Source organism: Saimiri boliviensis, chromosome 6 (assembly GCF_048565385.1).
Source record: "Saimiri boliviensis isolate mSaiBol1 chromosome 6, mSaiBol1.pri, whole genome shotgun sequence".
NCBI lineage: Eukaryota > Metazoa > Chordata > Mammalia > Primates > Cebidae > Saimiri > Saimiri boliviensis.
The window spans coordinates 49,530,633-49,602,277 of record NC_133454.1 but is presented as its reverse complement, the minus strand read 5'-3'; the positions used below and the strand labels follow the sequence as shown (position 1 = coordinate 49,602,277).

Sequence of the window (71,645 nt, the reverse complement as noted above, 5' to 3'; positions counted from 1 at the left end):
GGTGTGTGCCTGTAATCCCAGCTACTCAGGAGGCTGAGGCAGGAAAATTGCCTGAACCCAGGAGGCGGAGGTTGCGGTGAGCCGAGATCGCGCCATTGCACTCCAACCTGGGTAACAAGAGCGAAATTCCATCTCAAAAAAAAAAAAAAAAAAAGAACTAAGTAGTAGCATGTAATAATATATACTGATATATTTATGTAAAATAAGAACTCATAAAGCAATTTTCATGTGCTTTCCATAGATGTGCATGTGTGTGCGTATAGATGCACACATGTATGTGTGCATGTAAATGTATAAAGAAGGATCTGAAAAATATATTGTGCTAGATGAAGTTTCTACCGGTAAAAGTGGTTAACTCTTGTTGAAATTTGGGATAGAGGGTAGAAGTCAAAGGAGACGTTAGCCTTATCTGTAGTTCTGGTTTTGGTCGAGACAGTCATGCATTACCATCATAACTTAACTTTAAGGTAATGAATACATCAGAACAGAAGTGGGGGATGCCTTCTTGCAGCAGGATGGTGTGCACTTCACTAGCCCTCTACCAAGCCCTTAGCTAGCATTCCTCCGCTCAGTAACACTTGCTGGGCACCTTCCTCTGTGCCAGACCCTGTGCTGGGGATCTAAAGGTGAGCAAGAAATCATATCCCTGCCCTTTCTAAGTTTTTTTACTTTTTCTTTTTCTTTCTTTTTTTTTTTTTTTTCTTTTCCTTGAGATGGAATCTTGCTCTTTTGCCAGGCTGGAGTGCAGTGGCACGATCTTGGCTCACTGCAACCTCCGTCTCCCAGATTCAAGTGATTCCCCTGCCTCAGCCTCCCGAGCAGCTGAGACTACAGGTGAGCACCACCAGGCCTAGCTAATTTTTTGTATTTTAGTAGAGACGGAGTTTCACCATGGCCAGGATGGTCTTGATCTCCTGACCTCATGATCCGCCTGTCTCAGCCTCCCAAAGTGCTGGGATTATAGGCATGAAGTTTTTATTTTTATAGGGTCTCACTATGTTGCCAAGACTGGCCTCAAACTCCTGGGCTGAAGCAATCCTCCTTCCTTGGCCTCCCAAAGGGCTGGGACTACATTTGTGAGCCACTTTGCCCACCCCTTTCTAAGTTTATATCTAGGAGGGAAGTACACATTGAACAAGTATTTACAAGGGTGGGGAGGAGACCAGGAAGCTATAATTTGGGCAACAAGGATGGCCCAGTTCAGGGGATGAGAGGGGAAAATGAGGAGCTTATACTTATTCTGCCATCAGAAGGGTGAGTAGAGGGTTGGCCAGACTAGGTGTGGTTGGGAGGAGCAGGTGTAGGGCAGGATGGGAGAGGGAGGAAAGGGCCAGGTATCCTAGGAGAGGAAACAACATGTGATAAAGGGAAAGAATAAGAGGATTTGGGACTAGAAAGGAAGGCAGCTGGGCAGGAGCAGAGCTCCGGGGAGCAGATGAGCCTGGAGCAGCAGGCTGTGGCAGAGTCAGCTCAAGAGGATGGATTCTGTTCCAGGATATGCCATCGAGGGGTTTTAAGTTACCTGGTCAGATTTGCATCTTGCTAAAATCTCACTGGCTTCTGTGAAATCACGAATTAAGGGGGACACAAATGCATGGGGAAATCAGGTAGGAGGCTAAAGAAGAAACCTAGGCAGAGGATGAGGGTGGCTTGCCTGGAGGTGAAGGGAAATAAATGGATCTGAGAGATGCTTAGTGCCAGATCCTGTTGGAGATATTGGAAAAAGTTGTCCCTTACTGAGCATCTTGCAGTCTGTTCACACTCTCATTGAATCCTCACAGCAACAGAGGGGCAGCAAGAGAAGCAGATTCACTTCATGCAGAGGATGAGGAAGCAGGAGCCCAGGACGTCAAGAAAATAAGTGGTGAGCAGGCTGGATATGCACGAAGGCACCCTGGGGAGCACTCCTAGCTCAGCTGTCCCTTGGGTCCCCCAACCTCCACCCCTGCCCCGGCAAAGCCCACATACTCACTGGTGTGCAGCCAGCTGGTGAAGGTCAGCGAGCAGTTCTGGACGTCGAAGGGGAAGTTGTAGATGTCCAGGCTACAGGCAGTCACTATCTGGAGGGGCTTGTAGTTCTGAACTTCGCCTTGATGCTGAATATATACGTACGGGATATTTGGAGACTTCCCCACGTCCACGCTGGCCGAGGAAAAGGGGTCAGTTTGGGAGCTCAAGAGGCAGAGCAAGCCCTGGGAGCCTGAAGATCTTGGAACAACTGGGCAGGGAACGAAGTTCGGGGAGGTGTCTAGACAGCAGGACAACCTGAATGCTTTGTCTGGTCTCGGTTTTTCCAACCTTCCTAGCTTCCTGACTTGCTGTTGTCAAGGCTATTTTTTAAGCAGTAAGGGGAATTTCTCCAGTATTCCCCTGGCTCCTGGCCACACAAGGCAGAGAGGAAAACCCATGAGCCCAAAAGCCAGGTGCAGTAAGGAGTATGCCCAGCGGCCCCTACCCGTCACTGCCCCAGGCTGGGCAAAGCTTGGCTTCCAGGATCGCCAGCCCTGTGGGACAAGGCAGGCTTGGTGAAAGAACGGGATCTTGTGTCTTGTCCCATCCTGACTCTGGGCTTCTCTTTGCTTCCCACCCCTAGAAGTCCTTTGAAATGAGGATAATCATTTCTGGAGGAAAAGGAGCTAGAGAAATGGATAGGAATTGGGGAAAGCCAGAAAAGACCCACAAAACCTCGCCCCACTCTCGTAGCTGATCTTGAGTGGTAGGCCCTCCTGAGTGACCACCGCGGCATGGGGGTGGGCTGAGCCCAGGGTGCTAAGCCCTCAGCCTTCTGGGAGATCAGGATAAGGGATGAGAAGTCAGGACTAAAGCCACTTCACTATTGAAACTGGAGATCCAGCAGAAACTGGGATTTCCCAGAGCCCTCCAGCCTGAGCTATGCAAGGGATGGGGTGTGGTCATGGTCAACTGCCTCCCTTGGAAAAATGTCAGTGGCACCCCCTGGAGTTGGACAATGCTGTGGGTATGGGTGGAGGACGGCCGATCCCACCTGTCACCTTCCCTTTTCCGTCTGTCTCCCCAGCCATCTTCCCTGCCCTTGAATTCTGAAGTCCAGTTGGTGGGCCCTGAATGACCCTGCCGGATGGGGAGAAGGAATGTTGGCTGGAGCCAAGTGGGACCGACTGTGTTTGGCTGCTGGGAATAAAGCCTGGTGGGACCCACTTCACATTGGAGGAGCAATCTGTGGCCTGCGTGTACATGTGTGACTTGGGAGGTCTAAGCATGTCTTCCACGCTCGTTTGGAGCCAGAAGTGGCAGCCACCATCAGTGCTCCATTTTTTTGGAAACATTTACTGTCTCCTTTAAAAGTGCAGCTGTCCTATTAGGCTATTATAACTCAGTGTGAATTCATTCACTGGTTTCTTTCCCCATGGCAGGGGCCTTTGGGCTAAGAGGTACGAAATGTAGTATCAAGCACAGAAAAGGAGGAGTTTTCAAAAAGAAAACGACAGAAAAAGTGAGGGGAAGACAAAGGGAATCTGACTCATACCAGCTTTATCGACAGTCTGCAATTCTTGGTGGGACATCTCAGATGCAACAGTGGCAATCTTGTCTCCCCATCCCCAGGCTTCTCCAGCCCCTAAGCCACCCAGCCACCCCACAACTGATGACAGTACTCACAACTCATTGATGAGAATGTCCGGGACCCAGATGCTGTCTGTGGGGATGGACAACTTGGTGATATTGTCAAAGTCCTCAGGGTTCCACTGGAGAAACTCATCAGTCCAGTACTAGGAGAGGAGCAGGGATGGTCACGGGCAGCCCCCTCCATCTCCAGTGAGAGTCGCCTGCAACTCAGGCAGACTTCACCCTCAATGCCCAGGCAACAGGTGGGCATTTTCCTGGGAAAAGTGGGTGTCAGTGGCACCCAAATCCCTCAGCACTAACTGAGAGTCCCCTGACCTCTTCATTCACACTCTGCCTACACACATAACAACTCAGACAGATGCAACCTTGGCCCTGGAAGGAAGTCAGTCATTTCCAATGCCGTGAGTCCCCCCTCTGCCAGCTGAGAATTTCAAACAAATAACTTCTTGGATCTTGGTCTCAACCATTTATAGGGAGATAATAACATCTGCTTCACAGGGTGGAGATGGTTGTTGTTAAGTTTTGATTAATGTATTCTCCATTTTTGTGCCAGGAGGGCCAGTCTAAAATGTAAATTTGATCGTGTCACTCCCTTGCTTAAAATCCTTCCGGGGTGTCCCATTGCCTTTAGGATAAAGTTGAACTTCACAGCCAACACAGGCTGATATAATCTGGCCTCTGCTATCTCTCTAGCCTTGTGTTTTGACCATGCCTCTCTGTGACTTCTACACTGCAGCCGTATGCGATGAAACACTGCTGGAACCTCCACGTCTCTGCCTACCCTGCTCCCTCTCCCCAGTCTTCTTTACCAGGGTACATTTTCCTCATCCTTCTGGACTTAGCCAAGGCATCTGTCTGCTCCCTTCTCCAGGACACCGTCCATGACCCCCGCACCCCAAGCTGGGTGACACATGTCTCCTCTGTGCTCCCATGGTTAGCAACGTGTCCTTGCCCTGTTGGAGTGGCTGTCTTGCTGCATTTCAGTTGTCAGTACCTGTGTCTGGTCTGTGAGCTCATGGTGGGCAGAGCCTCAGTCTAGCTTGTGTCTCTAACTCCAGTCTCTGCACAGTTGCTGAGACCTGTAGACTGCCATTCCCTCACTGCCGATGCAAGCAACTGGGGCAGACAAGTGTCCCTAGAGCTGCAGAGGTGGGAGCTTGGCTGGATGTCCCCACAAAGGAGCTCCAGGCTGCCTGTGCTTGTTTGGGTCCCTTCCCTTTGTGTGCTGCAGTAAGGGATCCCTCTGTGAGGCAGGGGCGGAGCAGTACCTCAGGGATCAGCATTCTAGCTTCTTCCTCCACCCCACGCCCTGTCCCATGACTGGCGGTGGTGATGGATGTGCCATGAGCCATGGGGAGGGACAACAGAGACCCACTTATGCCCGGTGTGTCCCCAGAGCCTCTTGGGCGTGACCTCTGTGAGCTATCCTCATGCTCCTGCCTCTGTGTGTTCAGCCACTTTAGTTTCCCCTCTGATTTCTCCCCGACGACCCCAGAGGTGTCCAGAGCCGGACCCCTGGATAGTGGCCCCCCTGTTTTCCTCCCCCACCCCAGCTAGAAGCCTGCCAAGCTGCAGCCACATCCATTCACGAGGGGCTGACCCAGGCCCATCAGAAGCTCAAATAGTAGGGAAATGGCTGAGGATGTGGGGACTAAGTGGATGGAACGAACCATCCTGTTTCAATCACCCAATTTGGTTGCTGTCCAATTTGGCTAGGAAAGAACGGAGGCAGAACAGTCTAGCAAATGGAGCTGGCTGAGAGTTAAGAGCTCCCTTCAACAGAGGCTGGACAAGCCATAGTTTGGGGTGCTTTGAAGACCTTCAAAAGCCAGAGGGGGTTTGGAGGGTTTCTCCTCCACCAACTTTAAGCCTCCTTCCACTCTCAGACCTGAGATGAGATTTCACACTCCTGGATCTCAGGCTGAGGGTGCCTCTGAGCCTCTTCCCTCACCTTCCCTGGCCAAGGCCAAGGCCGCTGAGACTCCTTCCCGGGAGGAGGGGTCCCTATCCCAAGGAATGGGGATGGGGAGGCACAGGTCTGCTCACCTGCCTGTACCAGATGTAGGTGGTCAGCACCTGATTCTTCTCATCCTAAGAAAGGAAAGGAAGCTTGAATAAGTTACCCTGTACACTGGAGGTCCACCCACGCACACCAGCCCCACAAGGAGAGGCTTCCCTGTGCTCCTATTGCTTTGGAAAGTGAGACTGAAGAGCAGGGTCTAGGGTGGGAAAAGTAGATAGACTGGAGCTCCCTGGTCACACAGGAAAAGTTAGTCCTTCACTAGGGTACACCCAGAAAGAAATAAAAATGATTTATTTTTCTTTTTGAGACAGTCTTGCTTGCTCTGTTGCCCAGGCTGGAGTGCAGTGGCACGATCTCGGCTCACTGCAACCTCTGCCTCCCAGGTTCAGCGAGTCTCATACTCAGCCTCCCAAGTAGCTGCAACTACAGGCACATGCCACCATGGCTTACTAAAGTTTTGCATTTTAGTAGAGATGCAGTTTTGCTGTTGGCCAGACTAGTCTTGAACTCCTGGCCTCAAGTAGTCTGCCCACCTTGGCCTCTTAAAGTGCTGGAATTATAGGCGTGAGCCACCATGCCCCGACAACAGTGATTCATGTTTCAGCTTCAAATATACATATAATGCTTGAAGCAGTATCTTACGTCTATAACCCCAGCAATTTGGGAGGCTGAGGCAGATGAATGGCTTGAGGCCAGGTGTTCGAGAACCACCTGGCCAACATGGCAAAACCCCATCTCTACTAAAAATACAAAAATTAGTCAGGTGGGCTGGCATGTGCCTGTAGTCCCAGCTACTTGGCTGGTTGAGACCCAAGAATTGCTTGAACTTGGGGAGCAGAGGTTGCAGTGAGCCAAGATTGTACCACTGTACTCCAACTCCAGCCTAGGCAATGGAGTGGACTCTGTCTCAAAAACAAACAAACAAAATATACATATTTTATATATATATTACTGTGTCTGTATATATATATAAAACATACATATTATGTATATCTTCTATTATTTTCTATTATATAATATATATCATATATTATATATTTAACATAATCGAAGGTATATATGTACCTTCTATGATATATATCTCTATATTGTCATATAGTATAAGATCATATATAGTATGAAATTATATAATAAGTAATATATATTATGATACACACAGACATACATATAAATGGCCTGCCTTGGTATGAAATTAACAGCTACAAAACTACATATATCACAAAACTCATCACTCTCCCTTCTCCCCCAACCAATTCCCAGTTTTACTTCCCAAAGCACCACAGTACCCAGTTAATGGTGTTTCTTTGCAGCTATGTTCTAAACACAATGACTTCATCCCATATCAAGGGGGTACACTGACTGTAGTAGAGACTGGGACGTTGAGTCCTGCCCAGCTGACCCCGACACAGAGCTCCTGTATGCCTGCAGTTGCCTTCTTGTTTATCTCTGCACGGTGTCTGACCCCCTCTTCTGAGCAGTGCGCCCCACCCTGCTATGGTAGCTGATGAAGGAATTGATGAATAATTGATCTGTTGGCTCATTCTTCAACGATCATTTAATGACACCTGCCATGTACCAGGGATGTGTGTAAGGCCCTGAGGGCATAAAGATGCATGGGATAGTCTTAATCCTCTTACAGTTGACATAGAGAGATGCAAGGTATGAAGAATTGCATGTGGGAAGTGACTCCCTCACTGTACAGATGTGGGAGCAGCAGCCACATGGTGACCCCAGGTTTCTGGGTTGGGCAGCTGTGCAACAGCTGGAATCCATCTTCAGTTGTGGTGCCAGACCATAGGTCCTATGGATTCTAGAATGCCCCCGAGCTGCCTAGGGGGTGACTTGTCTCACATGACCTCCTCCCACCCCCAAAGGTCTGCCTGTATGTAGCACGAGCCTCACCACATTGAGGATAGCATAGACAATGACATCAATGGATATGGTGGTTGGCTTCCTCCAGTCCCTCACAGGCCGCACGCCCTTCTTATAGTTGGTCAGAAGGTAATCCGACAGCCTCAGCAGAGCAGGCTTGGTGGTGTTTCGGCCCTGGACACCCCCAGTCCTCCTGGCTGGGAAAGAGAACAGTTCAAAGTGGACATCAGACCCCCGAGTGTTCCCCCAGTTCTCTTGCCTTGGTTTATAAGCTCTTAAAAGAGATATGACCTCACCATGCCCACCTCACAAAGTTCTCAGATATCCCCAGAGACTGACATTCTCACCACTGGAGCATTTCGTCTGCAGAGACTCCTACCACAATTCAAATGGATTACCTTGTAGAAAGGACCTATGCATTAACTGACAGCAAAGCAGGAATCTGGCTTGGAAAAGCAGGCGGCACGAGACAGCTGAAGTTCAAAGCAGGCTGAGGGCTAAGAAAGGTGGAGAGCAGGTGGGCCCATGGGGCCTAAGCGAGAGGCTCTGGGGAGCAACAGGGAAGCTGGCTGTCAGGGTGTGATACTGAAAGCGAGACAGCTGCAAGAAAGCATGACCCCCAAGTGCACAATTTCTTAGCCCAAGGGTCCACATCAGGGTTTTCCTACACTGAGGTCAAACCTCAGCATCTGCATCTTCTTCTTGAGCCTGAAACTGATAAAAAGGAAGTTCGGGCATCCAGTAATAACTGGCATTTCCTCTACATCCTGCAAAAGCCACCCTAAGAGGATGCCCGCACCCTGCCCCAGGCACACACAAGCTATGAGCGGAGGGCTGACCAGGTCCACCTCCTAGGGTTGCTGTATGGGTAAACTTGATGGGCTTAGAAAGATGATCACGGCAAGGTGTAGAGAAAGTGAGGAGAGACCTAACCACTTCTGGGGCAGGAGGCTTATGGGGACAAACCAGCGGTGAGACAGCCCAACTCCTGGGCTATGAAGATTTTGTGTGCAGCTGTTTTTGCTCTGGAAGCAGTAGGAGTGCTTCCAGAAGAGTGGCCTGACATATACAAGTGAAAATGCATGGGACGACGAAGGGAGTGCAACTTAGAGGGCCAGCGCTCGGGTGGCGAAGGGGAGATGGGGTGGGCAGGGGAGCCAGGGTCTTTCACTGACCAGGTGCCTGCAGGCCTGGCTTTTGCCAAACAAGACCGGGTCTTCTCTCATCTTGTGTGCAACCTGTACAACTAATCAGCCCTGCAGATTCTCCTCCTCTCACCCTACTATCTGTGACACGCTGTTGGCTTCCTTCAGAAGGACAGAGAAGAACAGAGAGAAAACGCAAAACAAACAATGACAACAAAACCTACTTTTTAAAGTGTCTCCTTCGGAATAACATGAATGAAGACATTCTTCATTTAACTTTAGAACAGCCTGTCAGAATGGCTATTTGCAGACAAGGATTCCCAAGCCCCAGAAAGGTGGGCACTGTGCCCTGCAAGTGGAGGACCCAAGTTCAAACCGAGACCTGTGTGCGCCTTCACTACACCAGCAACCTCCTGGCTCCTATTGACGGGCGTCCTGGCCAGCTTGGAGAGCACCGAACTCATCCCAGCAGGCTCAAGGCGAAAGAAGGACAGAGCTTCTTCTCAGTCAAGGAAGCCCCAACCACAGTCATCACCTACAGCTTGCATGTGCTTAACCCACAGAGCATCCCCAAACGACTGCTCCGGGGAGGAAGGACAACTTGTCCAGAGCCCTTTGCATCTGTCCAACCCCTGGATGGCATCTTTCTAACTGTGCCCAAGTGTGCTCAACCCTGGCTACTGCAGGGAAGGAAACCTCACAAAGGGCAAAGAATGTGGTCTGCAGCAAAAGGAAGCAGGTCCCTTTGTGACTAAAACAACCTGCATTCAAGGGAGTCAGAAAAGGACGGGCGTAGGGAATGTAGACAGAATTTGGGTGTTAATGGAGTGTAGTCCTGGAAAGGAACTTGGGCAACCTCAGGCCCCGAGAATAAACCCGTGGAACAAAGCCAGTGAAGTTGAGGAAAGATGACTCGACTGGTTCCGATCCCCACTCTGCTGCTAACAAGCTGTGTAACTTTGAATGAACTACCTGCCCCGCCTCTCTGGGCCACAGAAGTCCCATTTATAACAGGAACGGGTGGACAAAATGAGTTCTAAGGTCGCTTGCAGCTTTCATTCAAAGAGTTTAGGGAAAGGGCAAAGAGGAGAGGAGCCCCCTCCTGGTGCCTGTCTTTGTATTTCTGAGATACCAGGCTACTTCTCTACTCCCCTCTTTGCAAGCTCCACTTTTGCCCCGCCCTGGGACCCAACATTCCCAACTCTCTCTAGCTTGACCACCAAGATACCTCAAATGCTGTCATGCTCATAGGTGGTAAGATAGCTGACTTTCCTGCAGCCACACCTTTCCCCACCCTCTTCTCCGCAGCCCTCAGAGGACTGAAGCATTCCCCCCACCCCACCTCCGCAGATCATCAGCCAAGTCCTGCCGCTTCCTGAAGCCCGCTTACCTTCTCCCTGTGCCAGGAATGTGGGGAGGAGCAAGGCGAGCAGTGCCTGCTGGACCCACAGCAGCATAGCGAGCTTCCCACGCAGGGGAGTGCCTCTGAGTGCTCAGGGCAAGGCCCACCAAGGGCCAGCCTTCCTGTCCTCTGCCAACCTCATGTCCCAGCCAGCCTGCCTCTTGCGGCCACTGCCCACACTTTCTGAGACTGCAGCCTTGTACTCCCAGGGCCACCAACGTTGGGGAGGCGCCAAGTTTTCCTGCAATCAGTCCTTCAGCTGGATCATGTTTCAGGCGGGAGGAAAGGGGAGGCGATCGCTGAGAGGGGAACTGGCCCTAGCTGATGTCATGCTGTGGGAGCTCAGTCCATCCATGGAGAGGGGGAAGGGGCTTGGCCGCGTTTCCCCAGGGAGTAACTTGGGTGGGGACAGGGGGCTGCAGGAGCTGGAGAGGCAAGGGTGCAGCCTGACCCCTGGGAGGTTCACCAGGCTGCTGCTTTCATTGATGTCCCCTGGCAAGTATGTTTCGGTGGCACTGGGCTGGGGCAGGGTAGGGTGAGTCAGACAGGAGCAGGAGGGCCATTTTCTTACTCCCCAGGGTGACATAACCAAGCAGGTGACTGGGCATCTCTGTAGTCATAGGAAGGGTAATTGGGGTCACCACAGGTCTGCCCGTTTGTCCTCATCTAAATACTTATATTTAAATAGTAAAATACATATTAAAAAATAAAATATATAATAAAAATATTATTTTACTATCCATATTTATTTTATGCATTTTTATTGTACATAATAAATACATATAGTAAAAATAATAATATATGCACCTTGTAGAAAAATATGAAGAAAAATTAAAATCATCTGTAAGCTTACAACCCAGAGACAGCCACTCTTAACATTTGGGTGTATATTCTTCTATAATTTCCTTCTGTAATGTGTATACAATGAAGTAAATATCACACACATTTAATTTTGTATCCTCTTTTTTTTGCTGAATATCATTTTGTAAGATTTTCTTTTTTGTTCTTCTTCTTTTTTTTTTTTTTTTTTTTTTTTTTGAGGCAGAGTCTCGCTCTGTCGCCCAGGCTGGAGTGCAGTGGTGTGATCACCGCTCACTGCAACCTCAACCTCCCACGCCTCAGATGATCCTCCAATCTCAGCCTCTTGAATAGCTGGAACTACAAATGCAAGCCATGCCCAGCTAATTTTTGTATTTTTGGTAGTCCCCCTAAAGGGACTAGAGGCATGAGCCATCACGCCTGGCCTTGGAAGCATTTTCATTACCTTCCTTTTAAATGTGGCTTTCTTGACGGAAGTGTTTCTTTTCTCTTTGTGAGTTAAATAGACAAATGTCTATCCCTCAGGCACTCAGCTGTGTACCCCTAAAGTTGCCTGCAAGAAGGATTACTGTGGATTTCTATTTGAAGGAGTCCTACCCTAGCTCACATTTGAGTAGATGCCCCTACACCAATCATGGTAAGCATCAACCACAAAACATTTTCTTTCCTTTTATTTTCCACTTGACTGTAAGTTTGGAATAGGCTAGGAACCCTGCAGGAAGGAGGAATTTTCTGAATTGTAGGTGAGTTAAAAAAGAAAGAAAGAAACTACCTTGGTCAGGGCTGCATCCATTTCGGTTCTTATTCCTGTGCCTTGTGAAATCTGCATAAAGCTTTATACCATTCACTGATGGGGTCCCTTCCTGTGGCCATTAGCAGGGTGTGGCTCTGCAATGTGCAGTCACATTCAGGGAACCTGGGCTACTCTTCTCAAGTCATATGCTCCATCACTGCGCAATCCAGAAAAACATGGGCAATCAGCTCCAAGAATTTCCCTTGGGGGAATGGAGATGAGGGCAGGGAATAGAATAGAGGGCCCCAAACTTCTAGAGAATTTATAGAGTCAGACCTCTCCAGAATTCCAGAATGGATGTCCTTAGACCTGAGGTTTGACAACAGGATAAGGCAAGGCAAGAAGAACCAGGCTGCCTCGTGGGCCCCCAGACTGAGGTCTTGAATAAGGCCCAAGCTCAGGCAGAGCACTGTAGATTCCTAAATGCATCTTCAAGCCCAGCAAAGGTTCTTTTTTTTTTTTTTTTTTTTTTTTTTTCAATTGAAACAGGATCTCACGTCATCACCCAGGCTGCCATGCAGTAGCAGGATCACAGCTCAATGCAACCTCAACTTCCTTGGCTTAGGTGATCCTTCCACCTTAGCCTATCCATCTAAGTAGCTGAGACTACAGGTGCGTGCTACCATGCCTGGCTAATTTTTGTATTTTTAGTAGAGACAGGTTTTGCCATGTTTCTCAGGCTGGTCTCAAATTCCTGGGCTCAAGTGATCCACCCACCTTCAGCCTCCCAAACTCCTGGGCTTACAGGCATGAGCCACTGTGCCCAGCCAACAAAGATTTAAGCTCCCACTTACCTCTAAGTGGCCATTACCACTTAGAAATCTGCTGAAAATTTATAGATGACTTTCTCCTCCTGTTTATGTGCATTATGAAATCTGCATAGAACATTATGCTGTTCGTTGATGGGGTTCCCTCATACAGCCATAAGTCAGGGTTTGGCCTTTAGCAGTAACAAATCCATTTAGGATTGCCATTATAATCATTTCCTCATTGAAGAGCACTTAATTGCTCCCCCCAGCAAAACCTAACCACTACCTGGAATGCTCCACCTTGTATTTGGGGTGTTTGTGTATATCCATGAGGCCCTCCCTACCTCTTGCTCCACACCTCGGCTGGTGTGGCCTGGGGCCCATTCCTCCCACAAAGACGAACATTTGGAGGCAGACAGCTGAGAAGAAGCATTAGGAACTGAACTTATTCTGGATGGGCAGCACCAAAGCAGGAGGAAAGGGTGCATGAAAAAAAAGGAAGGTAAAACAATATTTTACTCGTTGTGGGGATCTGGAGAAGGGGAAGAGAGAAGAAGTAAAAAGTGAAAGGAACAAGAGGAGAAAGTCCAGACAAGAAGAAAGTTAGGAAAGGAACTGAGGAGGAAAAGGAAGATTGGAGTAAAAGGCAAAGAAGAAGGGGAGAAAAAAAGAGAGGAAAATGGAAAGAGAAAGAGAAGGAGGAGGAGGAGAAGGAAGAGGAAGGATGGAGCAGAAGCAGGAGATGTGGCTGAACTATGAAGCTAGGGTGGTCTGAGTGTGGCTCACCCTTCTCCACTGCAGTATTCTAGAGAGCAGGCTCGAGTGGGGTGCCAGCCATGAGCATGTGTTACAGCCCTTCCAGAGGTACTCGGAAATCCAGGTGATCCTGTCCCATGGACCCCAAGCCTTCATTTCTGCATCGAGCTCCTGGAATCCTCTGGGACTATCCAATTGTGTTAGGAAGGAGAGAGGATGTCCTCTGCACAGTGAGTGCATTAGAGAATTAGCTCCTTGGGTAACAGGATTAGAGAGAGCTGGGGAGGCCATGGCCTCAGATGGAGATGTATTGCCTGTGTGCCTTTCTGATGGAGCGGCAATCAAGTTTCCCCTGAAGAAATGTCCTATTAATGGATTTGATGGCACAACTGGCAGGGGGAAGCTGGAGCCGTGGGGCCAGTGGCGGGGTGTAAATTGCCTCAGATGAAACTGTGGAGTCACTTTTGCCCCTTTTAAATAAGGTAAGAATTAGTGCGAGGCCTTGATGAACTCGCCTTGGCCGGTGGGGATGAGGAAAAAGCAGAGGCCGCGCTAATTTGATTCCTGAGCTCTGCCTGCAGACAGTCAGGCTCCTCCCAGGGAACAGAGGCAGACACACAGATGGCAGGGATCCAGTTCGGGTAATGAAAAGCTCCGAGACTGCAGAACCCTCAGGCCTCAGCCTTCCTTCCCCTTGTGTGCAGTAGCCTGAGCACTGCAGGGAGGAGGACGTGCTCTCACACATGGGCCTCAACTTCCCACCCATCTCTGGATGCCAATGCCCCTTGTCCCACCCCTTATTGCTTTTCTTGCTCCCATTTTCCAGGTTAAAACACAGAGCCCAGAGAGCCTCCATGACATGGTTTAATTCCCACAGCTAGTTACAGATGGAACTGAGATCTTCCAGACTCTTGGCTCCAGCCTTTTCTGCTACAGCTGTGTTTCCCATCTTCTGCAGTAAAATTTTACTAGTCTGTAAAACTTTTACCACCAAAGAGCCTGACCTTTTAAAACCTATAAATGTACTAAAACTCTGTGACCCATAGTAACATCTGGCCACACTAGGGACCCACCTGCTAGGAAAGGGCTGGGGGAGGCTTAAGGTTTGTCATCGAAGTGCTAAAAGGAAGATTTACCTTTGTCTTCCCTCGTTGCCCCTTTGGTTGGGCACCCAGGGTTGGCACTTGCTCACACAGTGCCCCTGCAGAGCCTACCTCTCTGTGCTAGGGTCAGATAAGGAGCGCATTTTCTATCACCCAGTTCCAGGGACTTGATGCACTCTGGCATGGAGGTTGGAAGATTCAGGGGCTGTCTATTCATGGAGAGGGTGGAAGCCAGCAGGACGGCAAAATGCCTGACTCAAGTTTCCTAGCTTGCCTGTGTGAAGAAGCAGCAGTGGGCATCACAGGAAGGAGAGAGGCACAGCAGTGTCTTCAACAGACACGGGAGAGCACCTTCCTTCCTGGGCTTCTTTGCCCCACTGTCCCATCATGTGTGACTCGGAGCTCTTCTCCACCACGGCCCTGGGTCCTTGGAATGGCCCTGTTCTGCACCACTTCACCAACAGTAGCCCCCATTCTTCTAGCATATACTATGTGCCCAGGACTGTGCTCAGCTCTTTATCTTATTCAATATTTCCTATGAAGAAGACATTGTTATTACTCCCATATTGCAGATGAAAAAAATGGAGGCAAAGTGGGCCAGGTGCAGTGGCTCACACCTGTAATCCCAACACTTTGGGAGGCAAAGGCAGGTGGATCGCTTGAGCCCAGGAGTTGAGACCAGCCTGGGCAACATGGTGAGACCCCACTTCTGCTAAAACTAGAAAAATTAGCCTGGAGTGGTGGTGCATGTCTATAGTCCCAGCTGCATGGGAGGCTGAGGTGGAAGGATCACCTGACCCCAGGGAGTTTGAGGCTGCAGTGAGCTGTCTGCAGCCCTCCTCACGGTATAGAAGTGATACTAGAGTTTTGGAAGTATATTTGTGTTATGTTGGTTCTGAGTGCATGGGGTTTGGCTTCATCTGACGGGTGGGGTTATTTTTTGTCTCCTGTTCCTATCATCTGGAACAGGGGAAGAAGTCTTTTCTAGATCTACAACTGGACAGGTTGGAAATTCTAAAGTAGTGGCACAGTGAGGCTTTTATTATTGATTTTGACCTCAAAAGAGCAGATGAATGGGAGGTTGGGTGTGTGTATTGCCACCTTCTACATGGATACAGGCAAGGAATAGGAATTAAGAAACCTGGCTGGGCATGGTGGCTCACATCTGTAATCCCACCACTTTGGGAGGCCAAGGTGGGTGGATCACTTGAGGTCAGGAGTTTGAGACAAGCCTAGCCAACATGGCAAAATCTCATCTCTACTAAAAATACAAAAATTAGTCTGGTGTGGTGGTGCCAGTGTAGGCTGAGGCAAAAGAATCCCTTGAACCCAGGAGGCCAAGGTTGCAGTGAGCCGAGATCATGTCACTGCACTCCAGCCTGGGTGACAGGGTGAAACCCTGTCTCAAAAAAATAAAGAAGGAATTAAAAACCCAAGTGGGCCTCTGAGGTGGTGCTATACTTTTGGGACCCTATAAAGCTATTTCAGGAAAATTCCACAGGTCTAGAAAAACTGAGACCCTGGGGGTTACAAGTTCATAGTTCAATCTTCACATATCCCTTTTGCTTACTGCCCCTGTCTCTTCCCTTAATGTGTTCGTACTGGAATTTCCAACCTTCATGCTCCACATTGAGTGGAAGAGAAGGATGGGGGTCTTTGTTCCTGGTTAGGCCAGTGTGGTGGCAGCAACACTTGTATGAGAGAGAGAAGCACCAGAAGGTGAAACCCAAAGAACTGCATGGGGCTCCTTGGTTCCTGCTCTGCCTGCCTGGAGATCTTCCTGGTGCTAAACTTTGGAGATTTGGGGACTTGTGCTCATAAGGGAGGAGGTAATCCTTCATACAAGCCATCAGGGAATGATGGATATGAGACATTGGCAGAGCAAGCAGGAGCCTTCCTTCTTTCTTCCCCTTTCCCTCCTTTCTGGCGCAAAAGGATGGTCTCACTCCAGTTCTTACAGGTATTCAAGATGGAAATGTTCTATCCTCTTGGATATCTCTCCTTCCTAGAAAATGAATATTTTGCCCTACTCATTTTCCCAAACTTCCATCAAATTCTAGCTTTTTCAACTACTTGTGGGTAGAAGCTTTTTTCTGTTCCCAAACAACTCAGCCAATGCTAGCGTGCTCTCCAGGGTAGGTCACCCTGGAAATTACATCTAAAATTAGCAAGTTGGTAGCAAAGTCTAGGCTTTAATGGCGCTAGTGATGGGTCTTCACCCTATTGGTCATCCCAGAGCTAGACCTGGGGGCAGAAGGTCATTTGGCTTAGATTTCTCTCTAACTCGAGAGAGTTAATAAACTTGAAGGAGGAAGGACCAGAGAGGCCATCCTATTCCTGGTGAGTAGCCATTTACCCATGTGGCCACCCCAGAACTGGACCTGGGGCAGAAGGTGGCTGGATTTTAATTTCTCTCTTACTTGAATTCTAAAGAACTTCTAGAAAAGAAGGAATTAAAGAGGCTATTTTATCTATCTTCTTGTTTCTGGGAAAAACAGAGGCTTAATGTATTATTAGTATTTTCTCAGAAATTTTCAAAGAGACCTCAAAAATCCCTTTGGGATTCTAAAACAAAGTTTCTTCTAATATCTAACTTTAATTGCACTTGGTGCTATTTTGAATCATATCCTTTCATCCTGTGGAAATGAGTCCCATCTCCGATCCATCCTTTTCAGAGTCTGTGAAGCAGTGAAAACAGTGGTGGTTCATGGGCTCTTCCAGAGAAAAGAAAACAAAAGCCAAGAATAATCACATTTACCCATCTTTGTATGGCCATGTATGCTTTCAGGCATTTTCTCTGTTATATGAACTCATTCTAACACTCTGAGGCAGGTGACTGTGTTAGTCCGTTTGTGTTGCTATAAAGAAATAGCTGAGGCTGGAAAATTTCTAAAGAAAAAAAGGTTTATTTGGCTCATGGTTCTGCAAGTTGTCTAAGAAGCATGATGTAGGCTGGTCGTGGTGGCTCATGCCCATAATCCCAGCACTTTGGAAGGCTGAGGCAGGCAGATCACAAGGTCAGGAACTCGAGACCAGCCTGACCAAACATGGTGAAAATCCATCTCTACTAAAAATACAAAAACTAGCCGAGTGTGGTGGTATGTGCCTGTTATCCCAGCTACTTGGGAGGCTGAGGCAGGGAGAATCACTTGAGCCCAGGAGGCAGAGGTTGCAGAGAGCCGAGATCATGCCATTGCACTCCAGACTGGGTAACAGCAAGACTCCGTCTCAAAAAAAAAAAAAAAAAAAAAAAAAAAAAAAAAAAAAAAGCATGGTGCCAGCATCTGCTTTTAGTAAAGGGTTTCAGGAAGGTTCTACTCATGGTGAAAGGGGAAGGGAGAGCAGGCAGGTCACATGGCAAGAGAAGTAGCAAGAGAGAGAGGAAGAGAGAGGCCAGTCTTTTAAAAATAATCAGTTATTTTGTGAAGCAATAGAGCAAGAATTCACTTATTACCATGAGCATGGCCCAAGCCATTCATGAGAGATTTGCCCCCATGACCCAAACACCTCCCATCAGGCCCCACCTCTAACATTGTGAATCACATTTCAACATGAGATTTGTGAAGGACAAATACTCAAACTGTATCAGTTACATTACCCTTAACCCTTATGTTAAACACAAGGAAGTACAACTCTGAGATATTTAGTGATTGCCCAAGATCGCTCAGCTTGTATGACCAAGCCTGGTACAGAACCCTAAGCCAAGCTAAGCCAGCACTCCTGAAGATCTGATTCTGTCTTCTACCTTTTCTACTGAGGGAAAATGTGAAGAGGAAGAAAACTGTAAATGTTGTTGCCTTTAAGGGAAGGATGTATGTCTGGCAGAAGGGGTGGGGAGAAAGGTGGTTTCACTCTCTACCCTGTTGTGCTTTAAATTATATTTTTAGAAATGAGCTTTTTATTTCAAAAAAATGAAATTAATTTTTAACAAGAAGCAATGAGAAAATGGAATAGAGCCTGGCCCTAGTCCTGGTTCCATTGTGAACTATGTGATTTTGGGCAAACCAACTAAACTGTCTCAATTGTATACTCAATTTCATCACCTACCTAATGGGAATAAAGAAACAATTGTCCTGCCTACTAAATTTACCTATCTATTGAATTCACCAGGCTTTTTGGGAGTATTATAGCTCGGTAATTATTAATCTGGAATGGGCAAGACAATATCAACATCACCTGGTTCAAATTAGGCATGCCCCCTCTCCCAGATATCCTGATATCCTCCCTCTCTTCCCCTTACACAGAAATCATAAAAACCACAATTCATGGTGCTACCAGCTCTCTGGAATCTCTTTTTAAGGGCACTAACCACCTCCCAAAGGCTCACCTCCTAATACTATTACATTGGGGGTTAGGGTCTAACATGTGAGTGCTGGGGGGACACAATCATATAGCAATAACTAAAGTGTCCAACCTCAACCTCAGTTTTCTTTTGATTTTTTTTTTTTTTTTTTTTTTTTTTTGAGATGAGATCTCACTCTGTCACTCAGGCTGGAGTGTAGTGAAGCCATCTTGGCTCACTGCAACCTCCACCTCCCCTGCTACTCCATGTAATAACCCTCACCCGCCTCATCCCACCCCAGCATGCCTGATTTCTCTTCCCCGCCCTACTTTTTTCTATTTTTCCATTGCCCCATTACCACCTAACATTCTACACAATTAACTTCTTTTGACTTCAGTTGATTCTTTACTATCTCTACTGATGAAACTTTAGCGTCATGAAGGCAGGGATCTCTGTGTGCTTTGTTCACTGATGTATCTATCCCAAGTGCCTGGAACAGTGCCTGACACATAGTAGGACCTCAATAAATATTTGTTGACTGAATCTCCTACGCAGAGAACCTGCAGGGCCCCAGGTCTGAATTGCCACCCACAGGATACACAGACAATGAAACCATGGTTGTTAATAGATTCGCTGATTACATGACATGTCTCCTGTAACCAACTCAGGTAATCGTTCGTTGGTTACATGACAGTAATGATGACATTATTACTGCTCTGTATCACTGTCTATTGGGCAATGGTTACATGGCTGAAGGGACAGGCCTCCTGGGGGTCACCACAGAGGTTCCACCTGTAGCTATGGCCTGCAGGGTGCTCCCTACCCCAGGGCCAAGTAGAAGACCTACGGATGCAGTAGGGTTCATGGTTGATATTGTTTGGATGTTTGTCCCCCGCAAATCTCATGTTTTGAAATGTGATCCCCATTGTTGGTGGCGAGGCCTAGTGGGAGGTGTCATGGGGGTGGATCTCTGTTGAATGGCTTGGCACCCTCCCCATGGTGATGAGTGAGTTCTTGCTCTATTTGTTCATACAGAGCTGGGTGTTACAGAGACTAGCACCCTTGCCCTCCCTCTCTTTCCTCCTCTCTCCCCACATGAAGCCTGCTTCCCTTCGCCTTCCACTGTCAGTGGAATTTTCCTGAAGCCCTCACCAGAAGCAGATGCTGGCACCATGCTTCTGGTATAGTCTGCAGAACCATGAGCCAAACAAACTGCTTTATAAATTATCCAGCCTGGAGTATTCCTTTAGAGCAATGCAAAATGGCCTAAGACAATAGTTGCCCTTTTGCTATTCAAACCATCTCAAAAGCTTCCTGTGTTATCCTGAATAATGGCCCCAAAGATACCCAGGTCCTAATCCCTGGGACCGATTCCTCTTTCCTTAGATGGCAAAAGAGAAATATTCAGCTGTGATTACATTAGGGATCTTGAGATGAAGGGTTATAGTGGGTTGCCAGGGTCAGCCCTAAATGTAATGATTTAGTGTCCTTATTAGAGGGAGGCAGAAGCAGGTTTGATGATGGAAGAGAAGGCTGTGCATGACAGAAGCAGAAACTGGATTTGAGCCTTGAAGACGGAGAAAGGGGACATAAACTGAAGAATGCCAGTGACCCCTAAAAACTGAAAAAGGCAGGGGAACAGATTCTCCCCTGACAACCTCCAGAAGGAACCAATTCGGCTGGCAGAATTGGCTTAACCCAGCGAAATTGACTTCAGACTGTTGACTTCCCAATCTGTAAGAGAAAAAACTCACGTTGTTTTTAAGCCGCTAAATTTGTGGTCATTCTTCACCATGGCAATGGAAAACGAACCCATGCCATTCCACGGGCAGCGCCCATTTCACAATCACCAGCACAAACCCTGGTTTTATTTTCTTACATCACACAAAACCTCAGACCCTCAGAGGCCAAGGTTGGGGTGGGAGGATCCCACAATATCCCAAGTGATTTTCAGCCCTTCTGGCCTCCTGTTCCTCCTCTGGAGCACTCTGAGTTGAGCTACCCTCTTCTTCTTCTTCTTCCTCTGGAGCATTCCACCTCTGTAAATAGACCGTGAAGTGTCTTGCTGGCCTGAAGTAACTTCCTGGAGAGGACCCTCTCAATCTTCCTGGTTCCAAGCATTTAATTAGTCCTAAATGAAGAGTCCCGCAAAAGCGCTCAGCAGTCTGCATGTATGCTGACATAATCACATTTGCACATTGGCTGTTGCCACTGATTGTCCTGGAAATGTTCCTTCCCCTCTGGATTCCCTGAAGATGGTTTCATGCACGCAGAGAGCAGCAGCACTTCCCAAAGCCTGCCCTCTTGTTTCAGAGGACTCTTCTAAATTCTGTAGCTTGATTTGTCATCGCACTGAACAAGGGTTGAACTGAACAGCCCCAGAGTATCCCTGAACTTCACACATGAACATACAAATGGCTACGATTCAGTGTTCCTAGGCTTGAGGTTTTTGTACATTATCTCATTTACTCACCACAACGGTCCTGCAAGGTAGAATTACTGTTCCCACCTTTCCAATGAGGAAACGTCAGCTCAGTGCGCTGAGGGAACCAGTCAAATTTGTTGATTAAAAACTATGTGGTGGCCGGGCACGGTGGCTCAAGCCTGTAATCCCAGCACTTTGGGAGGTCGAGGCGGGTGGATCACGAGGTCAAGAGATTGAGACCATCCTGGTCAACATGGTGAAACCCCGTCTCTACTAAAAATACAAAAAAAAAAGTAGCTGGGCATGGTGGCACATGCCTGTAATCCCAGCTACTCAGGAGGCTGAGGCAGGAGAATTGCCTGAACCCAAGAGGCGGAGTTTGCGGTGAGCCGAGATCGTGCCATTGCACTCCAGCCTGGGTAACAAGAGCGAAACTCCGTCTCAAAAAACAAACAAACAAACAAACAAAAACTATGTGGTAACTCTGAGTGCTGTGCTCCAAATATTCCAGTTCTCCCTTTTTCTGAGCACTTGTAAGGATCGTACTTCCTGGCCTTGCGGTGGTTAGGTGGCACGCATGACGAGGATAGCAGGATACTAAGTTGTGAGCAGAAAGGATGTGTGCATCTTTTTTTTTTTTTTTTTTTTTTTTGAGATGTAGCCTTGCTCTGTTGCCCAAGCTGAAGCATAGTGGCACAATCTCTGCTCACTGCAACCTCTACCTCCTGGGTTCAAGTGACTCTTCTGCCTCAGCCTCCTGAGTAGCTGAAAGTACAGGCACCCACCACTACACCTGGCTAATTACTGTATTTTTAGTAGAGATGGGGTTTCATCATGTTGGCCAGGCTGGTCTTGAACTCCTGACCTCAAGTAATCCACCCACCTCAGCTTCCTGAAGTACTGGGATCAGAGCTGGGGCTGACCTCTGTGGGCAGAGTTTGCTCTTGTAAGCCACAGAGATTTGGGGATCATGTGTTACCACAGCAATAACCTAGCCTGTCCTAACATCATTCAAATGCCAGCTCTGCCAATTCTTAGCTACATGCCTTGGACAAGTCAGTCAACCTCTCTGAAACTTGGGAGGATAGATGCATGTCACCAACCACAGAGTTTTGGGGAGGACTTACGGAAGTGATCTGATTAAGATTCTTTTTTTTTGAGATGGAGTCTTGTTCTGCCACCCAGGCTAGAGTGCAGTGGGCTTGCTCTCAGCTCACTGCAACCTCCACCTCCCGGGTTCAAGCAATTTTCCTGTCTCAGTCTTCTGAGTAGCTGGAATTACAGGTGCCCACCACATGCCCAGCTGATTTTTATATTTTTAGTAAAGACAAAACATATTTTCACCATGTTGGCCAGCCTTGTCTCAAACTTCTGACCTCAAGTGATCCACCCACCCTCAGTCTCTTAAAATGCTGGGATTACAGGTGTGAGCCACCCTGCTGGCCTAGCCCAGTCCCATTTCTGATACCTCTCCCTTCCCTGCTTCCCTTCCCATTTACATCTCTTCAGCCTGGACAGAGCGGTATATGGGATCCTCAAGATTCTAACCCAAGGCAATGTATGCATCTTCTCACCTGGGGCGGGGGCCTCCTCCCCAGCAGGGTATAATGCTAGGTTGGAATGATAACCCCTCACCTTTGCAGCTTCTACCCCACAGGAGCTCAGGTAATGGAGCTGCCTCCACAGCTCCATGGGGTTGGAAGGGCATGGGCTCTTATCTTAGTCTTATCACTTTGCTTTTCAGAAGAAGCTACTGAAGCTGCTTGATGTTCAAGCAAAAAGCCTGACGCTACATTCTGCTCTTTCACTCACTTATTGTGTGGTGGTAAGCAGGTTTCTTAACCTGTCTGAGCCTCAGTTTCTGTACCTATAAATGCAACATATCATGAAAGATGGTCATGTGGGCTAAATTAGCTTCACCATGGAAAGCCCTCATCCAATGTGTGATACATACACATGCACCATCTCAGTAGCTATCAGTAATCATTATCATTGTCTTTAGTGTTATCTTGGCTATATTGCTATTCTCTCCCAGCCTTGTCTGCAAAATGAGAGCTTTGCATGAGGTGGTCTAGATTCTCTTCCAGCTTTGAGTTACTGCCTCAGACACACTTACACACATTCTCTCTGCTGCCCACGAGGCAGAGCAGGGAACCCCAGGCCAATAAAGCCTCAATGACAAGCCTGGGCTCTGCCTAGTTTCCTCTGTGTCAAGCTCAGGATGGCAGGGAGAGGGATGTGGTGGCTCAAGCACAAGGGGCTAGGGTATGACGGGAGGACAGGCTGCGTGGCAGAAGAGTCAACAGGCTCGGGGGACATAAGCACCTGGAGTGCAGCCCCAGAGCCATCTCCTATAGCCTTGGAAGCAACGCCCCATAAAACCTAATGGGTATTTGAAATATCACCAGGAAGGGAAGATCAGGGAGATGAAGAGATCTTTCATCCCTCCCAGGGACCGGGGCTGAGACATAGTGGCAGCAGGGAGAACAGGCCACTCAGCAACCTGGGACCAGAATGCAAAGACAGAGCATCCGGTCTCTAAGGGTGCTGCCTCCCTCCAGCACTGGCAGCTGTGGGAGGCAGGAGGAGAAGGAGCAGTGGCAGCAGCACAGCCTGGGATTCTTCCTCCCTCACTCTCCACCACCAGGGCTCTGGTAGGAGATGGCGGCCAGGCGCTTCCCTCACTGCTGGCTGCCTTCCGAGGAAACTGACATGATGCTCCTTCAGCCAGAACTCTCTTGACCTCTGCCCTGTGCCAGTCTTTGTGCTAGAAGCTGGAGAAACAGAAGGAAGACAACCACATGGTCCCTCCACTCTCAGGCCTACCTCCACGTGATGTCCTGATGTTTCATGCTCAGGGGAAAGGGGAGTATTTGGATGAACAAAAGGGCTGTATCTGTGGGAGGAGAGTCAGCTAAAGGACACTTCTCCCTCAGGATGGGAGACTCACACAACTAAGGGGCACTGGGCAGAGGGTCCCTCAAGGTACCATGCCCATGACTCAGCAGGTAGGAGAGCCCGGAGGCTGGCCCAGGGCAGCAAGTGGGTTCTGAGAAACCAGGGACCACCTGATCCCTGGTGCTGGCAGCCCAGCCTCGTTATCCAGAAAACAGCTCGTTCGCTGCAGGGGACGGGGGCTGTGGAAGAGGCCCTGTTTGCCCTTCATTCACTCTCTCCTTGGACCGCACACACAGAGCCATCTCTGCCATCTGCCTGCAGCCTATAATTCAGCCGCCCAGCTGCGCTGAGTGCTTGACTGCTCTGATTGTGAGGAGGGGAGATTACCAAGTGCAGTGCAGTGATTGGCAGGTGCCCCATGGGCCCAGCTGTCCTGGTAGCAGGGGTGGGCTGCATGTGACACTGGGCTGCCCCTGAACACCCAGCTCCTCAGGCCTCCCTTAGCACCCACTGTCACCCTTTACCTCCATCTCTCTTCAATCCCTGCTACTCCAAAGACAATGTTCACATCGGTCCCCCAAGAGAATGGCTGGAAATCAGATTCGGATTCAGGAGGTCTGGGAGGACCTGAAATTCTGCATTTCTTACAAGTCCCCAGATGATGCTGATGCTGCTGGTCCTGGACCCACACTCTGAGGAGCAAACCTGGTGAGTTTACAAAGCGCTTTCATATGTGATCTCCCTGGGCACTCATAACAGCCCTGTGGTAAGGTGGTGATGAAGAAGAATCTATCCTTCTCAATGCCTGAATGCAAGGAACTACGCTCAGCACTCAATACATCTTATCTTATTCCATTCTCTCAACACCTCAGCAAAACACCTCTTTCTAGGCCAGGCAAGGTAGCTCACACCTCCCAGCACTTTGGAAGGCCAAGGCTGGCAGATCACTTGAGGTCAGGAGTTCGAGACCAGGCTGTCCAACAGGATGAAACTCCGTCTCTGCCAAAAATGCAAAAATTAGCGGGTGTGGTGGTGGGCACCTGTAATCTCAGCTACTCAGGAGGCTGAGATAGGAGAATCACTTGAACCTAGGAGGTGGAGGTTGCAGTGAGCTGAGATCTCACCACTGTACTCCAGCCTGGGCAACAGAGTGAGACTCTGTCTCAAACAAACAAAAGCCACCTCTTTCTAGAATTTCCAGATGGAAAAGAACCAAAGTTCTAAGATAGTGAAGTAACTTGACCAGAGTCACAAACCTATTGAGTGGTGGGGCTGGAAATGAAATTCATTTATTTTAACATGAGCCCCTCCATCTCATAGATAAAGTTAGCAAATATCAGAGGCTTTTAAGAAGTAAAGGTTGGCAGGGTGCGACGGCTCATGACTGAAATTTCAGCACTCAACTGGGTGGATCACTTGAGTCAAGACTAACCTAGGCAACATAGTGAGATCCCCATCTTATAAAAAATACAAAAATCAAGGACGGGCATGGTGGCTCACGCCTGTAATCCCAGCACTTTGGGAGGCTGAGGCAGGTGGATCACCTGATACCAGGAGTTTGAGACCAGCCTGACCAACACAGAGAAACCCTATTTCTACTAAAAATACAAAAAATTAACCAGGCATGGTGATGGGCACCTGTAATCCCAGCTACTCCAGAGGCTGCAGCAGGAGAATCACTTGAACCCGGGAGGTGGAGGTTGCAGTGAGCCAAGATTGCACCATTGCACTCCAGCCTGGGCAACAAAAGCGAAGCACTGTCTCCAAAATAATAATAATAATAATACAAAAATTCGCTGGGCATGGTGTTTCGTGCCTGTATTTCCAGTTATTTGGAAGACTGAGGTGGGAAGATCACTTGAGCCCAGAAGGTTGAGGCTGCAGTGAGCCGAGATTGTGCCACTGCACTCCAGCCTGGGTGACAGAGTGAGACCCTGTCTCTATTTAAAAGAAGGGTCGGCCAGGCGCAGTGGCTCACGCCTGTAATCCCAGCACTTTGGGAGGCAGAGGTGGGTGGATCATGAGGTCGAGATCGAGACCATCCTGGACAACATGGTGAAACCCCATCTCTACTAAAACTACAAAAAATTAGCTGGGCATGGTGGCATGTGCCTGTAATCCCAGCTACTCAGGAGGCTGAGGCAGGAGAATTGCCTGAACCCAGGAGGCGGAGGTTGCGGTGAGCCGAGATCGCGCCATTGCACTCCAGCCTGGGTAACAAGAGCAAAACTCCGTCTCAAAAAAAAAAAAAAAAAAAAAAGAAGAAGGGTCAAGAGAGCACGTCTAGAGTCAGAGTGCACCTGTCCAAGAGCAGGGAGTCTGAACCCGGGATGCTTAGATTTGAATCCTAGTTTGGTCACTTTCTAGCTCAGTGATCTTAAGCAACTTACCTAATCTCTCTGTGCCTCAGGGTTTTGTTTTTTTTTTTCCAACTGTGAAATGGGAATGATAATACTAAGGTTATTGTGAGGATTATATATATTATGAGATTTCATTATATTTACCCTCATATTTATAATTTTCGTAAAGCCCTAGTATTATCCCTAATCCTAGCTATCTATCTACCTACCTACCTATGTACCTACTGAGAGAAAAAGATTCTAATGGTCTAGAATACAGCCATCCAAAGCACACAGCATGCTGCTTGGCACATGGCAAGCTCTGATTCTCCCTTGCCTGATGTCACCTGTGGCTGACAGCACTAATTCATTCCAACATGCTTTCCCACAGAGCGCACTAGTGGCCCAAAAGTCTGTCTCCAGACAATACTCCAGGCAGCTTCTGCCAAACCATCAGGTTTGCACTCAGATGAAATCCATGTCAGCTCTAAGTAACTGTGCTGTAATGGAACTCAAATGCATGTTTCTGGCCCCCAAACCTATACTCTTTTTATTACATCACTTCTGTTGGATTAAAAGCTTCTTCAAGGCCAGAAACTCTGAGTGTCCTATTTATGGTGCTATTCTGGCACCTGGCAAGGTCCCTGGCACAGAGATGATGCTCAAGTTACTACTACCAAATGAGTGGATGAGTGGACTAATGCATGAATGAACATGTCTTGCCCAGATACTGCTTTCCTCACATCTTTTTCCTACATGCTTGCCACAATATCCAACAGTGTCACCTGGAGAGCCAGTCCTTTGAGTTCCGCTGTCCATTTCCACTAAACTACCCAAAACCAGAAGAAAAGGATACGTCCTGACTGGAATCTCTGAGGTGCAGTATTAGCCATGTCTTTTATTTTGTATATTCTGATGCTTTGACATCTGGGGCCTTGCTGACCCTGGAGAGACTGCCCCTCCCAGGGTTAGCCAGTTCCTAGAGACAGCAAACAACTCTCCTACAAGCACATTTTTCAAATACAAACCAATCCGGAGCCCACATCCCCAATAACCCTTTTAATCAGGTTCTCACACTCCAAGCCACTATCCACCTGCCTAAATCATCCCAGGGCTGGGTATCAGACAACTAGGGAGAGATGCCATACCCCAGAGTTCCCAGAAATTTCTCACACTAGCCCATCCTAAGCCTGCTTACCCTGCTTTACCTGCTCCTTACCGCAGAAACTATTAAGGCTCTTCTTCACAATGCCTCCCCACCCCCACCCCTGTAATCAACCTGGGCATTTTCTGGTGTGCATGCCCTGCTCCCATCGTGTTGTGAGGCTCATGCTCCCCTCGTGGGAACTGCGAATAATAAACCCTCTTTTCCAGCAATCGTCTCCTGATCTGTTGGCCTTGCCAATACCTCAAATTCTTCTATTAATATACTCTGTTTTAAAGCCAGGGCAGAGCAAAAGAGAATCCCCTTCCACAAAGCTTAAAATTTTATCTTTAATATGGAATCAGCCTAAATATCCATCAATAGATGAATGCATAAAGAAAATGTGGTACATAGACACAATGAAATATTACTCAGCTATAAAAAGGAATTAAATTCTGTCATTTGCAGCAGGGATGGAACTGGGGGTCGTTCTGTTAAGTGAAATAAGCCAGGCACAGAAAGACAAACATTGCATGTTCCCATTTATATGTGGAAGCTGAAAACAAAACAAAACAATTGAACTCAGAGAGATGGAGGGCAGAATGATGGTTGTTTCCTTTTTTTTTTTGAAGCAGAGTCTTGCTCGGACACCAGATGCCAGACTGGAGTGCAGTGGAGCGATCTTGGCTCACTGCACATGGCTTTCTTTTTATACCCCCCTTCTCCACCACCTGGGAAAGGTAGTGGGAAGGAGGAGGGATAAAAAGGAAATGGTTAATGGGTACACAAGTCCAGTTAGATAGAAGCAATGAGATCTAGTGACTGGTAGCACAATAGGAGAACTACAGTTAACAATAATTTATTGTACATTTCAAAATAACCAAAGAGTAAGGCCAGGTGCAGTGGCTCATGCTTGTAATCCCAGCACTTTGGGAGGCCAAGGTGAGTAGATCGCTTGAAGTCAGGAGTTTGAGACCAGCCTGGCCAATGTGGTGAAACCCTGTCTCTACTAAAAAATACAAAAATTAGCCGGGCCTGGTGGTACATGCCTATAATATCAGCTACTTGTGAGGCTGAGGCAGGAGAATCTCTTGAACCTAGGAGGCAGAGCTTGCAGTGATCTGAGATTGCACCACTGCACTCCAGCCTGGGTGAAAGGGCGAGACTCCATCTCAAAACAAACAAACAAAAAATAACTGAAGAGTGGAGTTGGATGTTCCTAATACAAAGAAATGATGAATACTTGAGGTGATGGATATTTCAGTTACCCTGATTTGATCATTACACATTGTATACTTGTATCAAAATATCACACTTACCCTACACATATGTTCAACTATTGTGTACCCATGATAATTAAAAAATAAAATATTTTTAAAAATAAAGTTGTATCTTTAATGTTCTATTCTAAATGTTTGTTTCCTCACCAAAATATATCGGTACCTATCTTCACAGGAAAGTAAATAATTCTCCTAACAACATACTGTTGAGTAAAACCAATGCTTTAGAAGAGAAATCATGTTCATTCTGGGGCTTTGACTATACCTGGCACAGTGCTGAGCCATGCTAGGGATAAATGTACCCAGGTTGGAAATTTGGCATGAACTCGTTTTATCAATTTGTATTTCAGAACAGATTAATTTTAAATGACTGTATTTAAAAGGCATTGGCACAGTGGAAGGGTTTAGATCTCATTTGTGCTTGGTGTCCGGGAAGGAGATTTGGGAAGAGCACAATAGTGAGATGTTCTTTGGGCAGTGTGCCGACATAGGTCCCTGGGTAGATATGGGTGGGAAAGAGGAAGGAATGAAAGGAAACTTCAGCTATTGCACAACTTGGGCAAGTGCAGTCCCGCATGCAAAGGGGGCAGGTGGTGGGAACAAACCGCAGGAGAATGGGGCTGAGGTAGAGAAGGAGGCTAGTGTAAGGAAGAGCTGCAAGCCTAGACTGGGCCGGGAGGCGGAGAGAGAAAGAACTGCCGGCAGCACCTGATTTCCCTTGCCCTCAGCCTGGCGCTCTCCAAAGAGGATAAGCAGGGTGACCAGAAGCTGGCTGTCCATGTGAGCCTGCATCACCAGTGACACTGAGGAGGGATGACCATCCCGCTGGACTGACTTATGCCCCAGGCCGGCAGAGCCCAGCACAGGCTGCGGGAGAGGTAGAGAGGGTGAGGTAAAGGGGAAAAAAGGGCTCCCTCCCACTCAGATCGGGAGTCTGTTGCCTGACGCAGAGGCTGCCCACGGCCCAGCAGTGCCTTCCACCCCTGCAGAAAACCTTGCTGCAATTCCTTCTTTATGGCCTCTGCCAAATGAAGCACAAACTTAACTACATCACCTCCCCGACAGGACGGGGAGGGGGCTCGGGCAGCGTGCTGGGCTTCTTCAGCCCCCTAATCTAATCACTGGTGTGGGTCATTTCAATTACGGACACCAGAGTGTGGTGGGGGGCGTGGCTGCTCGTAAAAGCCTCCATGCTGTTGCTCAGCTAATTATGAAGCTCTTACTGTCTCCGCAGGTAAATAACTCAGGACTGAGCAGTTCCGGCTGCTGAGATGGAGTCTGAGCCAGGGAACAGGACAAGGTAGGCTAAGCTCAACAGGGCAATGGCCGAGGTGGAGCCCAGAGTCACAGATGGGCTTACAGGGAAGAAACTCAGCATTTCTGGAGGGCTCTCTGCCCTGAGGAGACAATCCACCATGCAGGAATTGGTGGAGTAACTCGTTGCCTTAAAACCCAAGGTCTGAAGTTTTCTAGAAGCCTCAGAGCTACAGGGCAGGATAAAGCTTAGACTCCACCCACTTCTACTAACCTTCCCATAAAATCTCTGAGAAGTAAGAGCATCTGGAGAATGAATTCTAGCAAGGGTGGGGTTCACTCTGGCTCCCCTCATGGCCTATCCAGGCTGGAAAGGAAGACCACAGGAGACGCACAGTGGTTTAAAAGGTGAAAAGCTCAGCTTACTTTATCTTGGAGCTCCCGCTCTTCTAGGACAACCGCAGAAGGTGTAGCAGATATCTTGGGAGGAAAGGGAGACCCTCTGCCACCTGATTATTGGCAATATCCAAGGCTGCAGAGGCTCGGGGAGGTCATCAGAGCCCCATTCAGAAGTCATCTTATAATACAGTTGAGGTCAGGCATGGTGGCTCATGCCAGTAATCCTAGCACTTTGGGAGGCCAAGGTGGGTGGATCACCTCAGGTCAGGAGTTCGATACCAGCCTGGCCAACATGGTGAAACCTCATCTCTACTAAAAATACAAAAAATAGCTAGGTATGGTGGCGAATGTCTGTAGTTCCAGCTACTCAGGAGGCTGAGACACAAAAATCGCTTGAACTTAGGAGGTGGAGACTGCAGGGAGCCAAGATCACACCACTGCACTCCAGTCTGGGTGAAGCGACAGAGTGAATCTCTGTCTCAAAAAAAGAAAGAAAGAAAGAAAGAAATATAATTGAGACAGCCCAGTATAAAGGGGGAAGATCCCTGGAGAACCCCTGACCAGCCTGCACACTGTAAGAACAGGGTATAGCCATGGAACGTTCATGCCCTTTGCAGCGAGAAGGAGCCTAGCCTCTCTCTCCTGTTCTGGGGTGTGGTAACTGGGAATTCAATCTGTGAGGTGGGAAAACTGGCTAGCAGGTCTCTCCCTTTGTTGAGAGTCCCTGTTTCCATTTTTTTTTTCCTTTTCGTCCAATAAATTTCATTTTTCTTGTTCTTCAAAACCTCTGCAAGCCTAGTTTTTCATGGTGGTGTGACAAGGACCCTGTTTTTAGCTGAACTAAGGAGAAAGTTCTGCAACATCATGAACTGGGGCTGCCTGGCTAGCCTGGGACTGTGCTTAACTAAGTCTTTATTCTAGACATCAGTGAAGTCCCCAGAACTGGAGCTGTGATTTCTTGGTGAGTGCTGAAACCACCTTGGATTCTGGCAAAGAGCAGATGGTAGGCGCGTTCACAGCTGGGAGAATCCCATTTTTACTCTGTTCCTCAGTTTCCTTTCTCTATGAAACAGGAATCATGAAATGTATGAACATTTGGAGGGGCTGAGCTAAAGCTGCTCTGCAAATAAGGGCTGCTGGCACCCCATATTCCTCCCACAACAGAGGGACACTATTCCAGGAAGAGGTCTGTAGTACCATTTGTTCGTGATGTTGTTTAAGAAAAGAGTCAAACTCTGTAAAATATTGGAAGAGATGTATTCTGAGCAAAATATGAGAGACCATGGCCAGTGACCCAGCCCCCAGGAGACCTGGAGAACTCTTAAATGCATGCTCTGAATGAAGAGACACCCCAAACAGGCTTTGTGTGAGCAACATGGCTGTTTATTCACCCAGGTGCAGGCAGGCTGAGTCTGAAAAGAGAGTCAGCCCAGGGCGGTGGGATAGGAGTTGGTTTTGTAGGTTTGGGGTAGGCAGTGGAAAGTTACAGAAGTTACAGTTCAGGGTGGTTTTTGCAAGCTGGCAGGGGGTCATTGGGTCTGGAGTCATGAGGTTGACCAAGGTCAGTTACAAAGTCCAATTGCCTTATCAGTTGAGGAGAAAATAAGGAACAATAGGAGAATGTCACAGAGTTAATTAGGCACCACAAGGGTTGATCATTCTTTCCCTTTTCATGGTCTTCCAGTTACTTCAGACTTTCTAGTTTCAGGAACTCTCTGAAGTGTATGTGCAGTCACAGAAGTTACCATGCTGTCCATGGTGTGGTCAGTCAGTCTAAAACAACTTACAAGAACATGTCCCCAAGGTAGTCAGGGCACAGCTTGGTTTGTGCATTTCAGGGAGACATATGACATCAGTCAAATACATTTAAGATCTTTATTGGTTCCACCCAGAAAGGTGGGACTACTCAAAGCCAGTGGGACAGGGGGTTCCAGATCATAAGTAGATTTAGTTGTTTTCTGATTGTCAATGGTTTAAAAGAGTTATTATCAATACAAAGAAATGTCTGATAAGGGGTTGTGGAGACCAACGTTTCATCATGCAGATGAAGCTTCCCGGTAGCAGGCTTCAGAGAGAATAGATTGTAAATGTTTCTTATCAGACTTAAGATCCATGTTGATGTTTATGCTGATGCTGGTCAACATTTCCTGAATTCCAAAAGGGAGAGCATCATGAAGCATGTCTGATACCCCCTGTCAACATTGCCTGAACCAGTCTTTCAGGTTAACTTTGGGGTGTCCTCACTGAGAGGATGGAGTCCATTTGGATGGCTGGAGGGCCCTTAGAATTTTATTTTTGGTTTATGATGTCATTCCTTCAGAATGCAGACATGACTCTGGGGCTTTGAATGAGTTCTGGGTTGCAGTTGAGATTAAGGCCATTTGGCACTAGACACAGGAAGGGCACACTGGGACCAGCTTGGTGGCTAGGCTTCACTCTGAAAGGGCTGCTTCTTAGAGGCTGATGGAAAGAATCTGGGCAATGTCATCTTGAGAATGGAACAAAGGTGAGCTTCATGTGAGATGGAATGGGAAGTCCCTTTGGCGACCCCTGCTACACGATTTCTCTGTAAGGAGGCGTGTAATGGCTTCAGCCTTGCCCTTTGCATCCTATAATAGTGGTACCACTGGGGGAGAACCAGAGCCCATGACTGGATTCTGATAGAGGGAGCTGGAAATCAGATCCCACACCAAAAACTCAAGACTGAGTCCATCTGTTGATGGCAAGCAGGTCTTATCTTTGTTTTGTGATGTATTATTTACTTTTCAGAGCAATATTCAATACATTCTTTCATTTTGATCCTCATAACTCTGCTATAGCAGGTAAAATAAACATAATCTGCCCCAGTTTCAAATAAAGTTAAGTTGAGGTCTGAGAAGTTAGGCTCATGGAGTTCCCTTGGCTAGATAATGACAGAGCCAAGACCATAATCATCAGGAATCCTGACTCTTACACTGGTGCTTTCTCCAAGACATGGTTGGGAAGGAGAGAGACCCCGCAGTGATGAGTTCACTGCAGGCCTTTTCCTCCTTTGCTCCTCTGTTAACTGGAGGAGGAAGTACAGAAAGCCAGAATAGACATGGATGGGAAGCTAAGGGGCCGTCGGGACCGTGATGCCTAACTGAGCACATCAAAGCAGAGGAGGCCAGCAGTAGAAAGTAGGAAGTGAGGAAGGAAACAGGTGGAGGTTTGCATGGACACTTCCTGTTCACAAACTTCTTATGTTCCTCATTTCATTAACAGCAGCAGTGGAATTTCATGGACAATTGGTGCTGAGCACTAACTGGGAGGTAATGAGAGAGGGAGGATACAGGTAAAGGTTGTTTGAATTTAAATTCTTTTTCTTCGGGGGGATGGAGGGGGGCAGATTTTTTTAAAGGCAATTTTAGTGCTGGAAAAAGTTTCTTGCTAACAGCTTTTGGACTTTTATATCCTCTGCTGACAGCATTAGGACTGATGACTACCACACAGCCCACTGTGTTCTACCCATCGACCTTTAGATGATGGCACCAGATGAGGGAGAGGGGAATGCCCGGAGACTGGGGGTCTGACCTTGGATAGATTTTTGCCTCTCAGACTTGGGAAAACACACTAGATATGTGTCCACTATCAGCAGTGAGCTAGAATGAGTTTCCCGGCAATAGTTATTGCAGAATCACTATATGATATAACACTCTTCATGGACCTGGGCATAGATTAGGCATTAAACCAGAAGGAGAAAATAGGATAACTATTCTAGGAGTGTGTCGATGATATGGCAGACCACACACTCACACACACACACACACACACACACACACACACACACACGGGCATACAACATTCAAAGGGAGAAGGATATAAGGGGTAATGTAAGACTAAAAGATGGGGGGAGTCAGGGCGATCTGGTGAAAAGGCTGTGGGGAAGAAGGCTGTTTTGAGCAGGGCTCTAGGACAAAGTTGAAATACAGATTGGCGAAGCAGTAGAAGAATGTGTCAGCTAGAAGTAGAAGCTTAGATAGAAATAAACCCCTTCCTGAGGAGGATGGCAAATGAGTTGGCTTGGCTGGGTTGAAGACTCTGTGATAGAAAACAATGCAAGAGGCAAAAAAAAAAAAAAGTCAAATACAAAATGAAGGCTATTCTGCGAATGGGTTGAATTCTAATCTTAGGATTCAGGTTATGAGGCCACAGGTAGGCTAATCAACACGTATTTGGCTACTGGAGAGTATGAGCTTGAAGTTGATTAGTTACCCAAGCGCCAGGTGACCAGGCTCTCTTGTTCTGGATGGGTCTGTGGACATAGATGGGAAGCTAAGGGACCATCAGGACCATAATGGTTAATTTTGTGTGTCAACATAGCTAGACCATGGTACACAGATCTTTAGTCAAACTCTATATGTTCCTGGGAGGGTAATTTTTAGATGAGATTAACACTTAAATCAGTAGACTTTGAGTAGAGCAGATTACTGGCTATAGTGTGGGTGGGCCTCATCCAATCAGTTAAAGGCCTTATTAGAAAAAGACTTACCTTCCTGGAAGAAGAGGAAATTCTGCCACTTTTGGGCTCAAACTACAGCTCTTCTCCAGGCCTCCAGCCTGTCAGCCTACTCTGCAGATTCTGGCCTTGCTAAACCTCCAGAATCACATGAATGTTTACAGGTTGAAATGTGTCCCCTCTGTCTGCTGCCCACCACCCCAAAATTCATATGTTGACATCCTAACCCCCAGTACCTCAGAATATGACTGTGTTTGAACATAGTGCCTTGAAAAACTAATGAACATTTAAAGAGGTCACTAGGTTGGACCCTAAGCCAAATGACTGGTGCCCTTGTTAGAGGAGGAAATCTGGACGCAGAGATGAGCAGGCACAGAGGAAAGGTCATGTGAAAACAGCAAGAAGACAGCAGCCTGCAAGCCGAGGAGAGGGCTCAGAAAAAACCCACGTGTTGGCACTTTGATCTTCGGCTTCTTCCCACCTGGTGAGAAAATAAATCTCTCTTAAAGCCACTTAGTATGTAATATAGCTGACTAGTTCAGGGACAGTGGATTATAACTTCCTTGAACCAAAGGACAATGGGCTATGCCTGTCCTCCCACCCCATGCATTGCCTCTGGCATGTGAACCAAATGATGTGCTAGACTGTGCTTAGAAGCCTTTGGCATCGGGGTTCTCCGGTGGGGACACATTGCTGCTGAAGAGGATGGCAGCAGTGGACTTAGCTGGGAAGTGGTAACAAGAGCCTCAAAAGGTAAGGAATATGGCAAGAAGTTTACTATTTTTTTTTTATTATTATTATTTTTTGAGATGGAATCTGGCTCTGTTACCCAGGTTTGAGTGTAGTGGCACAATCTCAGCTCACTGCAACCTCCACCTCCCGGGTTCAAGCAATTCTCCTGCCTCAGCCTCCTGAGTAGCTGGGATTACAGGTGTGTGTCACCATGCCCAGCTAATTTTTGTATTTTTAGTAGAGACGGGGTTTCACTATGTTGGCCAGGCTGGTCTCAAACTCCTGACCTCAAATGATCCACCTGCCTTGGCCTCCCAAAGTGCTGGGATTACAGGCGTGAGCCCCTGCACCCTGCCATGGCAAGAGTTTTATGCTGTAATTGGTTAGCACCAGGTTGACCATGGGAATCAAATCAAGTGAATAATAATCTGTGCTGACTTATTTAGAATTCTCTGGTGTACCTAACATAATGCCTAGGACTTAATCAATACTCAGTAAAGGTTTTGTTGAATGAGTGACTGAATAAATGGCCAAGGCAGGGCTGGAAGATGGCACCATCTTACACTTTAAAAAAAACTGCTTAAGCATACATATATGCATGTGTGTGCCTAGACATTTTCTGAAAGAAATTACTAACGGTGGTTACTTTGGGTGAGTGGACTGGGATAAGAAGGGAGGTTTACTTTTTTACTGTATACCTCATACTGTTTATACATTTTCATCATGAATGCATTATTCTTGGGTCACATAGCAGACTATTAAATATATGAACCTGGACTCAATGGAGAGGCAATGAAGACAGATAGCTTTTTATTTTATTTTTTTGAGACAGCATCTTGCTCTGTTGCCCAGCCTGGAGTGCAGTGGTGCAATCATGGCTCACCGCAACCTTGAAGTCCTGGGCTCAAACAATCCTCCCACCTCAACCTCCCAAGTAGCTGAGACTACAGGCATGAGTAGAGACGGGGTCTCGCGATGTTGCCCAGGCTTATCTCAAACTACTAACTCAAGCAATCTCTATCCTCCTGCCGGGGCCTCCCAAAGCACTGGGACTATAGACAAGAGCCACCACACCCGACCCAGAAAGCTTTTTAAAGTTACTCCCCTCCTCTCCCTTAAGCGCCAGCACAACTGTTGAGATCAGAACACTTCAGTCTTCACACGCCGCCCCACAGTGCCCAGAGGGAGCACAGAGCAATGGTGTAGAGCCCCAGCATGAAAAGGTAGCTTCGGAAGAGCAGTTGGTCAAAGCGGCACAGGAGCGCCAGCCACTCTACCTCCTGTTGGTCTGTCTGCTCCTGAGTTTGGAGGTAGTTGCTGATAGATTGAATCTGGACCCAGACTTCCTTCAGGGTCCCTGACTGGGCCAGGTGCTCTCCGTAGAGTAAGGACTCTGCGTGATGGAAGAAAACACCCTGGGTGAGCCAGGGGCTACCAAGACCCACCTGGACTTTCTCATGAAGCTGATGGCCTCGTCCTTCAAGGAAAGTTGTGGGTGGAACTGAGCGGTGGGTTGGGTTTGGGGTGGGTACTCTCCCCACCCGATTAGGGGAAGCAAGGCTATACTGCAGGAAGCCTCGGAGAACACGTCAGAGCTATATTATATAACCAGGGTGTACGTGTGCTAGATCCGTTCAGGAGATTTTCTCCACTAGAGGTCAGCCCAAATGGACTCAGTAGGAGCGTTAGGGGCTGAGATGATTCTTATACTTGTTCACATTAAGCAACTAGAACCTAAGTTTACACAAGTTCCGTGTGTGTGTGTGTGTGTGTGTGTATGTGTGTGTGTGCATGTACAAGCCAGCACTTTACTATACTGAAATCAATGGCTCAGTCACTTTGGGTAATTGGTTGAAACCAATTTCAACCAATAAAAACAAACAAACAATTTGAGCACTGTGGCTCACATCTGTAATCCCAGCTCTGGGAGGCTGAGGTGGATGGATCACCTGAGGTCATGAGTTTGAGACCCGCTTGGCCAACATGGTGAAACCCCATCTCTATTAAAAATACAAAAATTAGCCAGACATGGTGGCACATGCCTGTAGTCCTGGCTACTTGGGAGGCTGAGGCAGGAGAGTAGCTTGAGCCTGAGAGGCAGAGGCTGCAGTGAGCTGAGATTGCGTCACTGCACCCAAGCCTGGGCAACAGAGCAAGACTCCATCAAAACAAAGAGCAACTGAGGGCCTGACCTTCAAGCCAAAATTAGGCTTTCAGCTGAGCACAGTGGCTCACACCTGCAATCTCAGCACTTTGGGAGGCTAAGGACAGAAGATCACCTGAGGTTAGGAGTTCGAGACTAGCCTGGGCAACACAGCGAAACCCCGTCTCAAAAAACCAAACCAAAACAAACCAAAAAACAACAAAATGAGACTTTCTAGAAAGCCAGCAGGAGACATCCTTCAGTCTCCAGAGAGAGCATATAAAATGCCGCACCCAAATGGGGGAGGGACAGGGGGGTGGGGAGGTGGGGAGAGACAGCATGAGGAGAAATGCAGCAAATCACACTGCCACGTGTGTACCTATGCAACAATCTTGCATGTTCTTCACATGTACCCCAAAACCTAAAATGCAATAAAAAAAAATCTAGGGCCCTTAGGAATTATGCTAAATTTACCCTGCTTTTGTTTTATAAATGGAAAAATAAAGCCTGAATAACAGGAAAAAAAAAAAGGCCGCACCCAGGCTAAGCAGCAGCTGTCTCAGAATTTTCACATAGGCCAACCTAATACCTAGTAAGTACATCACTATGGGAATGAATTTTGAAGGCAATCAAGTCAGACAAGGGAGAAACACAAGGCTCCTGACGCACCTGTTACGGCAGCACCCTGGGCCCTGGGTTCCACTCTAGGCCCGTCAGCATTGGTGTCCCCTCGGAGGCACGAGAAGGGCTGCTCCTGTCCACCACACCGCTCACCGTGGAGGAATCTGACCAACATGATGGACTTAGCTAAGCTAAGAACCAAGAAGGCCATGCAGACCGTGAAGAAGTACCCTGAGAGAAGCCAGAAGAGGCGCAGTTAGCCCCAAGTCTAAAATGCAGCATCAGATTTTTTTTCCTTCAGGGATGGGGTCTTGCTCTATTGCCCAGGCTGGAGTGCAGTGGCACAATTATGGCTCACTGCAGCCTTAACCTGTTGGACTAAAGTGATTCTCCCACCTCAGCCTCCTGAATATCTGGCACTACAGGCACACACCACCACACTAGGTTAAACTTTTTAATTTTTTTGTAGAGACAAGGCCTCACTATGTTGTCTTGAACCCTTGCATTCAAGCAATCCTCCCAGCTCAGCCTCCCAAAGTGTGATTACGTGTATGAGCCACTGTATCTGGCCCTCTCCCCGCCCCTCCCCTCCCCTCCCCTCTCCTTCCTTCTTTTTTTTGAGACAGGGTCTTGCTTCTTGCTCTGTCACCCAGGCTGGAGTGCACTGGTGGGATCATAGCTCACTGCAGACTCAAACTTTTAGGCTCAGGCAATGGTCCTGCCTTAGCTTCCCGAAAAGCTGAAATCAATGCCTCACTTTGGGTAATTGGTTGAAATTGGGGATAAAAACAAACAGACCGGGTGTGGTGGCTCACACCAATCCCAGCACTTTGGAAGGCCAAGGTGGGCCGATCGCCTGAGGTCAGGAGTTCCAGACCAGCCTGGCTAACATGGTAAAACCTTGTCTCTACTAAAATATAAAAATTAGCTGGGTGTGGTGGTGCACGCCTGTAATCCCAGCTACTCAGGAGGCTGAGGCAGGAGAATTGCTTGAGCCCATGGGGTGGAGGTTGCAGTGAGTGCACACTGAATGCCCTGTTGATTTTTTAAATTCTTAGCAGAGATAAGGTCTCACTATGTTGCCTAGGCCGGTGTTGGACTCCTGAGCTCAAGTGATTCTCCCGCCTCGGTCTCCCAAAGTGTTGATATTATAGGCGTGAGCCACTGCGCCTGGCCAGCATCAGATCTTTGACAGGGGTCATATAAGATGAGTGTCCAGTGACCCCGAGACTGCTTACCAATCAGAGGGGTGCTCCCTGCACTCCGTGGCACCTGGTTGGACATGTTGACCCTGAAGACAGTGTAGCCCACCAGCACACTGGTCTTGAACACAATCCTGGCTCGGCAGTTGAGTGGCAAGTAGAAGCTCCCCAGGTCCACCAGCATGAGAAAGATGCTGGGAATCAGCAGCTTCACGACGTAGGCGAGGGGGTGTCTGCGCATCAGCACCTGGCCAGGGACGAGCAAGCTGATGAAAAGGGAATCTAGGCCAGCAGACTCAGATGTGGCTAAATTCACAGCCAGGAGTGCTTTCTGAAGTCCCAACGTCTTTACAAAATGTGAAAAATTCTGTGTGATTTAGCTTAGAAATATGTTTGAGGTTACTTTGTGGTTTAGAAAAGAGAAAAAATCCTTTAAGTCTTACATAACGCTATTATTAATATTATTATTATTATTATTATTATTTTTGAGACAGAGTTTCACTCTTGTTACCCAGGCTGGAGTGCAATGGCGCGATCTCGGCTCATCGCAACCTCCGCCTCCTGGGTTCAGGCAATTCTCCTGCCTCAGCCTCCTGAGTCGCTCGGATTACAGGCATGTGCCACCATGCCCAGCTACTTTTTTGTATTTTTAGTAGAGACGGGGTTTCACCATATTGACCAGGATGGTCTCGATCTCTTGACCTTGTGATTCACCCGCCTTGGCCTCCCAAAGTGCTGGGATTACAGGCTTGAGACACCGCGCCCGGCCAATATTATTAATAATTATAATAAGCGGCAGCGGCTAGCGTTTACTTACCACCTGCTGTGTGCTAGGAACAGACACAGTGGTTCATAAACTTAACTTATTCAGTCTTCACAACTTTAAGGCTGGGTATCATTAACTTCATTTTACAAATGAGGAAACTGAGTTTCAAAGAGGTTGAATTCCTTGTTTAAACTCACACAGCTAGTGAGTGAGAAACTGTTTCAAAACTAAAATTTTCCTTCTGAAACCACTTACACAATATATTGTATTACTTGTGCGTTTGTGTGTGTGATGGAATTTCCCTCTTGTTGTCCAGGCTGGAGTGCAATGGCGCAATCTCAGCTCAACCTCCAACTCCCCGGTTCAAGCAATTCTCCCGCCTCAGCCTCTTGAGTACCTGGGACTATAGGCGCACACCATGATGCCTGGCTTTTTTGTATTTTTAGTAGAGATGGGGTTTCACCATGTTGACCAGGCTGGTCTTGAACTCTTTACTTCAGGTAATACACCTGCCTCAGCCTCCCAAAGTGCTGGGATTACAGGCTTGAGCCACCACACCTGGCCTATTGTATTACTTTTTGGTTTAATCTATCTCCTTAGCACCTGTGTGCCTATCATTCTCGGCAGGAAATATTGCAGTTAAATTGGGAAGTTTGAAGAGGGCTCAATAAAGAGACTGTTGGCAAGGTGTGAGCAGGCTATAGGGAAACCACAAGATGGAGGGCAGACCCCAGGGCTTCGGGGGAACTGGGTGAGCTATTATCACCCTTAGGCCTGAAGTAGCCAAGAGCTGGAGTGGTGACTAGACCCGAAAAGAAAGCTGTGCAGAGGCTACCAGATAAGACCTGTGGCTTCTCTTAGCCTGTCTGGTGTTGACTCCGCTGGGAGGGAAATGGAGAGCTAAGTACCCCCACTCGCCCTCCTCCTTCCTCCCATCTCCTGCCACTACTTTCCCAGCCCTCCCTCTCTCCCCACTGGCCAAACATGAGCAGGGGTCCCATCTTTGCAAGCCACAGCTCAGTCTCTAGGAACACAGATGCGGGGGTGAAGGAGTGGGTCTCAGTGGGGGCCGCCTGAAGCTGTCCTGCTGGCCTGCACTGTGCTGACCACACAGAGCTGCTGAGTGGCTCTTGTAGCTTGGAATTTGAGTCATAAAACTACTATTGTTGCCTTTTTTTTTTTTGAGATGGAGTCTTGCACTGTCACCCAGATTGGAGTGCAGTGGCATGATCTCCGCTTACTGCAACCTCCGCCTCCTGGGTTCAAGCAATTCTCCTGCCTCAGCATCTTGAGTAGCTGGGATTATAGGCCTACACCACCACACCTGGTAATTTTTTTGTATTTTTAGTAGAGACAGGGTTTCACTATGTTGGCCAGGCTGGTCTTGAACTCCCGACATCGTGATCCACTCACCTTGGCCTCCGAAAGTGCTGGGATTATAGTCGTGAGCCACTGCGCCCAGCCTTGTTGCCATTTTTTATACCTCACTTCTTTGAGATGATGATGGAAAGTGTCTTTAATAAGCACATACTCTATTCTCATCCTTCCTAAAGAGAAATGAGTGAATGGCAGGGCTGCTTCCCCACTATGGCCTAGACCAGGCATCCCCAAACTACGGCCCATGGGCCACATGCGGCCCCCTGAGGCCATTTATCCGGCCCCCCGCCGCACTTCAGGAAGGGGCACCTCTTTCATTGGTGGTCAGTGAGAGGAGCACAGTATGTGGCGGCCCTCCAACGGTCTGAGGGACAGTCAACTGGCCCCCTGTGTAAAAAGTTTGGGGACACCTGGCCTAGACTCTCATCTCTGGGGTAACGACAATCCCCCAAGGGGCCAAACTATCTTATAGTGGGTATTCAATAAATGTTTATTGAACAAATGAGTATTCCTGGGCCCTTTGCTGTTGGATTTGGACAAAAACAACATTTGAAATCTCCCATTTCTCTGATTCACCAAACAATGAACTCCTCACTACATGTCAGACAGTGTGCTGGACACTTTCACACATACGGCGTGATTTATTTAATCCTCACTGCAAACTTGGTAGGTAATAGCCTCCACTTTATAGATTTTCAGAAGGAAAGCTGAACCCCCTTAAGTAAGTAAGTTGAGTAAAGGACAGAACTGGGATGTGCCCCCACGTCTTCCAATTCCAAGCTCCTTCCCAGGACAGGGTAGCTACAAGTCTTGACCTCTGAGCTGAGCGCAGGGTTCTTCTTCTTCGTCCCCATCTCCCACTAGAGAAGAGTATCACAAAGAAATGAACCAGGGCAGAGATGAAGCGCAGAGGCCAGGGATGGAGCAGGAGGTGCTGGGGGAAGAGCTTGGCTGGGGGAGATGGAGCATCACCTTGCTGATGAGAGTGGGGGCTCTCCAGCTATTGGGGCTGGGAGCACATGCCAACTCCGTGGAGCTTGGCAGGCCAGAGTTGTTTGGCAGATTGTCGTCTGGCTGTTGCCATTCACATTAAACCATAATTGGCTGCAAAAACCTAAACCAGAGTGAAGCTCACTGCTTTGCAATAATTTGGTTAAAACACATTTCTAATACATTCCTTTCATCTCAATAATACCAAAAAAAAGAAAACACATTTCTACTAAAGCGCAGTCAACAAGAAAAGCAACAACAAAAATAACTGTCATCAGCCTGCCCCCTCTAGCTCCTGTCATCATGCAGTGACTGAGATGGCTGTGGGTGGGTGGGGACAGGAAAGAGGGAGTCAAGTGGCCAGAGTCCATGGGGGTTTTGTGTCATGGCCCACTCTGGGCTACTGGTGATCTGGCCTTGTGGGGTCAGGGTGAGGCCGTGACCATGCCTGCTGACTCTGGAGGATAGAAATGGGAATGCTCCCTAGAGACTTCATGGCAGATACTACACGAAGGGGAAGAAAAATATAAGCAAAGTATAAGAAGGCATGTTGGTTAAGCAGAAAGAGCCCAGACTCAAAATCAAGAAGACAGGATGGGTGCTGTGGCTCATGCCTGCAATCCCAGCACTTTGAGAGGCCGAGGCAGTAGATCACTTGAGGTCAGGTGTTTGAGACCAGCCTAACCAACATAGTCAAACCCCATCTCTACCAAAAATACAAAAATCAGCCAAGCGTGGTGGCACATGCCTGTAATCCCAGCTACTCAGGAGGCTGAGGTAGGAGAATTACTTGAACCAGGGAGGTGGAAGTTACAGTGAGCTGAAATCATGACACTGCACTGTAGCCTGGGCAACAGAATAAGACTCTGTCTCAAAAAAAAAAAAAATCAAGGGGTCAGAGCTCCAGAGCCCTTCAATTCCAGATGCCTGCACGTGCTAGATTAAGTCCTCCTGGGTGATAGAGTCAACCCCTCCATGCCTCAATTTCCTCCTTTTTCAAAAAGCAGTTTGCTTTTGCCTTGCTGAACGTCTTGGGTACCACTGAGATGAGCAGCTCTGCGCTCTAAAGAATGTCCCTATGTCAAGAACACCTATGTCAAGCTGAGATGTCCCTATGTCAAGCTGAGATGACACTTCTCTACCCAGAGGCTGATATGACAGCAAATCTAAGTCCGGGACAGAGCCGGACATGGGTGGTATGGTCCCTCAAGGTCCCTGATTTCCAAGAAAGCACAGCTTTATCAGACCACATGTTCCCTGAGAAATCAGCTGAGGAAGAGGTTTGGGAAGAACTGAGAGGTTAGGAGGTAGGCGGGCTTCGCGGATATGCAGCCTGTGCAGTCATACAGAGCCTGCTCTTGAAAGAACCCTGCACTTGGTTTAGTGCTCCACTGGTGCTATTTTGAAATTCTTAATACTGTTTGAATCAGGGGTCCTGCATTTTCATTTCTCACTAATCCCTGCATATTATGTAGCTGATCCTTTCAGAAAGATTGTCCTCACTGGATGTCAAACAGTAAATGAAGGCAGAGGGGAAGGACTTAGGGACAAGTGTGGACAATTAGCTTCTGCTGTAACATAAAACAAAGACATCTCTGGACTTTTTTGGCCTTATAGAATCATAAAACTAGATAGCCTCCTGAGTAGCTGGGATTACAGGTGCCTGCCACCATGTCCAGCTAATTTTTGTATTTTTAGTAGAGACAGGGTTTCTTGATGTTGGTCAGGCTGGTCTTGAACTCCTGCCTCGGCCTCGCAAAGTGCCAGGATTAAGGCATGAGCCACTGCGCCAGACCGGGACTAACTTCTCTGCAAACCCAGTGCAGCCTAAAGAAACTCTAATTTTATCACATAGTTTTCAGAAGTTTGTTGTTTATCTCATTGAATCAACAGAGCCTTTTATTCCTTTGTTCAATAAACATTAATTGAGCATGAAGAGGTTGTCTGGTATTATCCTAAATACTGAAGTTAGTACCATTAATAAGACAGTTCCCTGCCCTTACCCCTTCTTGTAGCATCAGGAACCAGATTCTGGTGATTGTTTCACAAGTCTGTTGGGGGAGAGAAATTTTGCCCCAGAATGGACCATAATCGGGGTCCATACCTGCTTCAGCTAATCTAAACAATGAGACTTGGGACTTTTCGAGTTTATATTTAGATGATATTTTGGACTTAGAGGTGACACTGGAATGATGCTGGATTAAACTTTGGGGGATGTTGGGATGAGGCTGGATGTATTTAACACATGGAGCAGAAGTGAATCTGGTGTGGCAGCCTCTACTAGGTTGAAGAGGGCCCCCAAGAATTCATCTCTTTCCTGGAATCTCAGAATGTGACCTTATTTGGAAATGAGATCATTGAAGATGTACTAGAGTAGGATGAGGTCACACTGGAGTAGGGTGGGCTCTTAGTCCAATGTGACTGGAATTATGATAAGAAGAGAAGAGACACACAAGGAGAGGGCTGCGTGAAGACGGAGGCAGAGATGGAAGTGATGCATCTACCAGCCAAGGAACACCAAGTGTTCCTGGCAACCAGCAGGGGCCAGAGGAGAGGCAAGGAGCAGATTCTCCCTCAGAATGTCCAGAAGGATTCAACCCTGCCCAAGTCTTGATTTCAGATATACAGTCTGCACAACCGCAAGAACATGCACTTCTGCCACCAGTTTTGAGCCACCCAGTTTGGGGCACCCTGTTAGGGTGGCCTTGTAACACCAATACACACGACTGGCCCGGTAATGCACTGTGGGCGAATGGTGAAGAACGGACTGGAACCTACCGCACTACCTTTAGTTGTGTGTCAGCATGGTATAGGATTCGGCATTTAGTTTCTGGAGTCAAGTTGCCTGGGTTCAAGTCCAGGCTTCACCAGTCACCTTGAAGCCTCTTGTTAGTTACTTAACTTCTCTGCACCTGAATGCATCTATTTGTAAAATTGCAGATGCTTGAAGCACCCATCTCCTGTGGATGTGACAGTTACAGGTACAAACTCTTAAAATGGTGCCTGGCATAGAGTAAGTGCTCGGGTTTGTGATTAGTGCTATTATGTCTCCCTGGGCAGAGTTTTGGGATCTGTGATAGCTGTCAGGAGCCTTCATTTATCCATCTTTATGTCCCAAGTGTTCACCATGGACCCTGGCACATGATAAGAACTCGAAAGATGTTCACCAAATTGTACCGGAGTCTGGTCATAATGCTACTTTTAATTCCAATGCAATGGGAGTGTGGAGTTAGCCCAAATAGGGGCTATCCTCTTAAGGTCAGTCTTTCTCAGGGCTGCCTCTCTGCAGATCATGCAAGAAGCAGTGACTCCTTCTTCTGCTGAGGAGAAGGTATGTCACCTGCTCAGGGAGATACTGCTCTCTGCAAAACTGCCCCTACCCACAGCCCATCATTTCTAATGGACTAAAGGAGCTGGTGCCTTTAAATTCCACAGAAAGGGAAGAAAAAGCACTTTAGTTTCAGTCCATGTTCCCCATTAGACACCCTTCAGGTGTTAGCAATATTATGCCACAATTTCATTATCCATTAAAGCCAGGTAATAATAAGTACACAAAGGTATTTGGAGCCTATTGATGTTAATGAAAGAGATGAATCTAATTCAGAATGTGTGTGTGGAGAGCTCCTTGGAGATGGAATAGGCCCCAAGGTTAGCCTCTAATTGCCTCCTTGATGGTAGACCCCACCAGTACTCAATTTTGCATGACCGTCTTTATGACATAGTTGGAATTTTGACGCCCAGACTCTGCTTCATACAGAAGCCGATTTTCCTCCTCTCCAAAGCCCCTCCCAGCATTCCCAACTCGGAAAGAACAGGAAAGTTGCTGCCATTTAGGCACCGGAGTCAGAGCTGCTTGCATCTGGACTATGGTTTGTGCTGGATTAGCAGGAAGTCAGTCTGTGATTTCCAAATCACTTGAGTGACCCAGAAAAAATATCTAGGACTCTAAATTCTCTCTGTCTCTCTCTCATATGATCTGCTGGCATTTAGAAGGATCTTGATCTTCTGTCAAGCTTATGAGCTGCATTCAATAACTATCTCAACAAAGTTACTCTACCTAATCTAGAAAGGAAAATTATGAGAGAAAAAGAGGCTAAATGGAGCACCTTTCTTTCCCAAATGTCCCTTTGTATTTTCTAGGACACCCTGTAGGCACCCCAATTCCTGCCTAAATGAACACTTTACTTGGTGTGAAGACATCCGTGGTTGGGCTTGGTTTAGTTTCCACAGCTGTCCACCCTTTTCCATCCAACACGAGTTTCTAAATTGTATTCCTGCCTCCTCCCACTTCTACCCTCATTCTTTAAAGAAAAAAAAAAACACTGCCATGCAGAATCAAAAGCTCACCCTGCTGTTTCTGGGAACCAGCACCTCCAATAATATATTGGAGGAAACCTCCCCTCCCATGGCTGCTGGACCGAGTCCCAGGTGGCACACAGACATCTTCGTAGGAAGAAGTGCCTATGTTCTGGGTCCCCTGTTGAATGTAGCCTGACTCCAAAGTATCCATGGTGTCCTCTGATAAACAATTCATGTCCCCAAGTCGGCAGCTATGATTGCACATTAGCTGAAACTCATGGGGCATCCGGAGGACTTGATTTAGTATAAATGGCAGCAGTGTACCTCAGGCCAAGGGCAATGATGAATTTAGAATAGATCATTGCTTCTCCTGCCTGCCCTACTTGTCCCCAACCTCCTGCTGGGCAGCCTGGACTGAGACGAAGCTGGCAATTAGATTAAGAGGAGTGGTCTTTTGCTATCAGGACCCTGGCAAGCCCAGTGTTGACATAGAATCAGGCTCTGAATTTCACCTCATTGGCCAAGGGCTGTTGAAGAAAACCCAGGTGCCTTGGTTGCTAAGTTCAGAGTGGGATGTCTGGTAAGGAGTAAGAGAATGCAATAAGCCTGGGCACCGTGCACAGAGCAGAAATGGGGAGTCATGGAGACTGAACGAGGTTGGGAAGCAGAGAACTGTGATCGTCCCCGAATCCACTTTTAGTCTTTCTAATCTAAAGCTACAGAATTGCTCCTGAATCTGACTTCCTGCCCCACCAAATATGACTCTACTCAGGATTCGCTCCCTACTGTGCTCCTGAGGACCAGGGCGGAAGCCAGCCTTGCTATAGATAACCCACGTTCACCCTCAGGGCAGAGGGACCCATGGAAACGTTCCAAGAGCATGAAATCAAATCACACCTGCCTCCAGCACACTTCCACTTCAACACGTACCCAGGGAGGAAGCATGGCAATGAGGAGAGCAGAGGAACTGGACCATGGTTCTGAGATCCAGGGATGCCTCCCTTCCATTAAACAACCTTTTATCTGCCTCTGTTCATCATAATTAAAATGGAGATAGTATACAGAAAACCTTCAGCTGCTATGAACGAATCAACATTTAGGATGAAGGAGGGTGACGTGTAACTACAAATAATAGCTGCTCTATGGAGAGAGACAGTGTGTGTGTGCGTGTGCACATGTGTGCTTGTGCACACAAGCACACACCCTTGTTTACCTGCCCATCTCTCGCCCGTGTTTGTCTTCTTCGTGCAGTGTAGGTAATGGTGTGTGCAGTGTTCTCAGGAGCGCCTGGTAGGTGACTGTGTTCCACCTTGCATGTGCTACTCCTTCACATTTCCCTTTAATGCTCTCCATTATTCGGGCTGCATTAATAATGTTTGCGGGCTGATATCTTTAAAATTAATGAGGTGTTTACTCCTAGCCAAGAAACTCATTGAAGTTTAAAAAAAAAAAAAAAAAACTTGCTTGCTTTCCTTCCCTTTTCCTCACAAGAAAAGTGGACAAACAGGCCACAATGCAAGTTAAAACCAAGCAGAATTCTAGGCAAGAACCCAAAGCCCACCAGCAGAAGGGTATGAGTTGCAGTTCGCTACTAGCCAGCATAATACATCACTCAGGTTAAAACCACAACTGTGTCTCAGAGGCCCAGATTTAACAAGAGCTTTGCTGGAAAGCTGTATACACCTTTAACCAATGGAGGGATACCTGTAACCTCAATAATTGTTTGTTTGTTTGTTTGTTTTTTGAGACAGAGTCTTGCTCTGTTGCTCAGGCTGGAGTGCAGTGGTGGGATCTTGGCTCACTGCAACCTCCACCTCCCAGGTTCAAGTAATTCTTGTGCCTCAGCCTCCCAAGTATCTGGGATTACAGGTACACAACACTACACCTGGCATATTTTTTAATTTTTAGTAGAGACAGGGTTTCACCGTGTTGGCCAGGCTGGTCTCGAACTCCTGACCTCAAATGATCCACCCACCTTGGCCTCCCAAAGTTCTGGGATTACAGGCACGAGCCACCGCACTCGGCCAATAATAGTTAATTTCATCACCACCCCTTAGTATATCCGTTGTACCACAGCACCTTAGTCTACTCTAAATTTTCCTTCTTATTCCAAAGATATGCTTTTAGGATAATTCATCTTGTGTGCAATCCTGACCTGCCTGTGGTTTCTATTTTTCAACTGAATCCATTACTTGGCATGAAGGGCCACCCTCCCCTCATCACCACCACCACTAGCTGACTTTTTTGCAGAAAAGAAGAATGCACTGCTGAATACTAATGATGTAGTTTACCAGTTGTGGGAAACTGCTGTAGACCACATGTCAGAACAGTTTCCTAAGGGGCCAAAGAAAGGAGAATGGCTGCCCCTGAGTACTAATCAGCAGGCTTCACTCTCCTGCACCCTACCATTCTCCAATTTCATGCTGGACAAATTTCCCTATGAACAATGCAGCCTAGGGCATTCCCAGGGGTGCATCAGAGAAGTGTGGGTTACCACCATAATTTTGAGGGGAGTGATTGTTCCCTCTGATCCAGAAGCTACCAGTGGTCTCTCTGGATCTTATCGGCTACTCCCTTAAGATATTCAAGCTAATAATACTATCATATTATGCATCTGCATCTGGAATTAGTTGATAATTTACTCAATTTAAAAAATAGGACAATAATGTTGATGAGAAAGTCTTCCCATTTGTTGTTGTTGTGTGTGGGTTTGTCTGTGTTTTCTCTGAATAGCAGTTAGAAGCCAGAATGTATGTGTTGAAATACTTCCTGCTGCAGAGGGTGCTTCAGGCCTCTGGTGTCTGAATACCCTCCTCGTGTTATTCTGCAGGGGCCCAGCATCTCCCACTGAACCTCTGCTCTGTGAGATGCTGGAATGCGGGTGGATGTTCAAAGCCCACTGAAGTCCCTGTGCTTGAGTGATAATGAATCAGAACATGCAATAGAGTAGAAATTCCTCAGCCTAAGAGACAAGGCCAAAGGCTGTGGAAAAGTGGGCAACAGGGACAGGAAGAAATGAACCTACATTAAACTGAATCTGTGCAAATTCTCCAGTGCTGCTCTGCACGATGCTGTATGTGGAGGCCACAGAAAGAAGTTCCCACTCACTGTCATTCAAATACGCCTTTTTGTCATGTTTAATGTCTTCTGGGCTCCTCAGAAAGGCCAGGTCTACATCTTCCACTGCAAACAACAGGAACAATTTACTTTCCCAGAGAGAAAGAGATGCCAACATCAACCCACTTTCCCAGCTCCCAATTTGAATTCCTTTTTCTCCTGCCCCGCTAGGCACATTCTCATTGGCCTTATTTGAATTAGAGGGTAGGAAAGGGGAATGAAATCTTTCAAGTCATTTAAGGCTTGGAATCCACTCTCTGTAGAATGATGGAGCTTGCTGCGATTTCTATAACATTATCCCTGGCAGTGGAGGCCTAACACTGTGTTTCCAGAACAGCTGCAGCAGTGGGCTATGGCATCATACTCGGTCTGAATTACAGCAGGAGCCAAAAAAACTGCAAGAAGAGATTTTGATTTTTAAATAGCCAATTATCTGCAAGAATAAAATAGACCTGAAGATAATATAGTATCATTTCACCTACATGCACCAACCTAGTATTGATGTGTATCTCTTGTGGTTTACCTGTATGCAGAATGCTATTGAAGGTTAGGCTGCAATTCTGGACATCAAATGGAAAAGCATATGTCTCTAAATTGCATGCGGAGACCACCTGGATGGGCTTAGAGTTCTCAATGGTCCCAGATGAGTTCACATAAACATAGGGAAGGTCAGGGGATCTTTCAATGTCCACACTATATGAAACACAAGAGAACTTGTTGTCACAGAGAGGAGGTTAGTCATTTCAAAACATAGACAAGCTGATTAGGAGATGGTAGTGACCATGAGACCCGGGACCAGCCTAGTCCTGCAAAAACAGAATTGCATCTTCCATGAGATGATTCACCCTGGCAAAGAGGAGCTTTTCCGTGACAGCCTCATAAGTTAATTCATTTGCTGCTATAACGACACAGACGTAATGTGTAACCTCAACATTAGTAACCAGATCTGTACCTTAATGTCAACACACAGCACTTCTAACCTGAATACTCCCAACAGTATGCTCCCCTTCAACCTGAGAAGCAAAAATTAGCAACACTGACTGAACGTAAGCAGGAACTGGCCTGACTATTCCAAGCAGTCTAAATCCCACAGAGATACACACTGGCACACTTACAACTCATTGATGATGATATCGGGGGCCCAGATGGCACTTAGAGGAAGGGAGATCTCTCTAATCTCATCAAACATGCTGGAGTTCCAGGATAAAAATTCATCATTCCAGACCTGTTAGGAGTATTAAAAAAAAAAAGTATTAAAATGGAGCAATGTCTGCCTCAATAAAGAACTAAAGAGACGTTTGATTAATAATCCAATTTATCAGGCTCTTGGTTTTATCTGTTAGGAGAGAGACATCCCATCTGAATCCTAAAGATGGTAATCCCAACCAGAAACCAGGGCCATACATCCTAAATGAATTATAATAAATTAGGTCTGCTGCAGATCTAAGGAACTATAAATGCAAAGATAATACCTATTTCTTAAATAATTATATTTTGCAGCAAATTCAGATCAAGAGTCCTGTATATTTAGAAGGAAAAATAATTTTTTACCTCTCGGTACCACACACTCGTCTTTAATATTTGATTCTCTGCATCCTGCAAGGCAAAAAGAAATTCAACACCAAATCTTAGAATGTCAATAAATCAAAGGCCAATTCAGCAGTATGGCAATTCAGAGGAAGAAAATCAAATCTAACCAAATAATGCTGATATTAAAAACATTACCTAGACTCTTCAATACCTAGGTAGTCTTGGTTCTTTCATGCACACCTGTCGCTATGAGCTTTACTATATTATCCATGACAAAATGGCACTTTGCCTGCCTTTGACATCTTGAATGATTTGCTAATCTCTTTCCACTCTAATTAGGTATGCTACCATTAATCAGACTAAAAAATGTTATGTAGTCTTAGTCAATTTTGGGCTAAAAAGATGAGACCAAGCTTTGATTTGTAATCAAGATATTATTCATAATCTTTCAATGAATGTTAGCTCAACTGTAATTGGCAGCCATTCCTGTTACATTACCGTATGTTTGGATTTCTCTGCTTATAAAACAGACTGAATGATCTTATCATAAATGAAACATATTTTAGATGATATAATAGATATGATTTCCCATGTCTGAAATGAGTCCATGATATTTTTAAAAGACCCCCAAAACCAGCAATTTAAAACACCCTCCTGGCTGGCCACGGTGGTTCATGCCTATGATCCCAGCATTTTGGGAGGCCAAGACAGGAGGAGTGCCTGATCCCAGGAGTTTGAGACAAGCCTGAGCAACACAATGAGACCCTGCATGTACAAAAGAAGTTAAAAATTAGCCAGGTGTGGTGGCACACACCTAGTGGTCCCAGCTACTTGGGAGGCGGAGGTGAAAGGATTGCTTGAGTACAGGAGGTCAAGACTTCAGTGAGTCATATTTGTGCCACTGCACTCCAGCCTGAGTAACAAAGAGAGACTCTGTCAAAAAAAAAAAAAAACTCACCAATTTTTTTCATATCTAATCTAGTAAAGAACATTCTGAAACTCCAATGTTCTTAGGAATTAAAAGAAAAGGGATATCTCACACTGTATGTAAACATTAACTCAAAATGAATCATATACCCAGTTATAAGGGCTTAGACTATAAAACTCTTAAACCATAGGAGTAAGTAAATCTTCATGACTTTGAATTAGGCGATGATTTCCTAGACATGACAATAAAAAGAAAAATGAGACCTCATCAAAATTAAAAACTCTTGTGCTTTAAAGAACACCATAAGAGATGAAAAAGACAGCACATAGAATGGGAGAAAATATTACAAATCAGATATCTGCTAAGAGGTTTGTATCCAGAATATAAAGAAATCCTGCAACTCAACAACAACGAAAGACAAGCAGCCCCTTTTAAAAATGGGAAAGAGACTTGAATAGACATCTCTTTAAAGTAGATATACAAATGACCAATAAGCACATGAAAAGATGCTCAGTGTCACTGCTATGGGCCAGATTGTGTTTCCCCAAAACTCATATGTTGAAACCCTAACTTCCAACTTGTCCATGTTTGGAGACAGGGCTTACAGTGAGTAATTAAGGTTAAATGATGTCATACGGATGGGAACCTCATCTTACAGGATTGGTGGCCTTATAAGAAAAGGAAGAGAGAAAGATCTCTCTCTACCATGTGAGTATACAGTGAAAAGGAGGCCATCTGGAAGCCAGAAAGTGGGCTCTCACCAAGAACCAAATCAGCCAGAACCTGATGTTGGACCCTCAACCTCCAGAACTGTGAGAAATAAATTTCTGTTGTTTATGCCACCTAGTCTGTGGTATTTGTTATGGCAGCCTGAACTTTCTAATACAATCACTAATCGTTAGGGAAATGCAAATCATCAAAACCACAATGAGATACCACCTCACTCATTAGAATGGCTACTGTTTTTAAAAAAGCAGAAAATAACAAGTGCTGGTGAGGATGGGGAGAAATTGGAACCTTTGTTCACTGTTGATGGAAATGTAAAATGTCTCAGCTGCTGTGGAAAACAGTATGGCACTTCCTTAAAAAGTTAAAGATGAGGCCGGGCGCAGTGGCTCAAGCCTGTAATCCCAGCACTTTGGGAGGCCGAGGCGGGTGGATCACGAGGTCAAGAGTTCGAGACCATCCTGGTCATCATGGTGAAACCCTGTCTCTACTAAAAATACAAAAAATTAGCTGGGCATGGTGGCACATGCCTGTAATCCCAGCTACTCAGGAGGCTGAGGCAGGAGAATTGCCTGAACCCAGGAGGCGGAGGTTGTGGTGAGCCGAGATCGCGCCATTGCACTCCAGCCTGGGTAACAAGAGGGAAACTCCGTCTCAAAAAAAAAAAAAAAAAAAAGTTAAAGATGAAATTATCATACAGTCCAGCAATTCCATTTCTGGGTACGTACCCAAAAGAACTGAAAGCAGGGGCTTGGACAGATATGTATACACCCATGTTCACAGCAGCATTATTCACAATAGCCAAGAGGTAGAAACAACCCAAGTATCCATCAACAAATAAATAGGTAAGCAAAATGTGGACTATACATAAACTGGAATATTATTCAGCCTTAGAGAGGAAGAAAATTCTCACACATGTTACAACACGAATGAACCTTGAGAACATGATGCTAAGTGAAATGAGCCAGTCACAAAAGGAAAAATACTGCCTGATTCCACTTAAATGTGATACCTAGAGTAATGAAATTCATAGAGACAGAAAGAAGAATTAGTTGCTGGGGTGGAAAAAGGGAAAATTGTCATTGAATGCGTACAGAGTTTCAATTTTCACTGTTCACAATAGCAAAAACATGGAATCGGCCCAAATGCTCATCAGTGATAGACTGGATAAAGAAAATGTGGTACCTATACACCATGGAATACCATGCAGTCATAAAAAGGAACAAGATCATGTCCTTTGCAGGGACATAGATGGAGCTGGAAGCCATTATCCTCAGCAAACTAACGTAGGAACAGAAAACCAAACACTGCATGTTCTCACTTATAAGTGGGAGCGAAACAATGAGAACACAAGGACACAGGAAGGGGAACAACACACACTGGGGCCTGTCAGGGTTGGGGTTTGGGGAGGGAGAGCATCATGAGAAACAGCTAATGCATGCTGGGCTTAATAACCTAGCTGATGGGTTGATAGGTACAGCAAACCATGGCACACATTTACCTATGCAACAAACCTGCACATTCTGCACATGTATCCTGGAAATTAAAATGAAATTAAATTTAATTTTACAAAAAAAAAAGAAAACAGGGCCAGGCACAGTGACTCATGCCTGTAACCCCAGCACTTTGGGAGACCAAGGCTGGCGGATCACCTGAAATCAGGAGTTTAAGATCAATTTGGCCAACATGGTGAAACATCATCTCTGCTAAAAATACAAACATTAGCCAGGCATGGTGGCATGTGCCTGTCATCCCAGCTACTTGGGAGGCTGAGGCAGGAGAATCACTTGAACTGGGGAGGCAGAGGTTGTAGTGAGCTGAGATCAAGCCGCTGCTCTCCAGCCTGAGATTCTGGGAAGGAAGGAAGGGAGGAAGGGAGGAAGAGAAGAAGGGAGGGAGGGAGGGAGGGAGGGAGGGAGGGAGGGAAAGAACATATACTCTAAAACACATTTGTCTAGAATATCAGTTCTACAAGAAAACACGTGCAGAGAAAAGTAAAAATAGCAGCAATGTTTGTTTTTATGATTTGAATTATGTGAATATTTTCCTCTATAGTCTTATAATCTTCTATATTCTCTACATATCTACAGTAAGTATATGATAATCAGGAAAAACCATTAGTATTATTTTTTAAATTACCAACCTGTCCCACAAAGAAATATGAATATCCAGTAATCACATGAAAATGTTTAACCTCAGTAGTAATAGAAGATGCAAAGAATGCTTGAAAAGAAGAAAAAAGGAGTTTCCGTTTTGCAGAATGAAAGGAGTTCTGGAGACCAGATCATGGTGATGGTAACACGAGAATATGAAGTACTTAGTGCCACTGAACTGTACGCTTAAAAAGGGTCAAGATGATAAATTTTATATTGTGCATTTTGTCACAAGTAAAAATGATAATACAAAATGGGTAAAGGATTTGGCTATGTATTTCTCCCAAGGAGATATACAAATGGCCAATAAACACATGAAAAGATGCTCAACCTCATTAGTCACCAGGAAACTGCAAATCAAAACCACAGTGAGATACGACTGTATCCTCACTAAGACCATTAAAATTAAAAAGACAGACAATAACAAATGTTGGCAAGGATGTAGAGAAGTTGGAGCCCTCAAACATTGCAGGTAGGATTACTAAGTGATTCAGCCACTTTGAAAAGCAGTCTGGGCTGGGTGCAATTGTTCACGCCTGTAATCCCAGCACTTTGGGAGGCCAAGGCCGGCGGATCAGCTGAGGTCTAGAGTTCGAGACCAGGCTGACCAACATGGTGAAACCCCCTCTCTACTTAAAATACAAAAATTAGTCAGGCATGGTGGTTCACGCCTGCAATCCCAGCTACTCAGGAGGCTGAGGCATGAGATTGCTCAAACCCAGGAGCTGGAGGTTGCAGTAAGCTAAGATCATGCCACTGCACTCCAGCCTGGGTGACAGAGTGAGACTCTGTCACAAAAAAAAAAAAAGCAGTCTGGTATTTACTTAAAACGTTAAACATACATTTATCGTGTAATGCAATAATTCTACTCATAGGTATATAACCACGAAAACTGAAGACATAAGTCCACACAAAAAACCTGTATAAAAATATTCATAGCCACGTTATTTGTGATAGTTAAAAAATGAAACCAACACAAATGTCTATTGACTGATGAGTGCATAAACAAAATGTGATATATCCATACAATTGATTATACAGCAATAAAAAGTAAAGAATACTGATGCATGCTACAACATGTAAGAACTTTGAAAGCATGCTACATGAAAGAAGTCAGTCCTAAGAGGCCATTTATTGTGCAATTCCATTTATATAATATGTCTGGAACAGGCAAATCTATAAAAACAAAAAGTAGATGAGTGTTTGCCTGCGGCTGCTGGGGGTGGAAGGTGGGGTGTGACTGCTAATGGATACAGGGCTTCTTTTTGAGGTGATAAAAATGTTCTGAAATTAGATAGTGGTGATGGTTGCATAACTCCGAATGTACTAAAAAACACTGAGTTGTATACTTTAAATTGGTGAATTTTGTGGTTGAATTAAATCTCAAAAAACTGCTATTTTTAAAAATGTATTAATAAAGAAAAGGAAAACCATTTTTGAAGACATTTCCAGTAAATTTTTAAGAAGGCTGATGCATGCTATTAAAGAACTCTTCTTGAACTCATTTTTTTCCATTTCTTTCCATGTATAATCCATCACTAAAAACTGCATCCATAAAAGAGAATAAAATGATTTTAAAAACACACAAGATAAAGAAATATGAAATGAAATGCATAAGACCAGCCTGGGCAACATGGCGAAACCCCATCTCTACCAAAATACGAAAATTAGCTGGGCATGGTGGCGGAAGCCTGTAATCCCAGCTACTAGGGAGGCTGAGGCAGAAGAATCATTTGAATCTGGGAAGCAGAAGTGGCGGTGAGTCAAGATGATGCCACTGCACTCCAGCCTGGGTGACAGAGCGAGATTCTGTCTTAAAAAAAAAAAAAAAAAAAAGTGTAGGCTGGGTAAGGTGGCTCACGCCTGTAATCCCAGCACTTTGGGAGGCCAAGGAAGGCGGATCATGAGGTCAAGAGATCGACACCATCCTGACCAACATGGTGAAACCCCGTCTCTACTAAAAAATACAAAAATTAGCTGGGCGTGGTGGTGCTCGCCTGTAGTCTCAGCTACTCGGGAGGCTGAGGCAGGAGAAGTGCTTGAACCCAGGAGGCAGCGATTGCAGTGAGCTGAGATTGCTCCGCTGCACTCCAGCCTGGTGCCTGGTGACAAAGTGAGATTGTCTCAAAAAAAAAAAAAGTGTAAAACATTTCCCTTGCTAATTTAGGTTCAAAGCTGAAGAGTCACTTAGATAACATTTGTATTTCTGTAATATTTAGTACAATACCAAATTTCAGTGTTTAAGAAGTTGATGGCATAAAATCAAATAACAGCTCTGTTTTCTTCCCCAGAACTGGGTAGACTAAATTAATTGTCCAATTATCCAGCCACATAAAAATCCATTTTCTTTGTGCACAGGGTCAAGACTATGTACTACTCTGGAGAATTTGGGTTGCAAAGGGAGTCAGAAAGCACCACTGACACTATGGTCCATTTGATGGCGCTCACAGAATTGGGCAGTACACAGTGGCTCTGCGCCGGGTGGCATCATTTGAAAGAGAAACAAGAAACTTTTTTAAGTTTCTCCTTTTTATAATTAAGAAAGCAAATTACTACCAAATAAGCATGTCTATGCACTTTGAGAAAGAAGAAGGCATTAGGAGCACACAGATACATAGGCGCCCTACTTTAGTGGTTCAACAAAGCCTGGCCGGAGTGAATTTGCTCTACAGATATTTATGGAATTTAAATAGATACTTGGGAAAGGCAAGTTTTAAAGTGGTATAAAAAGTGAGTATTTCCCCAAGGAACAGCTTGGACCAGATGGACCAGAGGGGACTCCCAGACAAGACTGGCTCAACAGGAGTTCTGGTGGTTGGAAAAAAAAAAAACTCTGAGAGCTTGGGATTTAGGTGACACCACTTCTTTGCTTCTTTTTTTTTTTTTTTTTTTTTTTTTTTTTGAGACAAGGTCCTGCTTTGTTGCCCAGGCTGGGGTGCAGTGGCACAATCATAGCTCACTGCAGCCTCACCCTCTCAGGCCCAAGTGATCCTCCCATTTCAGCCTCCCAAGTAGCTGGGACCACAGATGTGCAACACCATGCCTAGCTAATTAATTTATTATTATTTTTTGTAGAGACGGGCTTGTGCTATATTTGCCCAGGTTGGTCTCAAGTTCCTGGACTCAAGCAGTCCTCCCACCTCGGCCTCCCAAAGTGCTAGTATTACAGGTGTGAGCCACCATGCCCAGCCTTATTTACAAATTTTGCCAACTGAGAGATCATGAAATAGATTATGTCTTTCCCACTAAAGCCAAAATGTTCCATTCAGACTTGGTTGCAATTAGTGAGGTTCCCCACAAACAGAAAGAAGAAAAAGTTCAAAATGCATCACTGAGAGTTTGTATCACTGAGAAATACAGTAGTTGACTGTGCTTTCCCAAGAAATACATTTTTATACCTATTCAGTATTCTTACCAGTTTGTTTATCATTGTCATACCCTGTGACTGTGTCTCATAGATTCAGTCATAGCGCTGGGAGGAGAGTCTCTGTTTCATTTCACTATCATTTTATCCGGTTGATTCTTCTTAACTTCCATATTGATGCCTTAGCTTGTTTTTCTGTTCTTGCCCATCACTTTGTCACATTACATGTAACAATGATGTTAAGAATTTTTTTCTAACACTTTATGGGGGTGGTTGGGAGGATTCGTCATTCATCCCTGAAGAACACAATGTCAAAAAGTATTTTGAGGCTAAAACTGAAATCTTTTTTTGTCAAAGGAAACAAGTTTCTCAATGCCAGCTGGTGAACATAATTGGTTCTCTGGTGGCATTATTCACAGCTTTTCCCTCTGTGTATCTCGTCCTGTTTTTTTTTTTTTCTTTAGATACCTTCCATCTTGCTTGTTAAAAGCAAAGGATATTTCAGAGAATTGGAATTCATTAGTCTTCCTAACAGAGGGAGTCTATTTAGATCTAAATTGGTGGTTAGCAAATATACAGATAATTCCCCTACATTCTTATTTATCTTTTCCAGTTCCGGAGACTATAGAAACAGATGCCTCAACGTCTGGCTGGGAGGCTCTAGTCAATGGACTGGAATACAAAGGTATCTGGGACTCGGAATTGACAAAACTCAATAGAAACAAATTGAAACTCTTCACTGTTGAGTAGATTATCTCTATAATCAGATTTCCCTAAGGTACTCATAATACCCAGAAATTCTAAGACAAGACTGTAGTCTTTTATATAAACAAAACAGGAGGCAAAGCATTATATTGGAGTCGAGGTGCTGGGCTGAAAGCTCTTCATTCCAAACAAAAGTTGCCGGCAGTTCAGCTGCTGGCAGATGCATCCAACAAGTTATCTATTCACATTGGGAGTGTCCTTGTCTGTGCAGAATCTGTGAGTGATTTTTACCAAGTCCTTCAGAACTGTCCCTGCCTCTGGAACTAACTTTAGGCTTATCCCACCTACATGCAATAGAGATATTTGCAAAGCATGTTCAGAGTAGCCATTTATAAAGACAGTACTAGAATTGATCCTTATATTTTTTAATTCATTCATTCATTAGACAAGTATCAATCCAAGTCTTGGAAATCGGATACACAGTGCTGCATGTTATGGAAAATAAGGAAGTCCTTTCCTCAAGTAGTGTGTAATACATTAGGGCATATTTCAACATTTTAACAAATAACTGTGTACATTAAGAAACACACAGACTTGGCCCGGCCCAGTGGCTCACGCCTGTAATCCCAGCACTTTGGGAAGCTGAGGCGGGTGGATCACTTGAGGCCAGGCGTTCGAGACCAGCCTGGGCAGCATGGTGAAAGCAAGTCCCTACAAAAAATACAAAAATTAGCACAGTATGTTGGTGTACACCTGTAATACCAGCTATTTGGGAGACTGAGATGGGAGGATCACCTGAGGCTGGGAGGTTGCAGTGAGCTGAGGTCATACCACTGAACTCCAGCCTGGATGACAGAGTGAGACCCTGTCTCAAAAAAAAAAAAAAAAAAAAAAAAAAAGCCGGGCGCGGTGGCTCACACCTGTAATCCCAGCACTTTGGGAGGCCGAGGTGGGTGGATCACGAGGTCAAGAGATCGAGACCATCCTGGTCAACGTGGTGAAACCCCATCTCTACTAAAAATACAGAAAAATTAGTTGGGCATGGTGACGCGTGCCTGTAATCCCAGCTACTCAGGAGGCTGAGGCAGGAGAATTGCCTGAACCCAGGAGGCGGAGGTTGCGGTGAGCTGAGATCACACCATTGCACTCCAGCCTGGGTAACAAGAGCGACACTCTGTCTCAAAAAAAAAAAAAGGAAAAGAAAATCCACAGAGATGTAAGTGGATTTAAAGCAAATGCTCTTACCTTGGAGAAATGAAAAAAAAAAAATCTTTTAGGAGCTGAGATTTGAAAGACTGCAATATTTTGCAGATGGAGAATGAAGAGAAAGACCTTTGTCAGGGGAAATAGCAGAACGAATGACTTGCAGGCAGGAAACAACTCCTGACCGCAGGTGATCCACCTGCCTCTGCCTCTCAGAGTGCTAGTATTACAGACATGAGCCACCATGCCCAGCCATTTTTCCAGATTTCTGTAAGAAAATTTGTCATGTTCAATAAGATTACATATCTAACATAGACTAATGACAAATAAGTATATTCTACAGCTTCGGAGGGGAGTGGAATCCTACATCTTTAAAAGGATAATAATGTTCTCCTTACCTTAAGGAATCTGATTTTATGTTATTTTGTCAGGGTAAGAAGAAAGAGTTAGAAAACTATTTTCTTTTATTTATTTATTTATTTATTTTAAGACCGGGTTTCACCATGTTGGTCAGGCTGGTCTTGAACTCCCAACCTCAGGTGATCCACCTGCCTTGGCCTCTAAAGTGCTTGGATTACAGGTGTGAGCCACACCTGAAATTTCTGTTCATAGCAAGACCCATTAAGAAAGTGAAGAGCCGTTGGCCGGGCGCGGTGGCTCAAGCCTGTAATCCCAGCACTTTGGGAGGCCGAGGCGGGTGGATCACGAGGTCGAGAGATCAAGACCATCCTGGTCAACATGGTGAAACCCCATCTCTACTAAAAAAAAAAAATACAAAAAATTAGCTGGGCGTGGTGGCACGTGCCTGTAATCCCAGCTACTCAGGAGGCTGAGGCAGGAGAATTGCCTGAACCCAGGAGGCGGAAGTTGCGGTGAGCCGAAATCGCGCCATTGCACTCCAGCCTGGGTAACAAGAGTGAAACTCCGTCTCAAAAAAAAAAAAAAAAAAAAAAAAAGTGAAGAGCCAAGACACAGACTGGAAATAAACATTTATTATATAATATGTATATGTGTTATATAATTATTATATGTTATAATTATATAACTATGTATTATTATATAATAATATAGTATGTAATATGTATAATACAATAAATATCTGGCAAAAGACTTGTGCCCAGAGTGTATAAATAGCTCCTACAAATCTATAATAAAAAAGACAATGATCCAATTTTAAAAATAAAAGAAGGCTTAAATGGGCACTTCATAAAGAAATATATATAAATAGCCAGTAAGTACATGAAAAAGATCTCAAAATCATTAATCATTAGGTAAATGTTAATAAAATCTCAATGAAATATCATTATACCCTTACCAGAATGGCTAAAATTAAAAAGACTGGTAACACCAAATGTCGGCGGGGATGTGTTGCAAAAGGAACTCTCGTAGCTTACTGGCGGGAGTGTAAAATGCACAATCACTTTGCGAAGTGTACACCATCCTGTGACACAGTGATAGAACTTCCAGGGTTTTTTCGTTTTTATTTTTATTTTTATTTTTTTTTTCTCAAGAAAGAGTCTCGCTCTGTCACCAGGCTGGAGTGCGGTGGAGGGATCTCTGCTCACTGCAACCTCCACCTCCCGGGTTCAATTGATTCTTCTGCCTCAGTCTCCCAAGCTGGGACTACAGGCGTGTGCTACCACACCCAGCTAATTTTTGTATTTTTGGTGGAGATGCGATTTCACCATGTTGGCCAGAATGGTCTCAATCTCTTGACTTTGTGATCCGCCTGCCTCAGCCTCCCAAAGTGCTGGGATTACAGGCATGAGCCACCGTGCCCAGCCTCTAGGTTTTACTTAAAAGAAATGGAAATATATACACAAAAAGACTTGTACAAGAAAATTCTTAGCAGCTTTAATCATACTACCCTAAAATTAGAAACAACCCAAATTCCTGTCATGAGGAGAATGGATAAACAAATCATGATATAACCATAACTGAATACTACTTATCAAGGAAAAGGAACAAACTGCTGATGCACACAACAGCATAAGTGAACCTCAAAAACAGTATGCCTAGTGAAAAAGCCAGGCACAATCGAGCGCACACAATAAAATGTCATTCCCATGGAGTTCTACAACCGGAGAAACTAATCACTGATGAAAGAAATAATCAGAAGAATATTTGTCTCTGTGGTGAAGAGGATGGGGACGTACTAGGAAGAGAACAAGGGACCTTTTTGGACATCTCTGATATCTTGATAGAAAGATCATTATATGGCCAGGCACAATGGCACACACCTGTAATCCCAGCACTTTTGGGAGGCCAAGGTGGGCGGATCACTTGAGATCAGGAGTTCAAGACCAGCCTGGCCAACATGGTGAAACCCCATCTCTACTAAAAACACAAAAAATGAGCCGGGTGTGGTGGCAGGAATCTGTAATCCCAGCTACTCGGGAGGCTGAAGCAGGAGAATTGCTTGACCCGAGGAGGCGGAGGTTGCCATGAGCCAAGATGGCGCCACTGCACTCCAGTCTGGGTAACATCTCAAATACAAATAAATAGCCAGGTGGGATGGATCGTGCCTGTAATCCCAGCACTTTGGGAGGCCGAGGCGGGCAGATCAATTGAGGTCAGGAGTTTGAGACCAGCCTGACCAACATGGTGAAAACCTGTCTCTACTAAAAATACAAAAATTAGCCAAGCGTGGTGGCATGTCCCAGCTACTCAGGAGGCTGAGACAGGAGAATCGGTTGAATCCAGAGGCAGAGGTTTTAGTGAGCTGAGAGCATGCCACTGCACTCCAGCTTGGGTGACAGAGAAAGACTCCACCTGAAAGAAAGAAAGAAGAGAAAAAGGAAGGAAGGAAGGAAGGAAGGAAAGGGAGGCCAGCGTGGTGGCTCATGCCTGTAATCCCAGCACTTTGGGAGGCCAAGGTGGGCAGATCACAAGATCAAGACCATCCTGGCCAACATGGCGAAACCCCGTTTCTACCAAAAATACAAAAATTAGCTGGGCGTGGTGGCGCATGTCTGTAGTTCCAGCTACTCGGGAGGCTGAGGCAGGAGAATCACTTGAACCCCGGAGGCAGAGGTTGCAGTGATGCCACTGCACTCCAGCCTGGCGCCTGGCGACAGAACGAGACTCTGTCTCCGAAGGAAGGAAGGAAGGGAGGGAGGGAGGGGAAAGAAAGAGAGAAAGAGAGAGAAAGAGAGAAGAAAGAAGAGAGAGAGGGGGAGGGAGGGAAGGAAGGAAGGAAGGAAGGAAGGAAGGAAAGGAAGAGGTTATATGGGTATACGTAATTAGCAACACTTGTCACTTTGTACACTTAAGATCTGTGTATTTCCAAATATGTATATTTTACCTCAATTAGAAAAAAAATTTTTGAGAAATAAATGGAAAAACAATGATTAAATCACTTTAACAAAACGAGCTTAGAAAAGTCTGTTTTAGGTGAAATCAAATGAATCTGGGACCAGTTGAAATAGAAGACTTTTTAATTTTAAAAAAAAGGAGGAATATAAGGAGGTGCTAACCTTCAGGGCCATGATGTGTTGATGGCTTACTAAGAACTCTGCCAACTACTTGACATGCATATGTTCATTTCATTCCCACAGCCCGTATTTCATACATAGGAGAAAAAGGATGCTTTAATAAACAAATTATCCCCACTATCTTTAGCAAACACTTTAGATACAAAAGCCTCCTTATAAACTCAAGATACCAAGGCATTTTTTTCTCTTTTAAATTACAAGCAATAAGTAGTGAATCTCTTCTTAAATCTGCTATTATCATTAACAAATGTGAACCACAGAATAAAATACCAATTACTATTTTTGGTTTCAGCAATATTCATACAATATGTACTATGATCTATGACCACAATTTTTGTGGTTTTTTGTTTGTTTGTTTGAGAAAAGGTCTGGCTTTGCCTTTTCTCAAAAACGAAACAAAACAAAACAAAACAAAACTCCTCCCAAGCTCAAGCTATCCTCCCACATTTTTTTTTTTTTTGAGATGGAGTTTTGCTCTTGTTACCCAGGCTGGAGTGCAACGGCGCGATCTTGGCTCACCGCAACCTCCGCCTCCTGGGTTCAGGCAATTCTCCTGCCTCAGCCTCCTGAGTAGCTTGGATTACAGGCATGTGCCACCATGCCCAGCTACTTTTTTGTATTTTTAGCACAGACGGGGTTTCACCTTGTTGACTAGGATGGTCTCGATCTCTTTACCTTGTGAGCCACCCGCCTCGGCCTCCCGAAGTGCTGGGATTACAGGCTTGAGCCACTGCGCCCGGCCTATCCTCCCACTTTTATCCTCTAGCTGGGACTACAGGCATGCACTACCACGCCCAGCTAATTTTCATATTTTTGTTGCAGACAGGGTTTCACCATGTTGCCTAGGCTGGTCTTGAACTTGTGTGCTCCAGTGATCTGCCTACCTCAGCCTCCCAATGTGCTAGGATTACAGGCATGAGCCACCACATCCAGCTTCACAATTCTTAAAACATCTTAATCCTGTATTTCTAGACTATCTTCTCTTTACCTCTTCACACTGTCCACTGGAGGCTAAAGAGCATAATTCACCTGGTGATTTTTTTTTTTTTTTTTTTTTTTTTTTGAGACAGAGTATCACTCTGTCACCAGGCTGGAGTGCAGTGGTGCCATCTCAGCTCACTGCAATCTCCGTCTCCTGGGTTCAAGCAATTCCCCTGCCTCAGCTTCCAGAGTAGTTGGGACTACAGGGGTGCGCCACCAAGCCCAGCTAATTTTTTTGTATTTTTAGTAGAGACAGGATTTCAATATGTTGGCCAGGATGGTCTCAATCTCCAGTGCTGGGATTACCTGCTTGAGCCACTGTGCCCAGCTGCCTAATGAATGTTTTACCTAACTGCTAATATGACCCTAGTACAACTTTCCTGCCAATTCAACTAGAGTCTCAAGAATACAACCCTCATGAACTGCAGACTGTTTCAAAAGATGTTAGCAAGAATAGGAAGGGACAAGATGGTCCTTACCACATCCAATATAGCATGTACAAAAAGGTCCAGGTAGACTGTGGTGGCCTTGGTCCAGTTGTAAACTGGTCTGACTTCTTTATGATATTTCTGTAATAGCTGCTTGCTGAGATGATACAGTGCAGAATTCCTGGGATGATGTGTATCTGTGGCTAGAATTCCTGTAAAAGAAACTATCATTGTGAAGATAAAGGTAAAAGGAACTTGGTTTCTTTAGGAGGTTTCAGACTCTTCAGGACTCAGTGGCTCTTACTAGAATATAGCTTTCAGCTCGGCAAAATCTGCATCAGTTCACAGCCAGCTGGTAGAACCTTTGGCAAATGCTTAAAGTAAGCTGATGGCCTAAGTGCCCAATGGAGAAATCTAATTGTAAAAAAAGTAAATCAACCCCATCTCCAAGGTTGCAAACTGTACATACAATTCCATTTTACAGCAATCCTGCATTTTGAAGACAGAATAATTTCTTTATTCCTGTATGATCCTCTCCTAGAATCTAGAAGACACTCACCTACACACTTAGCCAAAACTCAACTCCCACCTTGGTTTTTCTTTTGATTTTTCATTTGTAATTTAAAAATTAAATAGAAAAATCAAGCAAAAAAAATTCACAAATTCATGAACCCAAAAAGCTTGTTTAGATTTCTAGATAATGGAATTAACCGGAGCCCAATTTGTACTTTTCTCCTTAAAAATATATTTTCTCACTTCCTCTGTCCTTAAATAAAATGCACTTGTCAGAAAATGAGATCTTTGTTTTGAGAAAATTCTCTCTGGTTCCAGGGAGCAACCATTTCTTCTGACCCAAAAATCTTGATTTGTAGAGGAGCTGTGATTGGTGTTGAGGGCAGGGAGGCCAGGGAAAGGGAAGCAAGAGAAATGAGAACCAGCAATTGGAAGTGACAAATTTGTGAGGGCTTTCTCTGAATTGCAAAAAGATATTTTGTTCACAAGCTTTGCCAGCCCTTAGGGGATTCATAGCTTCACTCAGTCATTGGACCGAAGCAAATTGCACACCTCCTGACAAAGTGCGTGAGTGAAATCTCTCTGTAGTGTCCTGCGTGTGAATTTGCCTGGGCTCTCAGTGGTTTTGATGGTTATTTTGATGAGCTGCCGAAGGTAGAAGGGATCCAGCAGGAAACTGTAAATGAGATCGCTTCTCCCTGTGCGACAATCCTGTTTACACCCATTTCTTTATGAATGATGTCATGTCACTTGCCGCCACAGGCAGCAATTTCTATGATTTAACAATGTCAGTGTGACCAAAATGCTAACAACAATGCTGGAGGTGCAATGCCAGACTCCTTGTGGGCAGAGTAATATTCACTTTCATTACCATTGGAACTGGGAATCTAATGAGCATTTTAACTCCCTAACTATTCACCCAAAAAGATGCCTAAAATGGCGTTAGCTATTCAGGTGTAGAGGACTAAGGTGGGTGGCTTGCATCAGGCATCATTTGTAGGGTATTTGTGAACTGTTATTGTCAAAAAGTGTGCTGTGAATCTCTCTACCTGAGAACATTTCTTGCTGGTGTACCCCAGGGGAGGGAAGTCGGGAGCACAAAGCAAAGCTGGCCCAGTGCTTTTCCTGCCAACTTTGCTTTGGGCGACTTCACGTTTACCTCGCTTGGAAGCTCCCAATTCAAGTCTCAGTTGGGGAAACACCGAAATGAGCATGTTTCAATACAGGAAACTACCTAAGACAGCATTAAAACATAATTCTGAGAAACGAATATGTGTTCCCCACACCCTCTGCTCATAAAGACTCCAATTCCCCTCTGGGATCTTGTATAGGAAGCAATCCATAGGTTCCCTATGGATAAACTCGTTATCTAGAATGGGTCAAAGTCTTGGTTAAAAAGAGAAAGTTCTGGAAGCTAGGACTAGGAATAAAAGAGAATCAAACACTGAGAGGAGAAAAATAATAAGCAATGGAAATGCACTTAAAAAACCAAAAGGGGAAAGAGTTCATTGTTTAAGATGGGAAGAAATAATAAATTACATTTCTACTATGAATGCAAATTTGCCTGAGGAGAAAGATCAATTACAGGAGAGAGATTAAGGATTTAAGTGACCATTAATTAACAGTAAATTATGCCTCTTGAAAGCTAATGTGACATTCACACAAGCACTAAATGATTCACAGTTCAGTGATGTTTCAACAGACACTGATGGAAGCTATCAACAGACCCAGAAAAGATTCCTCGCCAACACTGCCTTCTTGAATGCTAATAATCAGCTTCAAATAATTCACTTGTAAGATTTCTGGAAAGTAAAATGTGTTAGGGACTGATCTCTGAAGCACGTGTAGGTGAAGAGAGATTGAAAAAGAAAGATATAAGTACACAAAGTTATTCCTTTGTTTTCCTTGTTTTAATGACTTCCTCTCCCATGCACCTGCCTTAAAGTGTTGAGGCACTTTGATGAAAAGCGCTGTTCTTGCTTTAGTTACTATGTATCTATACGATTATAAGAGAGTTACACATGTATCTGAGAGGTTAAAAGGAAATGAGATTTAGGTATTGAACTCCTAACACTAATTGAATGCTGACTGTATGCCAGGCATCAAGCTAAGCTCTCACATGAATGATCTCCTTCAACGTTCCTAACAACCTGATGAAACAGGTACTCTACAGCCCTGTGAGGAGTGCACTGTTCCTGCAGGTATGGGACTATTGGCATAATGAGGTTAGCCCTGCCCAAGGTCATGAAACGTGCAAGTGAAGGAAGTAATATTTATACACAGCTTGTCTGGATCTGAATGACGCTCTTAATCATGACATGATTACGTGTAACCTGGCTCCCTGAGAATATCAGGAATAACAGTAAGTAACCTTTCAAAAGGAAGACTGACATATTGAATGGAGTGTTATTGGACAGAAATAGCCAGTGGTATTTTCTATATGTGTTTTCGGGTTAATAATATCTTACATTTGCAGCCGGGTGTGGTGGCTCACACCTGTAATCCCCGCACTCTGGGATGCCAAGGCGGGAGGATCACCTAAGGTCGGGAGTTCAAGACCAACCTGGCCAATATGGTGAAACCCTTTCTCTACTAAAAATACAAAAATTAGCCAAGCATGATGGTGGGTGCCTGTAATCTCAGCTACTTAGGAGGCTGAGGCAGGAGAATCTCTTGAACCCAGGAGGCAAAGTTTGCAGTGAGCCGAGATCACACCACTGTACTCCAGCCTGAGAGACAAAACTCTGCCTCAGAAACAAAAACAAAAACAAAAAAACTTACATTTGCATTGCATCTCATAATTTCACAATGCTATCTTACTTGATTGTCATGAATATGCAAAATAAAGTTAACTGACAGGAAAACTGAGTCTCTAAGAGATTAATTGACTTCCCAGGGTTACGTGGCTGGTGAGCAGTGAAGCAGGAGTTAGCTGGTCCTCCTTGTTCAGGCCTCCTTCTATCCCAGCACACTGCCCCTGGGATTGGTTCAGCACTCTTACATTTACAAATAGCCTTGATTTGTAAATATACTAAAACGTGTAATGTAAATATAGTAAAACCCAGTAAAATTCCATAAGGCAGATCTTTCTGCAACAAGTGTCTTTGGTATGATTTATGGTAAAGCACTGGTTATTAGACAATATTAAAACACTTCTTTCTGCTACATTTAGAACAAAAATCATGCATAATACAAAACATTAGAGAGATATTGGTAAGAACTCAGCCTGTTTTCTTACCTTCCATTTTCTATTTTATCTTAGTTTAATGTTCACGACTGTTTTCTGCTAAGAAACCCATTTGGCATTTAGTGACATTTCCTTTGTTTTTATTTTTACAATTAAGATAAGGTTTTTCCTTTACGTTCAACATCCAGGATTTTTATACTTTAATGATAAGTGGCTATTTTTCTTCTCTACCCAACAACAAAAAATTATTTCCAGTTCCTGGCTACCAAATTTCTAACTCATCTCTATAATCGACTTATTCCACTTCCAGTTACATTTTAAAACTTCAGAATTCAGATATGAGTTCTCAGGGAGCACTCAAGAAAGTGGAGTGTTGAGAAACACCAGCATAATCATAAACTCTTGATTTGTGCACATGTACTAAGAATCAGTTGTAGCCTAACTAAAATGATTCAATTTAGTAGAGTTAATACTGGCATCATGGAAGTATAGTTCCAGAAAATTAGAAAAAAACAACATATTAACTTCTTTAACATTTAAACTTAATATATTAAAATATATTAAGAGGAATTGCATACTGAAAACTTGCAAGTTTATAGTACCTGTCTTTAGAGATATACTCATCACCTATATAGATTTTGTAAGGTGAGATATTAAAGACTAATACCAAAATGATATACATATGTCTGTAGCTACGACAAATCTAAGGGACTTTTTCTCTGGGCTGCTAAAAGCTGATAATGAAGCCAAGACTATTTTGGATAATAAAAACATATTATCTACACATAAGAGCAAATTTGAAAAATCGTGCCCCAAATTTTCAATGTAAATTGCTGCCGAGAGCTTGATTTCTAGAGAAGCAGAGATTTATCAAGCAATTATAACATTTCAGAGCATATTTTCAGCTATGTGTAAAAAGCCCCACAGTGTGATGCTGCATGTACGTGTATTTGCAATAATAGGAACACAGTCAAAAACAAATCACTGTTTTCCATGTAGCTTCACAGGACTGGAATTTTACAGATGATGAATAAAAGCAAACACTCGTGAGGAGTTCTGTAGCACAGTGTATAAAAATATTGTCTCTATCTTCTAAGAGTTAATACTCAATGCCTAGTAAAATCATTAAAAGGACTCACCTACAGCAACCAGGATGCAGGCCCACAGGGAAGCCATCACACTTGCCAACATTCCTGGGCAGATCCCAGAAAGGAGAAATGCACACTTGCCTACCAGATGGAATGCTGCTCAATTTTTCCTAACAGGGTTCCTCTCCACTCCGTTCTTTTCCTTCTCCATTTGCCAGTTGGTGCTATCCTTACTGGGGCTATTTTGTAAACACTCAGCAGGACCAAAAGCAATACCAGCACCATGCAAATGTTTTGGAATTGATGCCGTCATGAAATCCCTTAACTTCAAGATCAGACCGTGGCCAACATTTCCATTTTCCTGACAGGAGATAGCTAAGTGAATAATGTAATCTGAGAGGAGCCCCTAAGGAGAGGAAATTCCACACTAATATGATTTCCTTTACAGCCTTTACCTAAGGCAGTGCTCTTGCTGACATTCAGGACACTAATTTCATTAATAATTGAAACCCAAATAGCTGTTCTAAATCAGACTCATGCAGCAACATCTTCAGCATTTGACAATGGTTCTTGGACTTCTGAATTACACAAGGCTAATGGAAACCCGGTATTGTCTAACGACTGCAAACAATGCAATGGGAAAAAGTGCTTTTTGTTTTTCCTAAGCCTGTTTAATTAAAAGAAACATTGATTTTTGATAAATAGGAGGGCCTCTCAAATTTTCACTGCTCTCAATTCAGAAAGTAACCTTCTAGAAAGGATGCTTCTAGGCTTATCGAAGATGAAAACTATTAAAGTTTAACATCATTTAATAAAAGTTTTTTTTCGCCGGGCGCGGTGGCTCAAGCTTGTAATCCCAGCACTTTGGGAGGCCGAGGCGGGTGGATCACGAGGTCGAGAGATCGAGACCATCCTGGTCAACATGGTGAAACCCCGTCTCTACTAAAAATACAGAAAATTGGCTGGGCATGATGGCACATGCCTGTAATCCCAGCTACTCAGGAGGCTGAGGCAGGAGAATTGCCTGAACCCAGGAGGCAGAGGTTGCAGTGAGCCGAGATCGTGCCATTGCACTCCAGCCTGGGTAACAAGAGCGAAACTCCGTCTCAAAAAAAAAAAAAAAAGTTTTTTTTCACTTTTTAATTGAATATCCATTCATTCTTCATTACAAAGGGAAAAGATGCATAATTCTATATAAGAACACTATTTCCATTTCTTGACCCTCCCCCAGATGCTCTAGAAAGAAAAAACAAGTCGGGTGCAGTGGCTCACACCTGTATCCCAGCACTTTGGGAGGCCAAGGCAGGCAGATCATCTGAGGTCAGGAGTTTGAGA

The 71,645-nt window shown here is 45.5% G+C and overlaps 2 protein-coding genes across 3 annotated transcripts in view; both read right to left on the bottom strand.

The window, feature by feature from the left end:
* HTR3A (5-hydroxytryptamine receptor 3A) overlaps positions 1–10,318 on the bottom strand; it is a 17,751-nt gene extending 7,433 nt beyond the window's left edge. For both annotated transcript variants that reach the window (XM_010334528.3, XM_003923687.3), the window contains exons 1-5: positions 10,034–10,318; positions 7,529–7,695; positions 5,650–5,694; positions 3,637–3,746; positions 1,973–2,142 (exon numbers count right to left, since the gene is read on the bottom strand). In XM_010334528.3, coding sequence (XP_010332830.1) covers positions 1,973–2,142; positions 3,637–3,746; positions 5,650–5,694; positions 7,529–7,695; positions 10,034–10,100 — 559 coding nt within the window. In that variant the 5' untranslated portion in view covers positions 10,101–10,318. The remainder of the gene's footprint in view (positions 1–1,972; positions 2,143–3,636; positions 3,747–5,649; positions 5,695–7,528; positions 7,696–10,033) is intronic.
* A 25,961-nt stretch (positions 10,319–36,279) lies between these two features.
* On the bottom strand, positions 36,280–70,413 carry HTR3B (5-hydroxytryptamine receptor 3B). Its single transcript, XM_003923689.3, has 9 exons — positions 70,362–70,413; positions 65,574–65,734; positions 51,562–51,606; positions 51,126–51,235; positions 50,534–50,703; positions 49,919–50,076; positions 39,498–39,708; positions 38,308–38,490; positions 36,280–36,888 (listed from the first exon to the last, which is right to left on the bottom strand). The coding sequence occupies exons 1-9, from the start codon at positions 70,411–70,413 to the stop codon at positions 36,653–36,655; spliced, it is 1,326 nt and encodes a 441-aa protein (XP_003923738.1). The 3' UTR covers positions 36,280–36,652.
* Positions 70,414–71,645: the final 1,232 nt, after the last annotated feature.

Excerpts from the sequence above, each read along its gene's own strand:
- HTR3B (XM_003923689.3), bottom strand. The coding sequence starts at position 70,413 with ATGTTGGCAAGTGTGATGGCTTCCCTGTGGGCCTGCATCCTGGTTGCT. Across the intron at positions 65,735-70,361 it reads CTGCATCCTGGTTGCTGTAG|GAATTCTAGCCACAGATACA; the intron begins GTGAGTCCTTTT and ends TTTCTTTTACAG. Across the intron at positions 50,704-51,125 it reads GATATCATCATCAATGAGTT|TGTGGACATTGAAAGATCCC; the intron begins GTAAGTGTGCCA and ends TGTTTCATATAG.